Genomic DNA, 72089 nt, shown 5'->3' with positions numbered 1-72089 from the left:
TGATGCTATATTTTAATTTGAAGATTTCTCCATCCTTTGCTTTTGGTTGACATATCATGGTGTTTCTCTCCTTTTCTGCTTCATCAACCTGTCCTTCTATGGTTGCCAATGCTTCAATTGTCTTCTCAGCTCCTTGTGCTAACTTTCTTACTTCTTGTAGTTGAGATTTGAGAGAGGGGACCTCTACCTTGTACTAACCAATCTCTTCTTCGAGTTTGTTCAAGCTCTTGTGCCTTTGTTCAAGTTGACTTGACAAGGTATCTTCCCACTTCTTTGCTTTATCTAATTGATTTGTCATGGATATGACTTATTCATGATGCTTTCTTTTGCTTTGATGAAATTCCTTCTTAAGCTTTGCAATCTCTTCATCCCTTTCTTATACTTGAAGCTTGACAAGGTCAACTTTCTTCCTTGTTTGGTCTTGGTCACCATCTAGTGCTTTCTTATTAAGTTCCTCATTTTCCTTTTTCAAATTGATAATATCTTCCATGACAGCCATAAGTTTAGTGAGGAGATCTTCTACAAAGTCTTTTTTATTCTCTTCATCTTCTAGGTCTTCTTTAGCCTTGATGTCATCATTCTCATTTTTAGCTTCTATTATGGGTTCTGGATTTCATTCTTGGTTTTCATCATCTTCTTGACTAGTGGTCATGGTAAATGCTCCTTTTGAGTGAAGTTTATGAAGTTTGTCCCATATACCCTTTGCTGACGAACATTTTCCTAAGTTGTTCTTTAGAGAATCAGATAGCCCATTCAAGATTGCGATCATTGCTTTTGCATTGTACTCCTTGGATTCTCCATCCATCATGCTATCAACAATCATTGATTTCCAGATTCAAATGCCTTGAGTCTTTAAGGAACTCCTCATTCTTGCTTCGCATATATTAAAGTTTCCATTTGTTGTGGGGAAAAATGCCTATGCAGGACGATCCTATCCACCTAAGGTGTGACAGTGCCTTAGCAACAAATAGAGACAACTATTTTGGTTTCTTCCTTTATGAAATGTGAAAGAGGAGAGATCAATGGACTTACCGGTGTCTTCCGTTTGTCCCTCGATCTAGATCCTCTTCTCCTTTGGGTGTTCACAGCTACTTGCCTCCTCGCTCATCCAAGAGAATAGCTACTTGATTCCTGCGAGATCACAAGAGAACAGCTACTTGCGACAAGAGAACAGCTACTTGAGACAAGAGAAGAACACAACACAAAGGCAGATATTCATATTCATAAGAGATTCAGGATTAGAAATAAATCAAATACACTAATGCAATCATACATCAAAGATACATCAGTATATAGGAGAAAACCAAGATAGCTTTATTGATAAATAACAAGGTTCAGGAAGAGATACAACCCAGAGGGCTACAATCCAGCATCTCCTTCCCAGCATAATGGAATTCCTATCTTCACCTCCCTTCAAAGCATTAAGCACCCAATGATTCCAGTCTCAAACCAACAGCAATTTTTTGCAATAACAAAATTCCAGCCTCTAGATCTCATGGAGGAGAGATCTATATATAGTTATTTTGGAGAGAGGATGAGTCAGCTTGAGATCTGACTAGTGTCCTCTCCCTCTCTCAGTTCTTGAGTCCACTTGGAGGTTCTTGCTTCCACTTGGAGATTTGGAACCTCTTACTCATCACCAGTCGAATTCCCTGATACAAGTGTCATTTTGGAAGCTTCCGGGCATTGACACATTGAGGAATGAGCCTGCCACTTGTCCAAACTCACTCAGTGCAGGTAGCCTTTGTTGCAGTTGACATTCAACGCAGGTAGATAGTGGAGCAGTTGACATTCAGCGCAGATGCTCAGTGGAGCAGTTGACATGATCCAGAATTGGCTTGTTTTTGAGCAGTTTCAGGTGGAGAACTTCTATGAATTGCTGTGGTTAGTTAGCCTTGTTCATCTAGGGGTAGGAACAACATGTTTAGGGACTTTGGATCCCTTGATTATGGACATTTCATGCTCAATGCTGTAAGGCACAAAAATGTCTATAACAGTTGCCCCCTAAAGTATGAGGCCGTTTATCGGGTGAAATGCTTTATCCAGGAGGGTCCGAAGTTCATCCATTTGCTGGGAGGAGACCTGTAATAAGATACAATACAATACATTATGATTCATACTGCTTTCATGATCTAGCTGAGGCGGGCATTCCCATGCTCAGCTTTATAAATTCATTTTTTGTACATAGCACAGACAATCGTTTGATGGTAGACTGATAATTTTGGTGAAATTATCATCCTTTGAGTAGGATGATCATTTGCTGCAATCATGTACATGACAAATGTCTTTATTTTTCCTGAATATATATCGCAACCCGGATGAATGAAACTAGATCCGGGGTCTTCAAACTCATTCGATCTTCACTCTAAGTACAAGTCGATCCATGTGAGAATTGCGCTGAAGTCGAACATGGAAAGACATCGCTTGATTACCGGCCAATGATGTAAACCGTTAACAAGCGCGAGAGGAATCACCGATAATGATAATGACCCTCAAGGTACTACAGTACAATTCACGTGGTGTGAATAAAGGACTTGGCGTCGAACAACACGCAAAATCTTCTAGTCGAAGGTCATTGTTGTATACCTGTCGCTGGAAGTGAGAAACTTGCCATTGAGGCATGCAAGCTTCAAAGTACTGAAGGGGTTGTTCCTAGATCAACTTCTTGGATAATGAGCTGATGTCGACAAGAAGCGATCCGTCAAAGGAGGGCCTTAATGAATCCCACATCAGTGACAGGGAACGGAGCTAATGATTTTAATGGAGGTGAAAACGATTTGTGACATATGATTCAGGGTGGCGGTCATGAATGGATGAAGGATAATGTATGGCAGTGGATGGGACCCGGTTGACTCCTTCTGAACGACTTCTCTTGAACATATGGCGACACTGATGCGATGGATCGGTAGCATTACCCCAAATATGGATGGTATGGCGAGACCATGGTGATGTGACCGGTGAATGAAACAACCCAACCCGATTGTGGTACGGAGGAAAAGTGTCATGTTCAAGAGCGACCTGCTACCATCAAAGTTCTCTTTAGTTTTCTCCCAATTTTCCCCAGTCATTGCTGACCAGTACCTCTTTATTTTTGTCAAGCTTGAGGAGGATAACATATGCTTTTTCTATAACCTGCCCTTTGGGCAAGCCCATCGCTATGTTTTAACGAGCCTAGCGATAGTGAAACTCGTTCTTGTCTAAAGACAAGTTTGTCACTATTTAGTGATTTTAACGAGTCTAACGACAAAGACAACTCGGTCCCTTTTCATTTTTAGAGAGTCTGAAAAGGTACGTAAAGTTAACTCCAAAATTCCTTTTTCGTCATCTAATCCCTTAAGTCCGAAAAAGTATAAAACAATACAGAAGGGATGAGTTTTCGATAGTTTTAACGAGCCGAACAAAACAAGCGCTCGATCTTTTTGTGCAATAATCCCTCAGGTCCAAAAATATTAAAATCTAGAGGAGGGATAGCTCTTCCGGTCGCTTTAACGAGCTGGAAGGCCAAAACTCGACAATCTTTTCATATTTTACGAGTCAGTTGAAAAGAGCTTAAAGAAGACTCGTCTTTTGAGGAACGAGTGATAAACAGGGTTAGCAGCTGATTCCAGGTACAGGTTGGAATTCTCCAATCACGGCAGTGTCACAAGGATGGCTAGGTGAAATCACTCTTCGCAGCTGTTCCTCAAAATGGGTAAACAATCAGATGGAGGTGAACGATCGGCCAAATGAAAAGTGGAGGTGATGGTGCAAACATGACCAAGGCTTTTATGGTAGATAAGGTTACATACACAATGGTTATTTACCGGGATGGGTTCATTTTTTAACGAGCTTGAATGCGCCAAAACACTGCTCAAACTTATGTTTATTTTTTAACGAGCATGAACTATGCACTAAAACTGCTCGGATCTTGCGTTTATTTTTTAACGAGCATGAACTTTGTGCTAAAACTGCTCGATTATACCAGTCATATGATAAGAGTGTCTCATTGGAGATGCTATTTTTTATGGAGCTTCACCTCACGTAAGCTTTGCCCCAGATCCTTTCGTTATGCAAGCCCGGAAACGACTAATCCTACGAGTTTAAAGGGTTAGACCTACAGGTTTAAAGGGAGGACCTAAAAATTTTAAAAATAAATAGTCGCCCCTTGCTTGCACTCCAAAAGGTTTGCATGCCCCCAAGTATAAATTACGATTTCAAGGTTACCCCTCAATTTGCAGATAAAACATTTGTTCTACCAGGAAAGGCCTACCTCTTTCAGGTTACCCAAAGATTGTTTCATTTGCACACCACACAAAACACTTCTTCAGCGATGTCTATCGAAATAGACAAAGGTGAGAGACTCCGTCTGTCAACTCACATAACTTTGACAAAAGAATCTTATTCTAGAATAAACCTCTTCTAGCATGGGCGGGGTACAGACTAGTCATATTCTCCCGCGGAAACCTATCCTATACCCAAAGTTTTCCTGTCGAAGCAGACCAGGACGCATGCCCCTTGGGTTCCAGTCATATCCTCCCAGATTACTCGCGCTCATCAGGAGGACGGACCATGGGTTGAGACACTTCTAGCCTGAAGAGACCATTTAGGGATGGTACATGACTATTTGCGATGCGTGATCCGGGAAATGAAAGTTGGTCCACGAGCTTGACCACTCTTCCTTCATGCGGAAAACACATTACTCTAAAGAGTGAGGAGACGATGGCTCCCATGCAATATATATAGTCTCGTCCAAGGAGTAGGTTATAATCCAAGGGTCCTTGAACGACCATCACGTTCATTTGAACGGTCTTCCCTTTCAATGTGATCGACACATTGGGGAGGATCCCTAAAGGGCGACTGGTTCCCTTATCAAAGCCTGATAGATTTCTCATTTCAGGAAAAAGCGCAGGCGAACCAAGCGCTTTCCAAGCAATAGAGGAAAGGATACTCACAGATGCCCCTTCATCAATAACTGTACCAGCCATTACCATTCTGTATATTTGGACAATAATTCTGAATGGTATGCTAGCTGGCAAGCGGGGTCTGCCTAGTTGGTTCCAGTCAAAGGACACAACCAGGTTGCTTGGTGGTGGGACCGAATAGACGGCCGGATATCGCTCTGATGAACTTCCTTCCTGCGATAAAGGAATGGTGGCATTGCCCCCTTGATCATCAGAGTCAGTGCTGATGAAGAGAATTTGGACGGTGTCGTCTTTATTCTCCTCTGTGATGGTATCATTCGAAGATAGAGCCTCTGAAGGCAAAACCGGGTTAACTGCCATTTCAACCTTTAGACTTTCGTCAGGTATGGATTCAGACGGTTCATCTTCAATGACTGGCGCTTCGGCTGACCACATGAGCGGGCCAGCCAAGTTCTCAACTAGCGAAGGACTTGGCAGGAGTTTTTGATATCCAGGAGGAAGTTGCGCTCATAAAATCGGGCGATCTTCCAGAACTCTTTTTGCCTCGTCTAAGAAGGGACAACGGTGGATGGTGTGATCGCCTTCACACAGTTTGCAAGGAAATCGAGCGTTCCCTCTTTGTCCTATGGCTTCACTTCCACTAGTTGACGGTGAGCAGTCAACATGGCTATCATAGGTCGACGCTACCGAATTGTGCAAACGGGGAGACGAGTCCCTTAGTATCTGAGGGATACAGGGACAATCTCTGTGGAAGTGGTATCCCTTGCATATGACGCATGGCGATTTAGGCCTTGCCAGTGCTGTGTGTGGATTTTTGTCAAACGACACTTGTTTGCCCCCAGTCGCCTTTGGCTCCTTCTTCTTCTTTTCTTTCTTCTTCTTCTCCTTCTTCTCCTTAGGAACTCGGTTTTTTGATTTACCAGTTCCATCAAGCGAAGAGGAAGGAGGAGAGGAAGATGAAGTAGAAGGCTGGGAGGCAACTCTTGTCTGATCTAACTATTGACTCGACTGTTCAGGAACGGTGGTGTTCTGAACGACATTGGTTGAAAAGAGCCAGACTGGTAGGCCAATTGTCAGTCCTGGAAGCGACAATGTGGCCATGTGGGGCGCACCAACATCTCCCCAAGAGGAGAAGGGACTAGGATTTCCACCAAGGGGAATTCCTTGGTTGGTATGCTCCATCTTGTTTAGATAATCTTCGGCAAAATCACATAATCAATCGTTTGTCGACGCGTTTCGAACCAACCAGTGTGGTTCATCGTCAGGACAAGATGAAGATCAAATCAGGCTTAGCTCGATTAAATAGAGTGTGCAGAGACTCCAACGGCTATAGGATAACGGCTAGTTTGACCTAATGAACCTGGTCAAATCACTCAAATAACTAATTAATATTTCAAGAAATAGTTAAAATAGGTAAATGAAGGAGGTTTTTTTTTTTTTTTTTTTTGTTAATTCAAGGATAATATTAATATTTTAATTCTAATGGTCAATATATATTCAATATTATTCAATTATTATTTAAATAAATCAATTTAAAATTCGATATATTAATAACATTACTAAGAGAATATTTTAATTATAAGGTCATTATATATATTATTTAATTGATTTATTACTATTATATTACTAAATAATTATTATTAATAATATATTTAAAGATATATAATTGAATATTATTTCAATTATCTACATGGTCATTATATAATATTGATTTATTATTATTCAATTGCTATCTAATTATTATGTAATAATGCGCTACTATTTATAATTTAGTTATAATGGATAATTGGAAATAATTTCTTAATGGCCCTTAGTAGGTTAGTTTTTTATTATTTAAATATAATGGTCATTAAACCTATAATATATGCTTATTGAATAATCTATAACTACTCACTAACTAAACAGTTTCTTATCCTAAGTAACAGCCAAAATTAAGGATACGGTCCAAGAGTATTATAGGGTGATTGTTCCGTTTAAAATAAATTGTTAACGACGCTTTAGACACAACTTGCTTTTTCACTTTTAAAGAGTCGAGAAAAAGCTAAAGATGACTCTAGTCTCCTTCGATGTTTTAACGAGCCCGAAGTGACAAATGCTCGGATGGACTTTTTCTGTTATAGAGTCTGAAAAAGGCCAAAAGAAACTGCTCTGGAGTTCTAGGCAGAGGGTGTGCCAAACTTTTCGCAAAACCGCAGAATACTTTTTAGGGTACGGGCGGTCGATCTTCGTGAATGCTGTGTTCACTGCATTGCGATCAGTAGGGCGGCCGACACGGCTTCCTAAGGATAAAGGATATATGCCTATAGGGGTCTCCCAATATATACGCGACAGTACGTGGGAGCACAATCCGTACTAGCGCTATCGTCCCTCAGGAGGAATCACCCACCTTCCACGAGATCGACAGTCACTAGGCTTAACGACGCAGGAACACGTCTCTAGCCTAGACCTCTATGTTGTGCGTTATGTTGCAAAGCGTTGTTAGGTTCATTCAGTTTATTTTAAGTTGATCTTTTTAGAAGTTTGCCTTTCAAGGTTCACCACGAGATGTATGATACAAATTCCTAAATGCAGTCTAAAGATGATAAGCAAGCTTTATATCTTTTCAACTTTGAAAATCCTAGCTACTAAGGGAAAAGAAAGACACCATCTTTTCTCAAAGAGCAATCAGCACACTCTAATGCACTGTTCCTAAATCAAGCATGCAAACTTATCAAAATGCAAATGCACAATGTAGGTGTTTGTTTTCCGCTTTCTTAGTATTGATGCCTACAAAGAAAGCTTTTTGTACAACTTTGAATTTGCTTTTAAATGACAAATACAAACAAGTTTACTTTTTCGAAATCAGAAAGGGTAGAAGAGATTACAACACTTAACGATTTTTGAAATAAACTTTTGTTTCGACACTTTAAAAGAGACAAAATCAAACCAATAAGCAAAAGTAAATGTATAATCAACTGTAAACAGCCAATGAACTCTCTCCTAAGATCACTATCAATCAGATCTGAATCAAGGGCTACAGGATGATTATTTCACTCATGCAAAGGAAAACTGTAAATGACGTAAAAACACATAAAAACACTCACAGTCTTTTTGTACAAAAGGAGGCGGAATTTAAGCAGAGAAAAGGAGTTATCAGACTGGTACCTATGCTGGTTACAGGCTGCAAAAAACAGAGATCAAAACAGGGCAACAGAGAGCAGAGAACCCCAGCTACACAAGGCAATACTGGTTCAGTGCAACGTCAACACTGTGGTTTTGACATTCAATGCAGGTAGCCTTCACGGGAACTGCGTTGAAATGCAGAATGCCTTCACAGCAGTTGCGCTGAAGGAGAAACTCTCGTTTCTCCTGGGTTCTGGGTCACAAATTGCTCAAAAATCAACAGTTTCAGGCCAAATCAGAAACACAAGCAAGGTATAATCAAAGGGATGCTTTGAGAGGGTACTAAAGACTATCACAAAGGATCATCAAATCATTTGTGAGTCCATTGTTCAGATCATAGACAAAATCCAGTGAAGGATCAAGGCAGCAACAATCTACTTTCCAGAAGTAGTTCGATTGTTTCTGTTGAGTCTATGAGGTAAACAATGATAGAAACACAAATAAAATGACTAAAACAAATCTCCCCAGCGGAGTCGCCAATTTGTTGTGGGGAAAAATGCCTATGCAGGACGATCCTATCCACCTAAGGTGTGACAGTGCCTTAGCAACAAACAGAGACAGCTATTCTGGTTTCTTCCTTTATGAAATGTGAAAGAGGAGAGATCAATGGACTTACCGATGTCTTCCGTTTGTCCCTCGATCTAGATCCTCTTCTCCTTTGGGTGTTCACAGCTACTTGCCTCCTCGCTCATCCAAGAGAACAGCTACTTGATTCCTGCGAGATCACAAGAGAACAGCTACTTGCGACAAGAGAACAACTACTTGAGACAAGAGAAGAACACAACACAAAGGCAGATATTCATATTCATAAGAGATTCAGGATTAGAAATAAATCAAATACACTAATGCAATCATACATCAAAGATACATCAGTATATAGGAGAAAACCAAGATAGCTTTATTGATAAATAACAAGGTTCAGGAAGAGATACAACCCAGAGGGCTCCAATCCAGCATCTCCTTCCCAGCAAAATGGAATTCCTATCTTCACCTCCCTTCAAAGCATTAAGCACCCAATGATTCCAGTCTCAAACCAACAGCAATTCTTTGCAACAACAAAATTCCAGCCTCTATATCTCATGGAGGAGAGATCTATATATAGTTATTTTGGAGAGAGGATGAGTCAACTTGAGATCTGACTAGTGTCCTCTCCCTCTCTCAGTTCTTGAGTCCACTTGGAGGTTCTTGCTTCCACTTGGAGATTTGGAACCTCTTACTCATCACCAGTCGAATTCCCTGATACAAGTGTCATTTTGGAAGCTTCCTGGGCATTGACACATTGAGGAATGAGCCTGCCACTTGTCCAAACTCGCTCAGCGCAGGTAGCCTTTGTTGCAGTTGACATTCAACGCAGGTAGACAGTGGAGCAGTTGACATTCAGCGCAGATGCTCAGTGGAGCAGTTGACATGATCCAGAATTGGCTTGTTTTTGAGCAGTTTCAGGTGGAGAACTTCTGTGAATTGCTGTGGTTAGTTAGCCTTGTTCCTCTAGGGGTAGGAACAACATGTTTAGGGACTTTGGATCCCTTGATTATGGACATTTCATGCTCAATGCTGTAAGGCACAAAAATGTCTATAACACCATTGAACCATGGAGCCTTGTCAAATTGATTGTCTTCTATTTCAGTGGTAGAGGGAGACACATCTTTAGGAGGATTGGAGATTTTCTTCCTTGGCTTCGCCATTTGTGTTCTAAAGATCAACCTTCAAGCTGTTAGGCTTTGACTGGAGGTACCTACTCTGATACCAATTGTTGGAAATACTGGGGTGGGGGGGTGAATCAATATTTCTTTTCAATTGTTATTTTTACCAGTTAAATCATGTATATTTAGAACACAAAAATGAACAATAGGAATAAATGCTTTTATTCATATAATCTTTACATTAAATTAGATACAATATATATAAGGCCTCAATCTATTGCCAAGCACCAACTTGGTCTTTTGTGAGGTTCCAACCTCTAGGGCACCAACCCTATCTTGTCAAGGCACCAACCTTGGATTTAGGAGCACCAACTCCAAGGACACCAATCCTTCCAATTCTGAGGAACCAACCCCAAGGGCTCCAACCCTATCTTGTCAAGGTGTGTTTCGTGGTCATTCTATGCTCCCAAAATCTTCTTCATTGAATTCTGTCAATCTACAACTTCACTGTAGTCTCCATGCTACATCATCAATGAAAACTTGTCTTCATATGAAGGAGTCTTCACAACTCTTCATACTGTCCACACATAGTCTACAATGTTACCTCATGATGATTTCAAATAGACATCATGATCTTCAATAATGTTTCCAAGATTTTTTGAAGCTTTCCAACAAGATATCTGGGCTAAGCCTCAATGTATGCATAAACAAATTTCTTTGTTTTCAAGCCTCTGTTTTTATTGTCGCAATAACTACTTTAGAAGTGATTGTCATGGTATCTTACTTCCAAAGAACATACTTACAAATACTTCAACGCTAGTGTTGTCTACTGCTCCCTTCAACTGATGACTGATGAAATCTTACTTGACTGGTCTGAGGTCAAATAGATCTTCGTCTTCTGTTCGCCGTTCGGCTTCCTTCTGTCCTGCTGGACCTTTGGCTTTCTTCTATCCTACTAGACCTTGGGCCTTTTTTTTTTGTTCTGTTGGACCTATGACATACTCTATTTCTTCTAGTTCTCTCTTTGTGAACTTTTCCTTGTTCTCTGTTATAGATGCCTGATATGCCCTGACCTTTGGCTTCCTTTTTCGCTCACTTGATCTTCGGCTTCCTCTGCGCTTGCTTGACCTTTTGGCTTCCTTCTTCGATTGCTTGATCTTCGGCTTCCTCTACGCTCACTCGACCTTCTTCGCTCGCTTGATCTTCGACTTCCTCTATCTCTTTGAGTTCACCAATACTCAAAAGACACGTTCATTTGGGAGAGAGTCCAACTTATGATATCGCATATTAGAATTATATCAGAGAGGCCCTTTCATCCATAGACTTGATTGTTCACGGAAATCACATCACAAGAGAGGTTATACCCATATTGGAGATCCCACGTGCCACGTCATTCCTTTAATCGCAATCACAACTTTCAGAGGTATTTTACAAGTCGTGCCCATAACATACTCTATCCTCCGATATCAGCATCATCGATCTTCACATATAAACATAGTTAAAACCATATAATGGGTGGTTCTACCAGCAACATCATCACCTTAATTGCAATCGCAGTTTTTCAGAGGTTTGCACATAACACAGTGATTTCACTACTGCCGATGGAGCGGATGCGATGTGATCTTAAGCAGTTGTTAATAAACCCATTGGGTCCACAACCTTATCGTAATCGACAGTTAACCATCGTTACATTTCTTCAAGACTTGCGACATGTGGCAGATGAGATATTTCTTTAGGAGGTACTATAATGGTGTAGCGGGTCCGCATACATATCATAATCAGTCGATTTAACATGTCATCCTTTTTGAACTTTGCAATTCAACAGATGCAATATTACCATAGGGATGTTACTATAACCTGTTTGGGTCCGCATGTATTATCGCAATCGCAGTTTTAGTGTGACATTCCTTTAAGACTTGAGATGTGAAGGTTCTGATACACGCGGATGCAATATTACAATAGGGTAATTTATAATGGAGTGATCGGGGCCACACCTTATATCGTAGTCGGGGGATTCAATGTGAAATTCCTTTCATAACTTGCGATGCGATATTCCAATAAGCTTCTTTTGATAACTCAACCGGGTCCACAACTTTATCACAAATGAGGGTTTACGGGACTTCGACTGGCACATGGATTAAAACTGGCCTTATCCCCCGTAGTTGACCGTGATCTAAGGGTTGACCATGAGAACGACAGTTAGGATTGAGTGCAGGACTTCGCAAGTGTGGGACTTGAGTCGTACTTTCCTAACCCCACTCTTCCGATAGTTGTTGCTCCTATTGGATCTTTCCTCACTGCATGTTCCTCTTTTCTCCTTTTGATGAATTCTTCCTATCGGTTCTTCCTGGGAATATATTACATGCGGTACTCCCGATATGGCTCTTTCGATGTTAACTCTTCTGATACTCTACAATACTCCTCCGATATGTTAACTCCTCTGATATGTTGGCTCCTCTAGTATTTCAATTGATATCTCTGATATGCCCCTTAATATTGATCATATGCAATATTTTAATAAGAACAATTTGTAACAGACTCTTACTCATGGCTTGGCTTTCCTGTGTCTTCTCCTCACTCTTCCACTCTTACACTTTGGCTTCATGATGGCTTCCGATAAACTTCTTCCGATGAACTTTTCCGAAATGAATCTCTTGCTCTAATAGGTCTTCCTTTGACTTCCGATAGCTCTTCTTTGATAGCTCCTGTTACTTCATGGGTCTACTGCTTCTGATGAACTCTTACAATAGCTCTTCTTTGACTACTCCTATTCTTGACTTCCAATGTCTTCCAATGTCTTTCCAATGGATTCCCTAATGGCTTTTCTCCTTGGCTTCTTGCTCCTATTTCTTCACAGATCTGCTCTGCTTCTCCTTGTCTTCATATCATCATTTAGTATCCTATAATATTGCCATATTGACATGAATGACAATCTAGATCAACAAGAAGCAAGCTGAAACCCCCACTGACACTCCAAAGGAAGCTAGGGTGACTGAAGAGCAAGGGCAATCCTCTGGAAGAAGAATCAAGAAAATATCACTGGAGAAGCCAATAGGTGGTAGGATATCTATGAAGAGGGTCAAAATCAGTAACCAGCTAGAGCCCACGCCTCCATATAGAAAGAGGTCAAGAATGAATAGGGTAAAAGCATGTTAATGTGTATCACTTTTTCCCTTTTTGTGGCAAAGAAGTTTTATAAAAATAAATGGAGTTGGAATGTCTACTCTTAAATTTACAAAATCATCAAAAATTAGGTGGTGGTAAAAGAAGACAAAACATGTCCTTTTAAATTCAATTTCATGTCATATTTTTTCTAAAATTTAATATATATTTTTTATCTAATTTATTCATTTTCTTTAAAAGATATTCATTAATATTTTACATAAATTTTTAAGTAGTGGCAAAACTGCGACCCCCCATTTCTCTATTGATTTATGTTTTTTAATTCCAATTTCTTTAAGAAATGTGTTGTAAACATTCTAAAGATTGCTAAACAAATTTAAAAATAAAAAGTAAGCATATTTTTTAATTATTATTAAAATACTAGTAAAAATGATAATCTTTTTGTATATATAAAACCACGACCCAAGAAACTATCCTTTCAAGTTTATAAAATCAATTTTTTTTAATAGAAATTTGAAAATAACATATAACAAAATGTTAAAATTATTTTTTGAAAATTTTTAAAATATATTTTAAATTTTTTATAATAAAATTTTTAAATATGATTATAATAACATATTTTATATTATTCAAAATATAATATATAAAATTATTTGTTTAGAAATTCTAATTCTATTTTTATATATATTTTTAAAGAGTTTTAGCATTTAATTTAACTTTACATATTTAAACATGCATATTTAAAAAAGTTATTTATATTTTGTGAGTGATTAACCATAGTTTTTACCAATATTTACTATCAATTGACTTATTTACAAATTTAGCATTTACTTTTTATAACATTGTTATATTTTCTGAACCCATTAAATAGGTTCACTATAGCTTTTACCAAAATTTATTGTCAGTTAGCTTTGTGGTGCAACCCAGCCACACTGGCTTGCTGGTCCACGTGATCGCATGGTATGACGTGCTCTATTACTAAATGGCTTCGTCTACGTGGATATTTCGCTGTTGGTTGTAGTTGCGAGTTATTGTTGCATTAAATGTTCACCCTACGTCTCGGGCTTAGTTCCCGCCTCACTCTTAATCCTTATCGCTTGGTCTTTTCACTATTCTGGATGGTTCTGCCGTTGAAAGGTTCGGTGAGGGTTTCTGTCGAGCAGTCATTGTTCTGTTAGCTGTGGTGTCTTCTGGTGTGTATGAACATTCCCTTCTCCCTTCAGCTCGGCTGTGGACTCATGGACGTTCCTGCCCGGTGTGTCGGTGTTACTCCGGCTCTGACGTGCTTATGTGACTTCGTTTTCTCTGGTAAGTTCCTGGCTACTATGATTTCAACTGTAACTGTATTGTTGAAAATTTACTTGCCCGTCAAGGAATGGCTTCAGGCTATTGCTCTACTGTTCTAGTATAACCCACTTGCATCTTTCACTATTTGTCAATCTTTGTTTCACGAATTCACTGACTGTTATGGACTCAGGGAAAACTCTGGTGGTCGCTCGACAGCTCGAACAGGTAACAACACCCTTCCATGCTTTAATTTATCCTCCCACTGGAAACATTACTTATCAACATTGCTCCTTTGGTCTGCAGTTTTACAAATCCATATGTGATGATTCTACTTCTCGAATTCGGCTCTGTCCGCTCAGGTAAGCTACAACAGTTATTTTCTCAAATTGTTTGGTATGATTGCCCCCGGCTTATTTCCTGTAACTCACTTTGTATATTAACCTTCGGGTTTGTTTTCTCTACAGGTCTATGGTTTCGACTTGAGCGTGCGGGCTTCCATCTCCTATTCCACAGGAAGAACCTTTCAGTAGGCCTTGAATCTTCCAGCTTTCGAGATACGAAAAGTCTTGTAGGATAGTGGCCTCGGCTTGTCGTAGTCTGTCTGTAATTATTGTTGTACTGTAGTTTGTCTCTGTTGGTAGCTGTTTTTAGTGTTGTTTTCAACGCCGTCGGTAGAAAGAATGTTTGTGGTTATATATATGAACCCTCATCGAGGGTTTCAACCCTAATGCTAGTCACAGTTATGTATTTGGTTTAATTGTTCTATGGAGATGAGAACCAACAATGTATGTGTTTCATTTGACAATATAAATGATAATAGTTTTCTTTTCAATGGATGATATTTGATTCACGATAATACAAAAAAATGCGTAATGGAAGTACCTCTGTGTTTGGTCGTCTCCTGTGTAATGTTGTCTCTGTTATGTGGTCGTTTTGTCCTATTCTCAGGTCGTCCTTTCCTTTCTGTAATTCCCTTTTCCGTAGGTGAATGTCCGTTCAAGTTGGACACCAACTGTGTGCCAAATAACAACAGGATCACGTTGTCCGTGATCTTCCACTATTTATCATTTATCAGACTGTTGCATAAACATTAATTTAGTTACAGTAATGAACAATGAATAATACTTTTGGATGGACAATGGTAGAAAATCCTGTCTCTGTAATGTTATTTTTATTTCTTCAATTCGGATTCGCGGAACCCTCCCTTCGTATTACATCTATGTTTTTATATCCTTCTGTTACAGTTGATTTGCAGTTAATTAAAACTGCCATAGGGTTTAGTTAAACGAACTTATTATGGTTAATAACTACTACCTGTTTGATTCTACAGAACTTAACTAAGCAGTTTGTCATCTCTCCCCTAAATTAACGAACCATTTCCTATTTACTGTTCAGTCCACAGTAATTCTAAATGTCTAACTAATTGCAACCTAACATGCCGACTCTGACAATAAACAAAAGTAATTAAAAGAAACTACCTGATGACTCTAGAGAAAAAAAACAATCCTGATGATCAACAACTTTCAAACCTAGCTGAGACTTCACCCAGTCATGGCAAGCTGGATGCTCCTGCATCACTTTGTTACAAATTTAGCATTTATTTTTTATAACTAACAAGTATGAAACTCAACTCATTTAATTGATATTTTTATATTCATTTTTTTTTTATCTTTTTTTGTTTGAGTACTTTTTTGCTTTTGCCATATAATGAGACACATTAACATGCTTTTACCCAATAAGGACATAGGGAAGAAAGAATAAGAAGAACATGCCCATCTTGAAGAGGTTCCTTTATCAAGTAAGGTGAGACCCAAACCCTACTGCATAAAATTGAAGATTTTGAAAGAGAAAATAAAGAATTAAGGCAAAAATTAGAGGATAGTAAATTAGAAACAAGGTTGTCGGGTATGGATATTTTGGTGGAGGCTGTTGATAAGATGAGATTGGAAACTACACCAGGTTCTGTATGTTTAGCATGTGCTAAGCTTTTAAAGTCAATCAGGTATACATTTTGTGTTGCAAGTACCATCTCGATAGGAACCCAAACTAAAACCTAGGAAACTGAGACACAAGAACCCGTTGATGATGTTGTTGTTACAAAAGAACCAACAATTAAAACGGAGCATCCCATGGTGACTGACTTGGAATTCGAAACACAAGAACCAAAAGTTGAGGTAGAGGTCCCTCGAGAAGAAGAAGTAAGAGTTGATCCATAAGAACCTGTTGATGAAGCTGTTATTACACAAGAACCAGTAGCCGAAGCAGAACAACTCGAATCTTGAGATGTTGTTACACCCCGTATTGATGTTGCATGTGAGAGAACACAAGATCCTAAAGCAGGATGGTGTTTAGAATTTTTTTTTTTGATATTAGAATTATAGAATTGGAAGTAGCTAGCACTCTCTTTGCAAAAGGGAGTGATCTCGTTGGAGGAGCATCAAAAAATTGTAAATACTCTCAAAGAACAGTGGGCTAAGAGGAAGTTGATGGAGGAATGGACAAGATGGGAAAGGAAGAAAATTGAGAAGGAAAAGGAGGAACGAGTGCAGTAGTTACAACAGGAAATTCAGAACTTAACAAATGATAAAAATAAGTTGTATGGACTTGCCCTGAACCTGTTGGGGTGTAGAAGGCCTTCCCCATCCTATCCAATCTTTCTTTAGGAAATATTTTATTTGTTTCAGTTAAAATTTGTCTATAAGAATAGACTGTATCTCGGTAATTCTACTCAAACTTTTCTAAATGTTTTTCGTGCTTTTGATTTTAATGAGCAAAGCTTACTTTGTGAGATTTTTCTACATAACATGATTTGTGAATACGCTAGCTTGCATATGGTTGTACACATTTTCTCCTACATGGGGGATTTGCAATTGCACACCTTCATCTCTTTCATGAGAAATCAAGTAGAATGGAATCTGGCCATGAAGTCATCTGACACCAATGAAGAGAAGGTAGCCTTGTGGATAAGAGAAGAACCAAGCATAGCTATTGAATTTAAGGAGTGAATTTAGAATTTTTCTGAGTACCCCTGATATAAGGGAACAATCATCCATCTACAGGAGGATGATTCTTGAGTTTTTCCTCAACCTCTTTACATAGTTGAAGAGTCGAGCATTGACTAGATGCCTTAAATGTACAGAGGCTAGTAGTGCAAGTCTGCAAGATCGTGACCCTTTTTCATTTCCTAATTTTGTGATTGTTGTTACACAGGTTCCAGAATATGACAAGATTTTGAATTCAATGGGAGCCTTATGGATAGGGCTTAGATTTAAGTATCTCTTGATTTGGCTTTTGGTTGAAGAATACCAGCCCCATTACCAATTGTGTGATTATGAAGAGGAATCATGGCCACATCAATTGATGGCTAATCAGGGTTACAAACCAGTTGATGAAGATACTGCTGGTGCTTATAACTTTACAGATTTCCAGCGGTGATACAACAACAGTAGCTGAATATTCTGCATGAGGACATGCAATTGCTTCAATTGGGGGGAGATGTTGGGTGCAGTTTTTAATCATATCTTAGACAACTCTTTCCCCATTTTTTATCATTCTCTCTCTATAAACCTATGAAATTTATGTCCCAATTACCATTTTCCATGGTTATAAGAGAAATCATTTCTCAACATACTATTTTTCCATCTTTCGTTAAACATCGAATGAAGCAATGTCTTTTTGAGATGGCTAACCAACATAATTGTGGAGAAATTCTCTAATTATTTTTCTTTCAGGTATTTCCTACGACTAAGGACTAAGGATGAGCAACTGTTGTTGTCACTTGTTGTTACACTTCGAGGATTCATTGTTACAATCCGAAGTTTTGCTGTTACATCTTGAGTTGTTGTTACACTTCGAGTTGTTGTTACACCGCAGCTGCCAAAGACTGTGGTTGCTATCTTCAAAGACAATTGTCAAGAATCATGAATTATCTATGGACAGTCAAAGTATTTCAGCGTTATGATTGTGGAGATGATGTAACTTGAATTGGTTTTTTATTGGAAAATTGTTTGTAACGCTTTCTATTTTTCTCTTAATATCGACCAACATGAGAATCGTGAGATTCTCATGACTGATCTATTCCCTAACCTTCGGGGCTTGTAAACTTTATAAAAAGGTTCGGTTCCATGAAAAGGGAACAACAACACAGGAAGATAATTGACATTTTGATCTTGTAATTTCTAGTTATTTTTAATACATAACACTTCTAGTGATGTTCATACAGATTTTGTGTTGAGTTTTAACTAGTTTCCATTTCATCCCTACGCCCTACTAGGGAGGAAGGGCCCTCCTCTTTAGCAGGGATTGCAGTAGTAGTAAATTAGTTGTTTGGTTTATCTTTCCTTTAAGTGTGATTTATTAATGTTTTTGTATGAATTATAGTACATATGTGATTCTGTTTTTAGATTCATTATATGTTGTTACATAGGATTGGTTAGAACTATAATATTTAATCAGTTGATACAATTTTAATAATGATGTGTGGCGTGCCTATTCCTCGAGAAAAACATGAAATGTCATGAGTGAATTTCATTCATGTAGAATGTAATTTTAGTTCATGCATGAGTGCTTTAAGTTCTGCAATTGTATTCAACACCATTTTATTTCATTTCTTTCCCTAGCTTTTATGTATCGGCACAAATAGTGCATACAACATAGAAATAAACAGACCTACCCAGGTTGAAAATTAAATGCTTACGGTTCATTCAAATTAAATAGTTATTAAACTAGCACAACATTGACAGGAGGACTGAATCTATCCCCATCAATGGCCAAGACTTAAAACAATGATGATCTAGGGTTGTGCCCTACACTATGTACATAATATTTTCTTGTTCGCTTGATTCTATTTTTGTTTTTTGTGTGTGTCATGTAAATAAATGTTGCATGTCAACTTGTTTCCTGGATTCTTTGTGTGTGGCTTAATTAAAAGAGAGTTTTGTGACACTTCAACATTTGGCTAACCTTTTTTCCATCTTCCTTGCGTTGGTTTTATATTTTGGTCGATGAAGTTCCAATGGAAAATACAATTTGTCTGTGAGGAGAGTTTGATTTAAACCATGAACTTGTGTCTATTCAGGAAAAACTCATGCCCACAATTGGTTTTTATGTTTTTGTGTTGTCATGCCTATCCAATTAGTAGAGGAGGAGAAGGGGAAAAAATATAAATGAGAAAACCTAAATCAAAGGTCTCTATATGCTTCTCTACAGGAACAACCTCTTCTTCTCTCAATAAGTCAGGATCCCTATTCCACCCATAAAATGAATAAGTTCCAATGCACAATCATATAAACTAAATATATAAAGAAGAAAGAAGAGAAAGGATTCCTACGCATAGAGGTGAAGCAAGCAACTTCGTGGGGGTACTATGCAAACTTGCTGGTAGTGGAGCAATGTTTGTGTTCCTATAGTGACTCCCCTGGGGTACTGTCATGGCCTGCAAGTAGTAGAGAAACACCAGATATAAAAAAACATACTTTGAAAATCTTAAGCTTGCAAATTTCACTACCCTTCCCAACTTGAAACTTTGAGATATCACTTAATCTTGTAATGAATTCAACAGAGAAAGGTACATAGGTGACTATGTTTATTCACAGGGTGAGTGGGGAGACCAAGTTGATCCACAAGATGAATCAATACTCCCTGAAGAACAAAGACCCTGCACAGAAGAGTTAACTAAGGCATAGAAACTAGAATTCTACCAGTGTGTCGCCATGTGTTGTCGCTGCTACAACACCCTCCAAATTTTTGTCTTACACTCAATTTAGAAGCCTTCTTTAGTCTTTTACACTATTATTGCAAACTTTGAAACTCATTCCATGTGTTTTCTTGATGAATTTTTGTCCCCATTGCAGAGTATGAAAAATGTCGTATTTTCGCATGTTGGTTGTCACATCATGTATATAGGCCCGTTCTGGTGGTTTCAAGTAGTCAACTTTGTGTAAATGAATCTTTCTAACCACATAAACATTTTTCGCACTCATTTCCAAAGTTTTAAGCATTTTCGCACAAGTGTCGTCACAGTCATCACAAAGTGTATCTCAAGTGTCACACTTGCTGTAAAGTTGTCGTAAAGTTTCCGCATAGAGGGAAATGCATTTTAATGTGTCCTGGATGATATATGATGTTATTTCATCAAGTATTCCAAGTGCGTGATCATAGTCAAAGTTTTATCATTGTTCACATCAGCCTCACTCATCCCGCACTTAGTCATTTTCTGGAAAGCTTCTCGACTAAGAAACCTAGCTTCACCAAGTCTCCTTGAACTACACACTATGAAATCTCGGTCCTTTACTGTGACCTTTCCTCTTGAAATTACTCAATGCATGGTTCCTGCCTCCCAGGATTGTTGCATTTTTATTTTCTATGCTCAAGCCCTGGTATTGACTCCCAAAATTGTGCAATGTTTTTCTCCCAACTCGGCCTTAACTGCACACCAACTAGTATCTAGCCTCAAGCTCATCCTTGAGATCCTCAAATATGCAACTGCACAATGGACCAACCTCTCTTGTCTCCCATAATTGTGCAATTTTCTCACCTAGTGCTCATCCCCTCAGCCTATCACTCCACCCCTAGGAATTATGTAGGTTTTCCCCTCAGCCCACCTTGAACTGTGCACTACGTAGTCTCAAGGATCAAGGATCCCCTTGCTTGTTTGAAATTTGGAACTATGTAGTCACTGGTCCATTTTCCCAGCCTTCCATCTAGTTCTGGCTTAGTCAATGGATCAACATGCACAATCTTAGACTAGGGAGTTTTCAGACTGATGCCATCTTGTTATGAGTGAATTGCAGAAACGATACCTTATTATGTCATGGCGAGATGATGAAGAAGGATTTGAAGGAGTGCAACATGCTAAAAGACCATATTGTATTTGAATATGCAAGCTGATCAATCAAGCGAAGGAAAAGGGACAACAGTTTGTGATCACCATTGAATACTTGAGATCATTGAAGATCCCTTATCACCAAGCCATGCGGAGGTGAAATGAAGAAGACCTACAACACACAATGGCAATAGTGGCTTGACATTGCTACATCATCAAGAAATTTTATGTCAGTAGTGTAATGACATGTCATGTCATGGGTTGTCACATGCCACACCATGGTTGTTAATGATTTAAATTTTGTTTCAAAAATGTGTTGTAAAGTGGAAGTCCACAGGATATGTATGGAATATGAAGAGTCATGCAAAGTGGAAAAGTCATAGGAAGTAAAAAAATCATAAGGGTAGATGAAGAGTCATAAGGAAAGTGAAGCATCACTTCCTCATTGTTATCAATACATCCTCATCATAAGAGTAAAGGAATTTTCACCTTGGATCCTTTCGTAATGCATTAGAGAGACAAGCTAGTTCTTTGGAGGAGCAAGGAGTGGCTCCAACACTCCACTATTGGAGCTAGCGGTGTTCATTGTATACACATGTCTTGGAAATTTTACTTAATATAAGAATTCATATGGGCGAACACGTTCTTCGTGCATGGATTATGGATATTAGTAAGACTATTCTGTGAATGTTTGTAATTCATGTTTGCTTTCATCTGTGCTAATGTAGTTGAACTATTTCGATTATTTTGGTACTTATCATATTGAGAATGTGTTGTAATTTATATTATCGTTGTCGCATCCTTCTGAACTATTCCACTCGATATTAGACAAATATTTCTCATTTCATTGGTTGCACTGGTCGTCATATCTCTGTGGACTATTATGCTTGATGTTGTATGGATCCTTCTCATTTATGTGTGTCTCTACTAGGGTGGTACTACTACCTCTCTCTTAGAGGCTTACATTTCCTCCCCTCTGCAGTGAAAGAAATTTGACACACATACAGTCAAACACTAACCAAGCACACCCCCCTTGATTTTTGAAGGCACATTTGCATTCCTCTCTCTTGCTTACAATTAGAGCCAAGCATATCTTTAAGATAACCGACAACTGGGCCATATTTCAGATGGGGCTCCTATCCAAAACTATGTGAGGTCTAATTGGGACCAAATGTCGAGGAGACCCCTTGAAAGTTGGCAGGTCCAACACCGTCAACAATATACATTTGTTTTTATTTATGTCTCTTTTTAAAGTGAAAGAAGGATAAAAAATTGAATTCACATACAAAATCAATCTTCATGTCAATTAATATAGATTCTTGTTTTTTTGTTTGTTTGTTTGTGGGGGAGGGGTGGGATTTGTGTTTAAGCATAATATATATTTGTGATCAACATTGAAAATGAAATCCACTTTTTTTTTATTGCTTCTAAGTTTTTCAAAGTCATCTACATGTTGCGGCATGTGCAAATGTTTGTCCCTTCAACTTTTATGTTTGTACAAATGAAGACAAAGTAGATTGTGAAGTTGTTTAATGGGAAAAGTAAAATATTACACAGTTTGCAATTACTTAGGTAACATGTTACGCCATTTGCAATGTATTATCAAATCTCTGGCTTCGAAGAGTGATATGTAATTTTGGCTAGTATTGTAACCCAATGGAATATATATAGCCCAGGAAGATATATTTTAGTTATATCCTCACAAAAAAATATAGTTATAATTAGGGTTTACATTTCTTAAACTTCATATTTGAAAATATCTCAAACTTCAAATTTGAAAAGAGAATTGAACATCTATAAACACACAAACAACTTATATATATTGTGATAGTACCTATGGTGCATAGTAGAATATTGAATTAGAAAACAAGGTGATACACTACTTTTTCAAATGTTTATAGATGGCACGAATATTTATTCCAAAATTACTTGGGGTAAACCCTTTTAAATAAAATGAAAATCATCTCCTCGTTACAAATTTACCAGTGATGTGTGCAAAAGAAAGTTTTTCTTCCTTGCTTCGCACACGCATTACATTCGCACACATGTTCTAGCACGCATATCCCCACCTTTGCACATCCTTTATTCTACATGCATCCTTGACTTTGCACAACCCTTGTTTTGCACAACTACTTCTTCCGCAAGACAAATGTATAGCTCATGCTTTATGGAAGAGCTATAATCATCATCGAACTTCAGATAGGGCTATAATAATTGTCTATGTGCAAGAGTGCTACGAAGGTGAAGATGAGGTGACTATACTTTTATTATTTTATTCATTAAACAATGTGGTTATCTATAGTAAATTGTGAGCCAAATTCAAATGATGAGAATGTTTTCAAAGCTATAGTTCTATGAAATTTGATTATATCTACCCTTGTAAAGTTATAGGTGGATGAAATTGGTGATCAACATAATGACACATGATTTAGATTTTAGTAGATTTAAATTTAAGTGTGGTGGCTTAATAATATACACAAATTAAAAGCTTAAATTTATTTTCAAAGTAGTTATGCATGTTTTTTATATTTTAATTTAATTAAGTAATTAAAAATAATGTCATATGAACAAGTGTTATATGAAATGAGTTATGGTTTTTTGAACATGTGGTAATGATAAGCCATAGTATTAGTCCACAGTATTATAATAAGTCTAAAAAATATCTAAAAAAAATTAAAATATTTTTAAAAAATTAAAGAGTATGAATAGATAGAAAGCAAAAAGGTTTTTTTACAAAGTTTAAGAGTATGAATACCTACAAGATGTTTTTAAAAAGTTTAAGAGTATGTAATCGGTTTGTGGGAAAAAAATAATTATTTGTGTGGCTGTAAAGCCATTAGAGGACAATAAAAGAATGCACGCGCATTTAAGTCAAAAGAAAGATATGAGTGATATAAAATTTCCCCACATTTGGTCGGTTACCAGAAAGAAAAACTTGACATTTGATATTAGTGTGTGGCCTTCGTGTTTCTTCATTGATGTCACGTTAAAATATGGCTTCATTTTTCTATTAACTAAAAGTTAGGGAATATCATTTTCATTGAGCCTCTCATTTATAAAATTACTTGAAATATGATAGTGGAAGACAATGTTAATCAGATAAATAGGATAATTAATAATTATAAAAATAATTAATAATCAAATACTTAAGTTTCTCATAGGATTAGGATGCGAATTGTACGTACGAAGAGGACATGTTTCTGTTTCAAAATAAAAAATTCCATGTTATTATTTTAGGGTTATATTGTTTTCTTTTCAAGTTATTAGATTTAAATTTGGAGAAATTAGAGATATTTATATTTATTGTATTATTTAACAACGTTGTATAGTTAGTGTTTCTTGCTACTTAGTTTAATTATTGAAATTTGAAAAGTGTGAACTAGCTACTATATTTGAACAAGGGCTATAGACGTTATGGATGACGTTATTTGCCGTTTAGTTTAATTATTGAACTTTGAAAGGTATGAATGAGTTCCCACAATTGAACAAGAGCTATGGATGCTATAGATGGTATATATGGTCGATTCACTTTGTAGAATATATGCTAACAAAGTTCAGCCAGTCGATGGCAACTATATTTGTCTAATTTAACTAATAAATGAAATGGTAATTTTATGACATCTTTTACCACATATTTTGTCAAAAATATTGAAGAAAAATTTAACAATTAAAATTTTAAGATATTTAATATGTAAAATAAAAAATTGAAGATATTTAAGATTTATCTCCAAATAGTTATGACCATTTTTCCCTTTTAATTTAATTAATTAAAGAAATGTCATATGAAATGAGCTATAGGTTTCTTAAGCATGTGGTATTGAAAAAGTAGTTAAGCATTTTCTTCCTTTTTAATTAAATTGGTTAATTAAAAAAAAGTACATCTCTTATGTGATTTCTACCAAAAGACTTTGTTTAAAACATATATCATATGAACACGAGTTAAGGATTTTGGAGCATGCACTATTAGCAAGTCATGGTATTATCCCATGGTATTGTACCAAAGTCTATTTATAGGTTAGGAATCTTCATGCCAAGTGGGATGAATCTACATCATTAAATATCTCGTTACATGTATTTTAAAATGTACATATATATGTTTAAATCATATATTAATCTTTTTTAGAATCAATAATAATAGTACTAATAATAATGAAGTTATAATTTAGTTAAATTTTATTTTTATTTTTATTTAAATTGTGCAATGTTAGATATATTATAAAATAAGTATTTTGATGTGTGTATGTATTTGTGAGCCATTTAATTTATATGGTTACTCTAATTTTTATAAAAATGGAAGATAAAAAGTTAAGATTTATGTCAAAAATAGTTATGCTTTTTTAATTTAATTTTTTAAATTTTCATGTGTACATATGTAAATTATATTTATATTATTTTTTATTTATAATATTAAATATTTCTTATTATTAATAATATTTTTTTCTTATATATATAATTTAAAATTTTTATCATTTAATTAGTTTTTATGATTTTTTTTTTCTTTTTAATTTTAACCATATCAGATATATTAGAAAATATTTCTTTAAACATTTACCACTTATTTAATTTTTATAACTAACTAATATATAAACTACTTTGATGAATTATGGTCATGTTATTAATTATTTTTCAAATTCACTATCAATATTATTAATTATGATACTTATTTTGCTTTATAAGACCAAACATTTAATATATTAACTTAAACCTATGTTGTTAAATTAAATTAATTAATATATTAAATATTAACAACTAAATACAGATATAAATACAAATGGATTGAATTAAATTAATGTAAATATATACTTGTAAATAAGAAATTGATTGATATATTAATTTTTTTAACCAAAAATTATTTAATATCTAATACTGATACGGATATGCCCTTTCTAAGGGTCATATGTAATTTTAATGATGGTTAATGGATAAATTATGAACCGCTCTTGCAGTTGGCTTTATACTTTTCACTTCTCATGACCATGACCATAGTTTTCTTTGTAGCTAATAATTATACCCCTTTTTAATGACCATAGTTTTGTTTGTAGCTAATAATTATACTCCTTTTTAACTATTTTTCTTTCAATAATTGGCTTCAAAATATTCAATTAAGATGATGCTCTCAAGAAAGATGAAGGGTGTGCATAATATAAACAGATTTTGCTAGCATTCCTTGTAGCTTAGCTTAAGTAAAATATTTTGATGTCATGATGTGTTGTAAAAAATACTCCCAACAATGATAAAATTGTAAAATGAATTAAAATTAAATAATAACTGAATATTATAACGAATATATAATAAGTCAACAGTATATATTAATATCAATTAATGTAAATTAAATATATATTAATAAATATATATGCTTAGCTATATATATAGTATTGATTCATATTGTGAGGCTCCATCCTAGGGTCCTCTAACTAAAAACTAAATTTCTCCAATTTTAGATACAATAAAATGGGAGATAACTTATTTCTATTTAAACCTTTAATTGATGATAATATACCATTAAAATTTATTTCCCACAAATTAAATAAGTAAGAATTTCATTGCAACCATTTACATAAGTAATCAATAAACAGAGGAATACCTGTTCCAATAGCTTAGTTGAGATGCTCCTGTGCTGCTAGCTCTGTTGGGATGCTCCTCTTGACTACCCAACTGGATTTGCCTCCCAGCCAACTAGGAAGTATTTCCTAGCCAGGGAACCTCCATAGGTTCCCTAGCCCTTTGAGCCCAAGTCCAACCAGATGTAGTGTGTCCAAGTTGAACAAATAATCTCCTTCTCTTCCTTCTCTTTTCTCCACCTTCCTTCCAAAACATAATCCTCCAAAACCACAACCGAAACCCAAGCCAAAACCAAGACCAAGGATCCCCCTCTCCTCTCATCATTGTTCCCCTTTTATGTCTCTTTCTCCCATCCACCTCAACCACCTATCATTAATGTCATAACTACCCCCTCATCTTTTCATTTGACTTTTCTTACCATATCTTCTCCCAAGTAAATTTGAGAGGACATTTTGGGGATAAGTGTTGGCTTAGTGGGGCCTAACTCAGGTTCAGAGATGATTTAGCCAAGAAAATCCCAGTACTACTGGCCCTTTCGGCAACAATCCGTGGAGCGTGGACTGAGGTCTCATCTGAAGTAGTATGGGAGGGTGCTAGAACCAGGTTTCCGCACCCTTGGGATGTCTAATGAGCTTTTGGAGGTCTGCGGTCTGACCTATCGCTACGCGCACTTGCGATCCCTTTGTGACCTACGGTACGGCTTCCACGCAGCCTTGCTTGGGGAGTGACCCATATAATACCTAAGTTCCTCACTTATTAACCGTTTACTTAGCCTATGTGTGTAAGATTTAGGGTTATTACAGCAAATCCAACATTTATGTCAGTGCACGCGATACATGAATGATCATAAACATAAAGAAGATAAGCACAACAAGTACACAGAATTAGGAATCAACTTCTCTTTATTAGCTTTCTGTCCCAATTACAGATTCGACTCCACCCTACGCACTCAGCTGCAGGGTTCCGCGCACTCAGCTGCGGACTCTACTAGGCCTCTGCGCACTCAGCTACGGAGCCTCTTCCTAGTACTACAACCCAAGACACCTAGACTTCTATTCTAAGCTCGAACCATTCCTTCGCTACTCTCTCTATTCATCCTTGACTTTACAACTTAGAGCCTTGCTCTATTTATACAATCCCATGGTCTGTGGACCATGGGTAGGCTGAATTTACACTAATTTATAATACAAAGCTTAGGGTAGACAACCCTATGACTCAATTGTACACTTCGCGCTCCACGCCCGTAATTCGCAGAGTTCTACACCATCTTTGACCAAAACTTGGGATTTGAGCCCCAAAACCTATTGTGAGGGGGATTCCATGCCCAACAAGCCCCCAACACAATCAACATGACTCATCTCAAGTCACTCTGCTGGTGCGGTGATCTTGGCACAGAGCCCTTCCAACCATTCCTTCGCTTCCCCGAGGTCCGTGGCACACTGATCTGCAGTCTGCTAGATCTGCTCTACTCTCTCGGTTGAGGTCTCGCTATCAGGCATATGTCCCTATATTAAGGCATGCATCGCCTTCTTCTGGGCAAGCTTTCCTTCGATGTCCACAGTGATGAGGAAGGCCTCATCAATCTAAGGCTGGACGCATGCTTTTCAGGACTGCCTCTTTCTGCCACGTGACATCCACCTGTTCCTTCAACACCTTTGCTTGTTGTTGCTTCGCAAGCCACTGGAATAGGACAACTGTCTGCGTTGTTCCGCGCACATTGTCATACTGTACTTGAAGCTCCCGTACCTCCATTTCCAGGCACTGTATGTTGGGGTCCTCCTATAATGAAGTGACGACTGCGAAGGATTCTTCCAATGTATTGGTGCAGTTCTGTACTACTTGTTATATTTCCTCCAACCCTTTCTGAATAGCGCCAGCACGTTGTTCTCTAACTTTCGGGGGAATAAAGGGTTGTGCCTTTAATCGTAGCTTAGCAATCTGAAGGTTAAGGGCCAGCTGTACCCTTGTCGCATCCTCCTTTGCCTCGTGGAATCCAACCGTCAATCAGTGGATCCTCTCTGCTACTGGTAGATCTGCTGGGACGACCAATTCCGGGATGTTTCTACAGGCATTGTCTATTGCTTGCTCTAGTCTTTGATTCTGTGCAACCAGTTCAGCACACTGTCGGTTGAGTTGTTCCATATTGATCTTTTGGTCGCTCAAGACCTGTAGCATGCGGCCTTCTCTGGTGTGGAGCTCGGCTGTGACCCCATCCTACAACTGGTACAAGGTTTCTCATGGAAGGGCAGCCATGTTTAAGCTTAGTCCCTTAGTCCTGCCCACCATAGCTTGGTCAGCTTCATTCGCTGTGGTTAACACGCCTTCATGGAATACAAAGGTGTTGGTCATTCGGGCGCACAACATCTATTCCACCTCTGATGTACCTGCGGCGACATAAGGGGCCATTGTTCTTGTCTGTGGGGGTTGCACCTATAGTTCATGTACTTGCGCTCTTAGCGCACCCAACACAGTGTTCTACTCCATCATCACCTCTTAGAGCACGTCCTTAGTGACATCGTGAACCATTTCACCGATGTCAAAAAGATCACCTTCTATAAGCGTGATCAGGTCGATAGATGTCTTTGATGCTTTAACCTTCTTTCTGGGGACCATTTTCTCAAGAACGCGCAACTGCTTCAACTGTTGTGAAGTGGTTTGTGGCTCCGCAAGCTCTTTGGCCAGGTTTATGTCCTCAGCCCCCTGTCCTATGGACATGTCATGGTCCTCCTCGGCCTCTTCCATTGGTGCTGTTGTTGTATCTGCTACTGTTGCTACTGTATCGACCGACTTCTACTGTGTAGCTGCCTCTGCTACTAGTTTTTCTTAGTGCCTCCTTTCATCTAGCTGTGTGATGCACAGCTTGGTGTCCTTCTTCCTTTGTTGAGCTACAACCCTTTAGATTCCTTCCAAGTCCGAGGCGCACCACTCTAGAGGCCATGTTTCCAACGCTGTCAAGATGGCATCATCAGTAGCAATAAATGGGAGCTTTGTCCATTCCTTTGTTGGATCCTTCCATGTCCAGACATGAATGTTGTGCATGTCTGCTTTAAACTCTATAAAGCTCTGCAGAGTGGCATACACTATGGGAGACAACCATGGTCTTCTATTGATCCACATCCAGATGCTCACCTCCATTAGCACCCAAAAAATCTTGGTTGTGTGAATCCGCTTTGTATCCTTATTGGCCCAGAGTGAAGCGTACTTCGCGGCCTTAGGTATGTCTTGGTCGATATGCAAGAACTGGCTATCTTCTGGTAGTTCACCTGCTACCAACAAGATGGATAAGAGCAACCATGCATAGTGGAAGGTCTTACCCTACTCTTGGGCCTCCTTGCAGTTCATCAAAAATTCCTCACAGAGGAACTTAGCCCAGTTGAACTAGACCCCCTCCGCACACTATTTGATTAGTGCAACCACAGGCACTGGTACTTCATCGGAACAACACTTCCACATTAATTTGCCAGTTAGGAGCTGGGTGGCTACACACACGCCTTTGTCCTTGATACTCACAATTGCATATATGTGCTTCTTCTTTTCTAGCTTGTATTTAGTTTTCATGGCTTCTGCGAGAGACAAATCACTGCTTTTACTAGCTATCTCCACAGGGTCCCTTCCCTTATAGGGAAGCTGAGAAATCCTATGAATGAGCTTTGCAGTGATGGGAATAGGCTCCTCCAACCATAGATACCCATCATGCACCAGGCACAGCAGCTGCCTGATGATGAAAATGGTGATGGGTGCGTGATGAAAGTAGGGTATCCATCGTAGATGAAGTAACCTGACCTTCTCCACACCGTGCAACCATTTTTCGCGGCTCCAACGTGATTACTAGCCCCACCAACTTTTGTTTCATCAATATTTCCATCGCCAGGTGCGGGAACTTCTCGCTGTCTACGAGGTCCCAATCTTCGAATTTCAAGGTAGGTACCCGGCTAAGGGGTGCACCTTCAAAACTAATTTCATCAGGGAGGAGCAGGGTCTGGAGTGCACTCTTCGTGGCCTCCAGGTCTTTAGCTGCCCTAACTTTCCCTTTTGATGGAGGGATGTACATGGGTAACTTCGCTGTGGAAGGCATTGGTGGGACGTCCTCCTCCATGCCGTCTTAGGCCTCTATTTGATCAATTAGGGCCTATAAGTCCTCCTCCTCTTTGTCTGATTCAACGATGAAGGCTTTTCCTTTCTCTTCCATTGATATCTTGCCGAACTGCAGGTTTCTTAGGGACACGCAGACTGGTCCCATAGTCTGTTTATCTTTCTTCGGTCGTGACATCTACATGATTTTGGAAATTTTGGTGCAACCACCGCTTCTCCATGCTCCTCAGTGGTATCTTTAGCAAATCTCACACCTAGCCTGGTAGCAGTCATCATGTTTGCACGGGATATGCTCTGTCGCATACTTAAAGATGGTAAGGTTGCTCGACATTCAATACTTTGCAAGTTCTATCATCTCAAACAACCAAGTGTTGTCTCTTAGTTAGTTCTTGGAGTTTTATAGCATCTTTTGAATTTAAATTCAACCGTTCCCCCCACTTCTGAGTCAGTAATGCATTCTTGGCGGTAGATTTTCCCAAATCTAGCTCTTAATTCGTATCTTAATTTCCCACTGCCCACTCCCTTTTGCCTTAAATTGGACATCTCATCATGAACAATGACATCAACAGTTACTTATCAGCCTACCCGCGCGGCAGTGTAGCCCCCTGTGCGTGGGTGTGAACCTTGTACCATGCTGATTCTACACGCACCTCCCTCACTGCACAGTTCCAAAACAGATACATTTATAGTCCCACACTCTCTTTCAACCATCTGGAGCACTGATATTGTGCTCCCTACGATTAGTCAGGTGGTCGCCCCACCTGTGTGAGACTGCCACTCACCTTCCAGCATAGCGCATGGACACTCCTCACTTTCCCTCATGACAACTGGCGCTGCGTGCTTTATCTTATGTGGTGTGCTTCCCTTGTTACTACATTTGGTAAGGTGTGGTCTCAGCCATGGTAACAAAATCATAAGTTCTCGGCAACAATCTTCTAATGCAGTGGTATGACCATCTGTATCTTGCCTTGTCATCCTTGGTTTATCGATGAGACATGCTTGTATGACCCTGTTTTCCAGTATTTTGATCTCAGTGTCCATCAACATGCTTCTCTTCCTTAATTGTACCCAATCTTCTTTGAGTTCACGAAGCCTAAGGTTCCCTCGTTGAATGGCTTCTCAAATCCTTCTATGGTCGTCCTCTCATAGTTGTGTGATTCCTTCATCATGGTCTTCACGCACTGTCATTACTGCGGGAGCTATTACATGTGGATTCTTCTTGGTATTCCCTTCAGAAATATCGAGTTCTACTTCATTCTGCACCTTTGGAATAATCTCCGCGCTCAGAGTTTTGCTCATGGTTCTATAAGCCCATCGAACCGCCAGCATGCGCTGGTCCCTATCACTTCATTTTGTCTGGTAAACCTTTTTCAGTACTCCGCCCACCCTATCGAATGCCTCGTCATGGGGAATTGGTAACACGTGTAGTCCTTTCTGCCATTGTGGTTTGTTCCGATTCTCTAGGCTGTGCACTTGTGCGGATTATAAAACATATGCCTGTACTCATCAGGATAGGTGGGCACACAAGTTGTTCCACCGAGCTGATTGGCTTTCGTTTGAAGTTGGGGTTTTCCAAAATGTAGGCGCATCATCCTTCTACATCCGCACCAGTCTTTAAAAGTTCCTTGATGTGTACCCCACCATCGTGTGGGTGTTGCACGCAGTGCCCACTTCAACGCATCGAACCGCTGCTGCTTTGGTACTGCATTTTCGAATTTTCTCAAGAATTCATCCACTGCTGCCAATCCATCATATGTCGGTAGCTCCCTTGCCTCTGTTTTCATGCAATGAAATGATTTAATCATCATGTTGTAGTTCAGCGTTGTTACTTCGTGCAGTCAATTCTGCCATCGCTCTATCTCTTCGTTTGAATCCGAAGTGCAGGAGCTTTCGCGCTCCCATGAAATCCTCCCATCTGCAGTCGGATTCACCCAATCCTCTCCTTATGCAGTGATCTTATAGATACAGTCTAGATCATCGCCACTGTCATCGTCGTGCACTAGTTCAGTGTATCGCATTCCCTTGGCCAGGTCCAGTGGTACTACTACGCGTAGTGTCTTTTTCTCAAAGGTCATTTTCACATCTTCAGATTTATGACTCCGTTCATATCGATAGCCCAATATATTCCTAGTAGCACGGGATAGGGATTGCTGTCATTGACAATCTCTGTCACTTCAAAATCTGCATATGCACTTGCACCCTTAATATCAACTGTCACCCCTTGAAATCTTCCCATGGGAAAAATCTTCTGTTGGTTCGCCATTCGTAACTGAATAGGAGACCATTGCAACAGGGGTCTGTCCATGCGTTCCCATGTTTGCTTCGGTAGTACATTCACGTCCAAACCCAGATCTAGGATTACCTGATCCATTTCGTATTCGCCTATTTGCACAGTCAACCTCATCTCCCTTCCTATGCATAACGCATGCTTTCCCAGTTTTCAGACCACGCGTAGTTCTCCTGACCCTGCGTACCTAGTGATCAGTTCCTGTATCCCTTTGACTGCCTTGCTGTCACACAACAGTTTCATGCATGTCTCTAGAAAGGTAGTGAGCATGGAAGGATCCATCCCTAGTTCTAGTTGATCTTTACTACCTGAAGTGGAGGCCTCTGTGAAGCTCTTCTTAGCTTCCATGAATGTCTCCTTCACATGTTCTAAATCAAACTCGGGTTCCTTTGTGGGAGCCTTGTGAACCCGAGCACTCTCTTCTAGCTGTTTCCCTTTATCATCTCCCATTGTCATACCACTCCTGAGCATCATATTTACATTTGGGTCTTCTTCATGTGGTTCAGACCTCATCATCTGTAAATTCTAGGTTAGAGGGGTTTGGAGTACCCCCTTTTCGCGCATCTTTGCTATCAGCAAAGGGAAATCTTCTGCCTCATGATCAAACTGACTATAGTACCAACATGATATCCTAGTCGGGTTCGTATAATCACGAGCATAATTCCCTGGCCCTTCGCAATTGTAGCAAATTATCTGACTGCGACCCCTTCCTAGTCCCATTCCACCTCGAACCCGACCGCGCCCCTGAAGCCCAACATGCGCCATCCCTACATTTAGGTCGAGAGCTCATGTTTCGGCCTGCACCCTGTAGGAAGGATTCTAACCCATCATTAGTTCATAGCTTCAACAGGTGCGTATATTTCTGCAACAGATGACAATTATCTGTGGTATGTTTTCCTCCTATCTGGAAAATCACGCACCATAATGCAGACGCCATGCTTGGCCCTGCCTATGCCTCCGGTCTTAATGGAATTGACCCTCCTCCTGCCAATTAGTTTCTGAATACTGGACAGTGATATTTGTCGTGGCCCTGGCCTTTGCATTTTATGCACCATACTTCCTCACGTGCCTTTGGCCAAGGTTCCCTATCTTGTCTCAAATTCTGCATTTCCAGACGCAGATTCTGTAGTTGAGCACGAATCTGTTGGACTCTCAATCCACGATCTTATATAGGAGTCTCATGCAACCTCATTGCCATCTCCAATGCTTCGGCCTGGGTAGAAAGTTTTTGTTGTGATAGCGCCATCGTTAAGTGTGGCATAAGCAAGGCCACAAACCATGTTCGATGTTGCACATTCGTTAACGTCATATTGGATTCACGGAATGTACTCTTCAACCTTTGGTCCAGATCCCAGGGTGTCTCGCCCGGGAGCATCGTGATCTCTTTAAACTTGATGATTGACTATGTCTCTGATTTTGGCCTGCTAAATTCCCTGTTGAACGCATTCTCGATCTCTGTAATTCTTGTGCTTGGGTGGTCATTAGAATGCTTGATATACCACGTTAATGCATGATCCTACAACATGCTCACCACCGTAGCCTTATTGATATTATCATTCACGATGCCCTGTGCTTCCCATACTGCTCTTACTACGAACTAGAATTGGTTTGGATCTTCATTCCCTACTCCTTTGAATACTAGTAGTTTGATCCCGCTCGCCATACTAAATTGTGGAGGTGGAGGAGGTGGAGTGGGTGGAGATGGAGGTGAGGGGGGTGAAGCGGGTGGTGGTGTGGGTGGAGGTGGTAAACGCGGAATGTGCTATCTTATCAAACTGACCGTGCTCCTCGGAGAAACCTTCACAAGCTCGTCCTCACTCTCCCGCGAGGGTGAAATTAAGGGGTTGTTTTCTAATTCTCCACTACTTCCGCTTCTATAGATCCTTCTACTCTGCGTAGTCCCAAACCTTAATTTATTCGCATAACCCACTTTTCACACAATAGCATCTTAATCAAAGTGTTCAAAGATTTAACATACTTACCTCGTGGTCCCTTGAGAAAACGTCGCTCTGCCTCACTTTAGCTGACGGTCGTGTCTACCACAAACTTAGTGATAAATCCTCCTATTATCCGGTTGAACCAGTGGTCCATAGCTCGCGCTATCTTCTCTTTCGAGGCTTCTAGTCTGCACACTAGTTCCAGAGTCCACACTATTGGTTTGTCAAGCCTACACCTTCCCTGGCTGTCTGCCAATTTTGTGATCCACTCATACAGCTTAGATGGAAAGGATTCAAACAATATTTCATGGATTTCAATGTACAAGTAGCAATCCAACCACTGCTCCTTAGATACTCGTAGATTTCTATTTTCCTGCGCCGCGAACTCGTGAATCTTCTTGTCCAACCACTCTTCAGTTTCTTTCTTTGTAGGGTTATAGTGGCACGACATCAAGCATCCTTTATGCAGATCCCAATCCTGACAATGGAACCATTTGTTGGCTTGGTGGGACCTGACCCAGGTTCGGAGATGATTTAGCTAAACAAATCCCGGTACTATTGGCCCTTCTAGCAATAGTCCACGGAGTGCGGATTGAGGTCTCACCCGAAGTAGTATGGGAGGGTGCTAGAACCAGGTTTCCGCACCCTTGGTATGTCTAATGGGATTCTAAAGGTCTGCTGTCTGACCTATTGTTGCGTGCACTTGTGATCCCTTTGTGACCTGCGGTGTGGCTTCCGCGTAGCCCTACTCGGGGCACGACCCATATAATACCAAAGTTCCTCGCTTATTAACCATTTAATTAGCCTATGTGTGTAAGATTTAGGGTTATTACAGCATATCCAACATTTATATAAGTGCATGTGATACATGAATGATCATAAACATAAAGAAGATAAGCACAAAAAGTACACAGAATTAGGAATCAACTTCTCTTTATTAGCTTTCTGTCCCGACTACAAACTTGACTCTGCCTTATGCACTTAGCCACAGGGGTCTACGCACTCAGTTGCGGACTCTACTAGGCCTCTGCACACTCAGCCGTAGAGCCTCTTCCTACTACTACAACCCAAGACACTTAGACTTATATTCTAAGCTCGAACCATTCCTTCGCTACTCTCTTTATTCATCCCTGACTTTACAACTTAGAGCCTTGCTCTATTTATACAATCCTATGGTCCATGGACCATGGTTAGGCCAACTTTACAGTAATTTACAATACAAAGTGATGGCTTGGGTGCAGGCGTTAAAGACAATCTCCCTAATCTACCTGCAAGTTCTTCTATATCTTGATCAATTTCCCTTTCTTCAGTTCTTGGCGCATCAGTCATTAAACTGATATTTCATTTCTTTTAAAAAAAACACCACGGTCATGTTTTATTATCAAACAGTGGCTTTCAGGAATTCTTAAAAGAAATATCCCTTTTTGTGGACTTACGCATACAACAAATATATATTCACGTTATATATTCCTCTTGCATCGGCGACGTTTATAGACAGAATTTTACCATGGGCAAAGGCTTGTGTATATGTATCGCATCGGTGATAGTTATGTATCGCCGCCCTCTATGCTAGTTTCGCCGATATATATATAAGTCGCAATCGCCAAAGCGATGGTCTTCTTCCCTTCGAATCAGCGGATCTGATGCACTAATACACGGCCTTTAATAAATCGGTGGTTCCACTTTTCGGCAGTTGACTCACTTAACAACTCTTCTACCTCCGAGATAACGGACCTAGCGATACATATATGTTGCAATTTATATTAATTCGGCTCCAAATTCGGAACTCGGCCCTTTGTCACGCTATGGCTCCTTTCAGACCAGAAGGCTTTGTAAATCGGGCATTCAACTATCAGTTCCAACGAACCTCTTGACGCCGATATGGTCTCGGATCAACGTGGGTAATAATTACGGTTATAAGATTTCAAATATACCACGGCCACTTAATGAAATTATGCAAGAGTTCTTGCTATAAGCAGAGACATATGCGCTATTATAAAATCGAGCCTGTATAAACCATAAAATGAAAAGGGAAACGATTCAATGATTAACATACAACATTTGCAGTGTGAGGAAATAGGAACCTTTCAACACCGTCGCACTATCCAATAATCGACAAGTACATATTACTCTACACATGCATATCACAGAGTCGTTTAATAAGAGACACCGAGAGAACAAATTTTTCCAAAATAATACTATGGTGCTCGCCCCTCTCTTCTGTCTGATGAGAGCTTTGCTGCCTCTTTATTTATAACTAAGGATAGGCCCTCTCGGTCCTTATCCGATACAAAGAAAAGCATGCTTTACAGGATGATTTAAATCTTGATAAGCTCTGTTACAAATAGCATGATTTATTGCTAGAATTTATTCTATTTTTAACTAAGAAAGCATAGAAATTGCAGGCTAAAGGACCCCACTCCCTTGCCTGTAAATTTTTTTGGATTTTTTGGAATAATTTGGAAGATTTTTCCCCTATGAGTCACATGCTTCCGCATCACAAAGCTTAGGGCAGACAACCCTATGACTCAATTGTACACTTCAGGCTTTGCGCTCGCAATTCGCGGAGTTTTACACCATCTTTGATCAAAAATTGGGCTTTGAGCCCCAGAACTTGCTGTGTGGGGGGTTCCATGCCCAACAATAAGATATGGATATTTAATTTGGTAATTAATTGGGGAGGACCATATCTTCTTCCAAGTAAATTTGAGCGGACATTTTGGGAATAAGATATGGATATATAATTTTGTAATTAATTAGAGAGGACCATATCTTCTCCCAAGTAAATTTGAGAGGACATTTTGGGGATAAGATATGGATATATAATTTGGTAATTAATTGGAGAGGACCATATCTTCTCCCAAGTAAATTTGAGAGGATATTTTGGGGATATGGATAATTAAATTGGAATAAATGGAAGGAGACTATATCCTATCAAAATTTAAATTTGAGAAGACAAGTTGGGAATTGAATAATAACAATAATAAAATTTATATCAGTAATAAATTTACAGTTTCACCAATGTAGGTATGTACCAATATTTCTTGATAATTATAAGTCAATATTTTCACGTAATTTAAACACTAATAAAATTTTCATGATAAGATTAAGTAGGGAATTACAAATATTAAAATTTGGAATATTATTGTTTTAATATTATTTAATCATAAAAAGTTTATAAATAAGGAAATATAAACTCCCATGGATAAAATATTGAACTTTACACTTCATAGATAACAAATTTTCGATGTTACTTGCTTTGTTGTAATGGACATACATGGCCAAAGAAAATATTTGAAATGACATCAATGTTGGACAAATTCGATGCTCTATATAACATGTTAACTACCATTTGTGTCGGTAGGTGACACAATCATTTGTATTATAAGTAGAAGGTTCGTCTTCTGTATTATAAGTAGAATGCCTTCTAACCAATCAATATTTCGACACAAAATCACATCCAACAAACTCATGGAAAAATGGTGCTAGGCCTTGAGACCAATGTGTTAATTTTTCCAAAATCAAGTTAGTTAGAGATAAATATGTTCATTAATTGATTTAATTGTTTTCCAAACTCAATGGAAATAATGTTACTTTTGTAATTTTTTAAATTGGGAAGCCCATATCTAGAAGGGTACCATGTGGATTGGATAGGGATTGGTGTGGGTTTGTGGTGTTTGTTGAACAATTGCCTTGGAGTTTACGTTTATGGCAATGCCTAGTTTCTATATGTGCAAATTACACCATACACAATCTAACGACCATATTTATGTTGCCAAATATTTCTCAACATAATATTTAGAAAAATATTATATTTTTATTTGAAATTTTGAAAAGAAAACTGTTAATAATTTATTTTGGAAATATTTTTTTTTGCAAGTATATAATTATGTTTTAGCAATACTTGTACAAAATAAATGTTAGTCTTTTATCAAACCATAAAATTGTGAATTCAATATATTCTAATTGTTATGATGATATTTATGTTCCCAAATATTTATCAACATAATATTTAGCAACATATTATATTTTTATTTGAAAATTTGAAAAGAAAATTTTTAATAATTTATTTTGGAAATATTTTTTTTTGCAAGTATATAATTATGTTTTAGCAATATTTGTACAGAATCAATGTTAGTCTTTTATCAAACTATAAATTTGTGAATTCAATATATTCTAATTATTATGATGAGAGTAACTAAGTGTATTTACTAAATAGCTATATAAAAAATATTTTGTAATAATAAATTTTAAAAAATGTTAAATAGGAAAATTAAAAATGAGCACTTATGGTGGCGATCCCTAGGAGGGACACGTAGCTGTGACCATTTAATTCTTTCGTTTTCGAATTAAATTCAGTGGCAGGGTTTTGGTATATGGTTTTAATGTGGTTTATGGTATTCTACCCTCCCTTTGTACTGGCCTCGGGCTTGCAACCATGGCTTATCACATTCGCCGAGGGTATTTGGAATTCATTCCTTCTTTGCTATGGTTTGGTTTGGCTCTGTGGGTGCTCGGTGCTTTCGCCTGGTTCTTGCGATGGTTGGTAAGTGTCGTGCCTTGCTTGTCCCGTATGGTGGTTTGTTATGATTCACTTGTTCCCTGTGGTTTGTTGGTGTTGTGCCTCTGTTTACTCTCTATGGTGATTCACTTCTCTGGTTTTTGGAGGGTTTTAGGTCATTTTCCACCTACAAGTCTATTTGTCTCTGTCGTTTGGCTCAAGCTTTGTTTCTACTCTATTTTGTGGTGATTTGTGTGTTTGATGTTGGGTCTAGTGATGGTTTGGCTCTGCAAACACAGGTTCCCACCTAGCTGCTGCACAGGATGGCTCGGTGAACTCACTCTCAGGTAATCCTCTCGTTTCGATTGCAATTTTACCTTTCATTTTTTAGGTTCTAATGTTTTGGCTCCTTGGTGAGCAGGCAGAACGTGTTCATGGCACTTCTGTTGGGAGAAACCCTCTGTTGCGGGTCTTGGCTCTCGTCCTCTGTCACAGAATCAGTCCTCCTCCAACTAAAACCCTCGCTCCTCTTTCGGTTTGCTATCACTATGTTTTGGTATCATGGCTCTATCTAACCGCTGCCTTGTTCTATGGTGGTGTGTAAGTCCTTTCGGTGGAACGCTGCTCCACGGCTTCGTCCTTGGGACTGTTCATAGGCTTAGGGAAAACTAGGGTAGGGTCTTTCCGTGGCTACAACTTTCTCTTTCTTGCTTTGTTGCTTGTTCTGTCTGTAATTGCTCTCTTGCTTGTTCTGTCTGTAATCGAGTATAATCCTTGGGGTTTTGGTTCCTCCGTGTATGTATGTGGTCTTAGAGGTGTTCATGCCCTCGCTGTTTGATTGGTGTTTAGCCTGTGGACTGTAATGTTTTTGGTTTTCATGTGTTTGGAACCCTCCACGATTTCCAACATTATAGATTTTCTACAATGAACATTGTTTGGTTCTCGGTTTGAGATGGTTCCTATTACAAGATTCTTATCGATGCTATTCGGATTCTTTCATGAATTTTTCACTGTCTTTCTTTCATTTCGATGCCTGAAACATCTATGCATAAGGAATAATAAAAACTACTCTACTTCCTTAATGACAGAATTTAGAATTGTTTACTTCTATAGAGATTCAAAATAATTGTAAATTACAATTTTTGAGCTCTCTCTCCTCTCTAGATGGCAGCCCCTCAACAAGCTCTAGTTTTTCCTTTTCAATGCATTATTAGCAATTTCTTTACAGTTGAGGAACTGTTCCTTAGTTACTTTTCAGTTGTCTAACAGTTTCTTTAAACAATTCCCTAACTAATCCTATCTTGATCTTCTTGCCTAATTTTAAAAACAAACAATGACTGAGTCAGCCTTAATTTTAAATGAAACAAAATAAAACAGAAACTCAAAATGTTTTTCTCTCTATCCAACAAAATAAAATAAAATAAAAACATTTCCCAGTTGTCTCCTTTTCACTCGGATGCTCCTGCATTAGGCTCCCAGGGTATATTAAACTCATGGCTCTGGTCCATGAGCTCTTCAATAGAGTACCCGATGCTTCGAATCTGGCCAGCATCTAACCAAGAACTATATTCAATAGGATGACCCTTCCACTTGACTAGATATGAGAAATATTCTTTCCTTTGAGTCCATCTGGCCACCTGGGTGTCTAGGATATGTTCGATCTCCAAAGGCTTTGTTAGGGGCATTTGTTTAATCCATGAATAATTCTCATTCTGGGTGTCCCGTGTTCATCTTTCTGAATTTTCTTCTTCATCTTCCACAATGTAGGGGTACAGATCTGCCACATTGAAAATGGGTGAAATTCCAATACCTGGGGGTAACTGTAATTCATAAGCATTCGCAAAAAAATTCCAAAGAATCCTACAAGGCCCAATTTTTTCCATTTCAACTTGTTGTATTTTCCTTTAGGAAACCTCTTCTTGTGTAGGTTTGCTAATACCAGGTCTCCTACATTGAATTGTACCTCCTGCCTTTTCAAATCTGCTTTTTGCTTGTATCTTTGGCGGCTATATTGTAATTTTAATTTCACTTGTTCATGTAGATCACTGATTGCCTTTGTGAAATATTCACCATTAGCACTCTTGCACTCCAACTGACCCAAATCCCATAACTCATGTACTCCACGTGGGTGCATTTCGTATAGGATCTGGAAAGGACTACTGCCCATGCTTTGGTTGGGCAAATCGTTATAAGAAAATTCTGCTTGTGTAAGCACACGATCTCACTGTCGAGAATTTTCTCCAACCAAACTCCTCAATAAAGTTTCCAGACTTCGGTTCACCACCTCGATTTTACCATTGGTCTGCAGATGATAAGCTAAGCTGAAGTTTAGTTTGGTATCTAATTTTTTCCATAAGGTCCACCAAAATGTCCTATAAACTTAATGTCTTGGTTCGAAACAATAGACTTCGGCAAGCCATGTAATCTAACTATCTCTGTGAAGAACAAATGTGCTACATGTGTGGCATCACTGGTTTTCCTACATGGAATGAAATGTGCCATTTTGGTGAAATGATCCACCATCACCATGATGGAATCAAATCCCGTTTGTGTCTTTGGCAGACCTAAGAGAAAGTCTAAACTGACTGAGTCCCATGGTTTGTTCGGAATAGGTAAGGGTGTATACAACCATATGTTCTGACTGTGTCCTTTTGCAAGCTGACACACTTTGCACCTAGTCACAAACCTCTGTACATCTCTGCACATCTTTGGCCAATAGTAAAAGTGGCTCAACTAATCCAAGGTCTTGTTTATGCCAAAATGCCCGACTAAACCTCCATTATGCTTTTCCTGGATTAAGTTCTCTCTCATAGAATAGTCCGAAATACACAACTGTCCTCCTTTGAACAACAACCCTTCCTGCATATTATAGTCCAGCCATGAGCTGTTATCTCTCCACAATGGATTTTGGAAAGCTTCATAAGCTTCCTTAAAATCTACATCTGCCTCATACAAGTCCTTAAGATGTTTGAATCCTAATACTTGTATCGTACTTTCCTGTAGGATCAAATTCCTCCTGCTTAATGCATCTGCCACTTTGTTGGCGTGACCACTGATGTATTTCAACACAAACGTAAACGTTTGCATGTACTCCACCCACTTCGCATGTGTATGGTTCAGCTTATGCTGCTGCATAATATACTGTAACGCGGAATTGTTTGAAAATAAGACAAATTCATTGGCCAACAGATAATGTCTCCAATGCTTTAGTGCTTGAACCACTGCATAAAATTCCCTGTCATAAGACGTGTACTTCTTCTTGCTTTCATTTAGTTTCTCACTGAAATAGGCTGCTGGTTTGTCCTCTTGGCTGAGTTCTGCACCAATGGCTATTCCACTAGCATCACAACGAACTTGAAAATGTTTGTTAATGTCTGGTAATATCAAAATTGGTTTTTCAGTAATTTTTCTTTTGAGTAATTGAAAACTCTTCTCTGTCATTTCTGCCAAATGGAAAGGTTGATTTTCCTTCTTAATGTTGTCCACCATGGGTGCACAAATCCCACTGAAATTTTTAATAAATTTCTGATAAAAACTCGCCAATCCATGAAAACTCTATACCTCAAACAAACTTTTGGGAGACGGCCAGTAAACTATGGCTGCAACCTTTTCCGGATCCATTTTTAGTTCATTCTCAAAAATCACAAGTCCCAAATAAATTAACTCTTTCTTGAAAAAGGAACAATTCTTTAAATGTATTAGTAATTTATTTTGCTGCAATTTTTCCAATACATAGCTCACGTGTCGAAAATTCTCTTCCTTCATCTTGTTGAATATAAGTATATCATCCAGATATACAATCACAAATTTACCAATGAATTCCTTCAGCATCTCGTTCATCAACCGCATGAACGTGCTGGGGGCATTGCTCAATCCAAATGGCATAACTAGTGATTCGTATAAGCCTTCATTAGTCTTGAAAGTTGTCTTCCACTCGTCACCTTCTCGAATTCTGATTTGGTGGTAGCCACTTTTCAGGTCTATTGTTGAAAAGTACGTTGCTCCACTTAAACAATCCATCATATCATCCATCTGAGGTAAAGGAAACCTGTACTTGATAGTGATCTTGTTAATGGCCTGGGAATCAGTGGACATTCGCCACTCACTTTCCCAGTTGTCGCCTTTTCGCTCGGATGCTCCTGCATCAAATTATAATAATGGAAAAATGGAAAAAGAAATAACAAAAATAAGTGTGCTAATAAAAGATTATGTGTGTTTATTTACTAAAAATATGGGAAAAGAAATAACATAATAATTATAATTAACTCATTTAAAATTTTTAATAAAATATTTAGATGTTATTTTAAATTTATTTGAGATTGAGAAAAATCAAATTCTTGATAATTTTTTTATATTTAAAAAATATTTGGTAATTTTATTATCAATTAAGTTATTTTAAATGTTAATGAAATATCCATATCACAAAAATTAGTTTCCAATTTATTAAAAATTAAGAGAAACTAAATCCTTGGACACTACTTTGTTAGAAATTATAGTTGATACATAAAATTAAAATAAATAAAAATTGATTTTTACATTACATTGTATTTTACTTTATAAAATTATATTGTTAAAGATTTAACTGATTATTTTTAATAAACTTTGGACTTTAAATAGCTTTATGAATTTATATTGTTTATATTTCATGTTTATATATAATTAACAATTTTTCTTTTCTTTTATTTTCTAAACTATTATATTTGTCCTACTAATATCAAATAAATATTACATTAAGTTTTTATTTTATTAAAACTAATATATGTCCACGGGTTCTTAGATAAACAGTGATAGGGTTATATGTTAAGACGCTCCTCGATGTGAAGTCATTGGTTCAATTGTGTGCTTTGTTAAGACACTCCTTGATGTGAAGTCACTGGTTCAATTGTCTATCCGGGATGATATATTAGACATGATGAAAATGTTGTCATGCCAAGCTTACAAAAAAAACTAATATACAGATTACATAATATATTTATGTATTTAATTAATTATTTTTTAATATTATTTAAAAAAAACTAACTTATATATAGATATATATATCTATCTATCTATCTATATATATATATATATATATCTATATATATATATATATATATATATATATATATATATATATAGATATATATATATATATATATATATGTATATATATATAGATATAGATATATATCCCTAATATTATATTATTCATCTAATGTTAGAGAGAGCACATCTCTTTTCATTTAAATCATGGAAAATATATGGTTTGCATTAAACTAGAGAAGGGGAGGAACTATTGTGTAACTAGAATATGAAAAAAATAAAAATAAAACATACAAATATTTTTCATTGTAAATGAATCCGATAAATTATTGTTGTGCTTTGAAGTATAACACTAAAGTTATCAAACAATTACTTTTAGTCATGATATGAAAGAAAATATCTCTCGTTGTAAGTGAATCCAGAAAATTATTATTGCACGTTGAAGTATAATAATAAAGTTGTCACGCGATTACACGGTTATCTAATTGTGGATCCAAATACATTCGCAAATGGTTAAAATCCATGAGTCATAAAGTTCCTTGTATAAACATTCTATTTAAGTAATAGTAAGGACCATGCTTACCTAAGTCATTAAGTAATCCTACGGAGGATGCTCCACATGGACTACTCTACAATGGAGGTAAGTGTGGGCTGTTGTTCCACATGGAATGACAACTGGGCAGGGGCCTATGAAACTTCACTCTCCATGCCTACACCCCTTGTCATGTCCTCCTCTATATCCTCTACATGGTCAGCTCTCCCCCTGGGCTGGCCCTAAGGGCCTGCACCATGCCTAGCCCGCCCATGTTGTCGCAACATATCCAACACCGTACTAGGACACCAATGCTTCCAAGGAGAAAGAATGCCTAGTCCCCTCCCACAGTTATGGCTTCTCCAGCCCGTCGTGGAAGATGAGTGCACCTAAGAGTTATTGTAACCACCCCACAACCAAAACACTGAGCACAAATCCAGTTGTTGTCTGCCCTCATAGAAGGGTCCTTTGTAGAACTACCTATGGATGGGGCCTATTATCACTCTGTAAATTTCTCCAAGTTGAGGAGAGAAATCCCAGGGGTAACCACAAACCAATTTTAGGCTAAGGTCCAGCCCCCCTAGCCTTGGAGAGGACTCTCTCACTATATTCTTCTATCAAGAAATTGAATGACTGATGGGATTTGGATTTTAGGATGGTTATGATAATCAGAGGATGGTTTAAAGTTTTATTTTTGATGGTAAGTGTATAGGGAAGGACTACATAAAATCATAGCATTGTTATAGGTTTGAATGAATCAGGGATATGGTGCAATTCGCACAGGTAAAGGTAGACAAACATATGGGTAATCGATCAAATTCATTGTAGTAATAGTGTGAATGGGAGGAAAGGGAAAAATGACAACTTGAGCATCCATACAAGGATGAATTCAACTTTCTAGGGAAGAAAATAACACATATATAATGATCAGCTAAAATTTGTCAAAGAAACTCTTGAATTCTGAGAAAATTTTCAAACATGAGCATGAAGAAATTTACTATATGAATTTACAAAAACTATAATCATATTTGAAAATAATACATATCATGCAACAAGAGAAACAATATACCAATAAGCCAGACACATGTATCATTGTATAAATATGCACATGCCTTCTTCAATTCATTCAATAAAAGATACAAAACTTGCAGAAGCGTAGTCGAGCTTGTAACACTCTCAACCTAAAACCTTTTACATCTCCTTCATCATTAAATGCAATAAGGAATTTGAGATTGCCACTCTAGGTGGTGGAATTCATTACGCAAAAGTTTAATGGGCTAGTTACAATGCATCTCCAGAAAAACATGAACTACCATATAACAGTTATCACAATTTAGAAACATCATTGATTTAAAACTTAATTTTTTTTAGAAAAATCATGTCTAAACTTATCAACTAAAATAACTTATCCATGCTTATCTGACCACTAAAATCACTTCTATAAGGTCCCAAAATACAAATTTGTAAAAATAACCATAATTGGTATACTTGCGCAGCAAGGTGAAATAAGTTTCCAACTTAGCATGGTAGTAGGATGTACTAGATAAATTTGAGCAATTGGTGTGCTTGAGATTATGTTGTGGTCATGTAGAACCTTTGACATACCTTCTTCAGCCTTTGCAGACCTCCCAATTGACTAATTGCAACTTGCGTCGCAAAAATGGAATTCTGAACATGTACTAGCAACTCCCTCTCCAAATTGATTTATAGTGACCATTCACCATCTCATTCAAACTTGCATTTCCCAGCATACTTCAAACCTTCCAAAACTTCGAATTTACAAATCAAATTTCAAAAACAATATCAAAATTTTGTCACCAAGAAATTTTGGAAAATGGGTCTCCAAGTGACCCCTGTAATTCCCAAACTGTGACATGTGTACACAAAATGCGCGAGGTTTTTGTTATATGGCCCATTCTTGACACAAACCTTTTTAATTTTTTTAAAATTCACTTCCATATATTAGAAATGTGTGCCGAAAACCAACGACTGAAACAAAAGGAAAATAGAGAATTTAATTTTTTGAAAAATAGGCCTCCAAGAGCATTGCATATATCCAAAACCATAACACCTATGAATAAAATGAAGGAGTTGTTGTTTCTTTGGACTGTTCTTGGAAGAAACCTCTTTCATTTCTTTCGAAACACATTTCCATTTGGTAAGAAATATATTTTGAAAATGATGACTAAAACAGTCAGTCTTGCAGCAAATTCGTAGCAAAGTGTAGCAAACCTCCATGGTTGATATGGTTGTAGATGGTTTTGTGCAAGGTTGAGTGTGTATATGTGCTTGAGATGACCTGGTGATGATATACCACCCTATGAGTGTGTCCCTCCATGTTTGAAGACCTCCAAATTGGTTGTTCTCATTTTGTGCAATATTTGTGCAGCAAAGGTTGAATTTTGAACTAACACTGAATTTTCCTTTGCTTAACTTTGTATCTACTTCATATTTCCCAGCAATTTTCTTGGAAGTTGAAATCTGAGCCTCACATTTCATTTTTTTTTAGCTTTCAATGTTCCAATTCTATTATGATATTCTTGAAGTTCTTACCAAAAATTATCAGCTTCAATTCTTGAAGAGATTCCATTTATCGCTTGCACCTTGCTATCATTTCCATTTATATATGAGTTTGAATCAGTGGTAAATGTAACGCCCCCTCTTGTCTTTGCAAGGTCATCAGCCAAAGCAACATTTCAGCCAGGAAGATCATGCATCTTATGGAATTTTTTTTCCACAAAAGACTTTATGCGAACAATATAATCACTGTCACTTTCTTCATCATTTTGTTCCAAGTCTGTTGGAATGATTGAAACCTTGATTATTGGAGGGCTAAAGAGCTCTACAATATGTTCCCTTACTACAGGGCTCCAAGTGTTTAATAAATTTAACAAATGCTGCATCATAAAATGAAGTCAACAAAGGGTCAAGGTTACTTCTTCCACTCTCAGGAGTATAAGAAATTTTTTGCCTATCTTGTACATCTGAAATGTTGATAGCTTTAGTAGTTGTTGATCTTATCAATGGTTTTGGTAGCCTTGATGTAGAAGTTGCTAAGACAAACAACAAACTTTTCTTCATTTCCTCCCATATGTGGAAATAATCTATGAGTCAAATCCTTTGGTTGATTGCATCAACTACCATGAAGGCATTTTTGTTGTCCTCAGTTGCTTTGTTGAATACAATACACTCCCCTAAAAGAATAGCAGTCAGGCCAGTGACATGAACACTTGTTCTTTCTTATATGTAAGTGGAGAGGAAACTGCAAGATATTTCACTATGTGTGGCATGACAAGCTCTAGTGTTGATAACAATGAAATTGGAACCTATAATTGGATGCAAAGAACTCGCTCTTTTCACTGCACATTCTTCTTCAGAATATGAGATAGAATACTTGCATCCCTACATTTGGCCTCAAGGTCATTTTTTCATTTTGAACATTAGTTGAAACAAATGAATGAACAATAATACTTCCAACAGATATATGAGTTCCATCTTTAGTAAGGTTTCCATCATCCATATTTGGCTGTGGTAATGGAGTTATTGTGGATGAAAGCATGGTTTGTCCATCTGGATTACCCTCACAAAAGCACTTGAAAACGTATTCATCTACAATACATTCTTGTAAGCTTGATGTGCAAAGTAAAATTCTCACAGATGAATTCAATGTAGGCCATTCCACATCAAGACCCTCTCCCAAGACTTTAGAATTTTACAAAATTGAGCTTTAGGTTCAAAGACCCCTTTATGATATGAACCTTTAAAATTGGGGATGACAGTTTATGACACACACAAAACCTTTCACATAGAAACCTTTCGACTATGACACATATTGATTCATAGGTGAATCTTTACAAACATACCTCCAAAATGGAATAGTAAGATCAGAAAACACTCTGATTCTTAGACTATAGGGCCCTAACAAGTCTGACGCACTGCTGCCTCTCCAACTTCCTAAGACAAAAATATGAGCTAGAACAACACTCTCCCAAGAAAGGAATAGAGCCAAAATAACCAAACCTGGACTAGGAAAGTCAGGCAATGAGTAACTGAAGCTTATAGAAATAAATTTGCTTAACAAATTGCTGCTTATGGCTCGTTGTCGCTAGCCAAGAATGAACACTTCTACATGACTATACACTATCAAGGCTTCATTCTATAACTTAAGCACACCTAGGATGCTCCCCAAAACCCACTCTCTGGGATCCCACATAGCCCTAAAATTCACTCAAATAGAGATCATGCTACAACCATACCCTCCACTACCAATTCCCCTCGTTACAAAGCTAACCATACCAATGGGAATACACAGGTGAAACATCCGTGCACACTTGTTCAAATTGAAACTGCCCACCCTCCCTCCCATACCAAGAAGCATAATATAAAAAGTTTATCAAGGGTCAAGAATATAATGAATGTGAACTGAGGCAGGAGCATCAGAACACCCTTAGTCAAAATTTAAACTCAAAGCTATGAAAGGGGAAATGTGGACAATCATTTTAATCAGGGCCAATTCTGTTCAAACAGAGCTAAATTGATGGAATTGATAAGTCTCTAGAAGGCTTGATTAAATGTAATTATATGCCATACATGCGAATAGAGAGATTTAGGGGTTTGATTGAGCGATTGTGGGAGAAACTCATGGATCTTAAACGATTCCTACCTTTGTAATTTCCTATATAAGAGAGTCTGTGTTGTATGAAAGGGAGAGATAGTGTATGCAATGTAGCCATAGGGAAATTTGTGATTTGGGCCGTGAGGCCTTAGCCTGTAATTGAGTTCTGTATATAAATAAATATGCGTGTTATCTAGATTTCGTGTGTCTGTGTACTGTTTATATATACATTCTTTACTGTAAGTTGATAAATTGTGTGAGTGAGTGTAAACGATGAAGTTCCTATGAACTTTGCCTTAGAAAAAGTATGGCAGAGATAAATTTGTGGTGCAATGCGACACCGATAAGCGAATGAGAGATCCATTGGATTTGAGAACAAATCAATAGAGGAGAGTATTCAATCGAAACTGGAGTCGATTGAATAGCACAACGGAAACCGTCAGATTGGCTAGATCGACAGATGATATTAGCAGAAGATGAATGGCGGAGGTAAAACCACGTGTTAGCAGAAGGATAGAGTGGTCTTAAAAAGACAGTAAGCAGTATCTCACACGCCCTAAAGGTGGTAACTGGTATTTCTAAATTCTATGTGATTAACCTTAGTGGTTGACATGTAGCACGAGAAAACTACTTTTCTCATGCACTCTTGACTTGATATCAGTCATGCTTAATTTCATGTGAGATTGTGCAATAGTTGTTGGATCACGTAGGATTGATCAACAATGGAGATTGTTTGGGCTAGTTGGTGAGCAGACGATGCGATATCCGTTGGATCTAGAGAAGTGAGATCAACAGTGCATATTGAAGTGCTCGACTTGAAGAAAATTCAAAGTGGGACCGGCGGTGATTGGTTAGGTTTGTTGAGAAGTCTGCTAATTGAAATGCTTCTGACGCATATGTGGGCCCATAACCCACAGGTTCACATGCGAATTATGTAAATATGCAGTTTCGCTACATCAAAGTGGTATCAAAGCATGGAATTTTTTTTCGTGCAAAACAAGGAGGTACAGTTATGTTGAAGATTGGAGAGTTTATGGTCTTTATATTATCGTACAGGTAGTGACATAAGAAGGTGAGAAGATTGCAGCAACCTAGAGCCAAGAGTGCTCAAATGGTTCCAAAGAAGAGAGAACCAGAGAGATGTTGAAACACTAAGCTCAAAGGAGAGAAGCTTGGTGAGGTATCGTGTAGCAAGGAGGACTTGTTACTGCAGAGGTTTTGTTGTAGCTCACGGAAAGATCATAAAGGCAATTCCACAGAGGATGTGGGTAGAATTGCTAAGGGATGAAGAAGGCATATGACCAGGAGGTCATAAAATTTTTGTACCTCAGGAGTCTGATGTAGGAGCATCGGAACACCCTTAATCAAAATTTAAACTCAAAGCTATGAAATGGGAAACGTGGACAATCATTATAAATCAGGGCAAATTCTGTTCAAACAAAGCTAAATTGATGGATTTGATAAGTATCTAGAAGGCTTGATTAAATGTAATTATCTGCCATACATGAAAATAGAGAGATTTAGGGGTTTGATTGAGTGATTGTGGGAGAAACTCATGGATCTTAAATGATTCCTCCCTTTGTAATCTCCTATATAAGAGAGTCTATGTTGTGTGAAAGGGAGAGATAGGGTATGCAATGTAGCCGCATGGAAATTTGTGATGTGGGCTGTGAGGCCTTAGCCTGTAATTGTGTTCTATATATAAATGAAATATGCATGTTATCTAGATTTCATGTGTCTATGTACTATTTATATATACATTCTTGACTGTAAGTTGATAAATTGCTTGTGTGAGTGTAAAGGACGAAGTTCCTATGAACTTTTCCTTAGACAAAGTATGGCAGAGATAAATTTGTGGTGTAATGCAAATTCCACTGATAAGGGAAGAGAGATCTGTTGGATTTGAGAAGAGATCAATGGAGGAGAGTATTCAATCGAAACTAGAATCAATTGAATAGCACAGCGAAAATCATCGGATTGGCCAGATCGGTGGATGATATTGGCGGAAGATGAATGACGGAGATCAAACCACATGTTAGCAGAAGGAAGGAGTGGTCTTGAAAAGACATTAAGCAGTATCTCACACGTCGTAAAGGTGGTAACCAATATTTCTAAATTCTACGCGATTAACCTTAGCGGTCGACACGTAGCATGAGAAAACTACTTTTCTCGCACGCACTCAACTTGATATCGGTCATGCTTAATTTCATGCGAGATTGCACGATAGCCATTGGATCACACAAGATTGATCAACGGTGGAGATCTTCTGTGCTATTTGGTAAGTGGACGACGCAATATCCGTAGGATCTAGAGAAGAGAGATCAATAGTGCAGATTGAAGCGCTCGGCCTGAGGAAAAGTCAAAGTGGAACCAGCGGTGATTGGTCAGGTTTGTTGAGAAGTCTGCTGATTGAAATGCTTCTGATGTATACGTGGGCCCATAACCCATAGGTCCACACGCAAATTATGTAAAGATACAGTTTCACTGCATCAAAGTGGTACCAAAGGAGGGAAAGGTTTTTCGTGCAAAAGAAGGAGGTACAATTATGTTGAATATTGGAGAGTTTATGGTCTTTATATTGTTGTACAGGTAGCGGCATAAGAAGTTGAGAAGATTGCAACAACCTAGAGCCAGGAGTGTGCAAATGGTTCCAAACGAGAGAGAACTAGATATATGCCAAAAGACTAAGCTCAAAGGAGAGAAGCTTGGTGAGGTATCGTGTAGTAGGGAGGACTTGTTACTGTAGAGGTTTTGTTGCAGCTCACGGAAAGATCATAAAGGCAATTCTACAAAGGATGTGGGTAGAATTTCTAAGGGATGAAGAAGGCATATGACCAGGAGGTTATAAAATTTTTGTACGTCGGGAGTCTGATGCAGGAGCATCGAAACACCCTTAATCAAAATTTAAACTCAAAGCTGTGAAAGGGGAAACTGGACAATCATTGTAAATCGGGGCAAAATCTGTTCAAACAGAGTTTTATTGATGGAATTGATAAGTCTCTAGAAGACTTGATTAAATATAATTATCTACCATACATGTGATTAGAGGGATTTAGGGGTTTGATTGAGTGATTGTGGGAGAAAATCATGGATCTTAAATGATTCCACCCTTTGAAACTTCCTATATAATAGAGTCTATGTTGTATGAAACGGAGAGATAGGGTATGCAATGTAGCCGCAGGGCAATTTGTGATTCGGGCCATGAGGCCTTAGCCTGTAATTGAGTTCTGTATATAAATGAAATATGCATGTTATATGGATTTCATGTGTCTGTGAATGGTTTATATATACATTCCTTTCTGTAAGTTGATAAATTACGTGTGTGAGTGTAAAGGACAAAGTTCCTATGAACTTCTCCTTAGACAAAGTATGGTAGAGATAAATTTGTCGTGTAATACAAATTCCACCGATAAGCAAACGAGAGATCCATTGGATTTGAGAACAGATCAACGGAGGAGAGTATTCAATTGAAACTGGAGTCAATTGAATAGCACAACAGAAACCATCAGATCAGCTAGATTGACGGATGATATTGGCGGAAGATGAATGGCGAAGATCAAACCACATGTTAGAAGAAGGATGGAGTGGTCTTGAAAAGACAATAAGCAGTATCTCGCACGCCCTAAAGGTGGGAACCAGTATTTCTAAATTTTACATGATTAACCTTAGCAGTCAACACGTAGCATGAGAAAACTACTTTTCTCGCACGCTCTCGACTTGATATCGGTCATGCTTAATTTCATGCGAGATTACACGATAGTCATTGGATCACACAGGATTGATCAACGGTGGAGATTGTTCGAGCTAGTTGGTGAGTGAACGACGCGATATCCGTTGGATCTAGAGAAGGGAGATCAACGGTGCAGATTGAAGTGCTCGGCCTCAGGAAAATTCAAAATGGGACTGGTAATGATTGGTCAGGTTTGTTGAGAAGTCCACTAATTGAAATGCTTCCGATGTATACGTGGGCCCATAAGCCACAGGTCCATGCATGAATTATGTAAAGATGTAGTTTCGCTGCATCAAAGTGGTATCAGTGCAGGGAAAGGTTTTTCGTGCAAACGAAGGAGGTACAGTTATGTTGAAGATTGGAGATTTTATGGTCTTTATATTGTCGTATAGATAGTAGCACAAGAAGGTGAGAAGATTGCAGCAACCTAGAGCCAGGAGTGCTAAAATGGTTCCAAAGAAGAGAGAACCAGAGATATGCCGAAAGACTAAGCTCAGAGAAGAGAAGCTTGGTGAGGTATTGTGTAGTAGGGAGGACTTGTTACTGCAAAGGTTTTGTTGTAGCTCATAGAAATATCATAAAGTAAATTCCATAGAGTATGTGGGTATAATTTCTAAGGGATGAAGAAGGCATATGACCATGAGGTCATAAAATTTTTGTACCTCAGGCATCTGATGCAGGAGCATCAGAACACCCTTAATCAAAATATAAACTAAAAGTTGTGAAAGGGGAAACGTGGACAATCATTGTAAATTGACGCAAATTCTATTCAAACATAGCTAAATTGATGGAATTGATAAGTCTCTGGAAGGCTTGATTAAATGTAATTATCTACCATACATGCGAATAGAGAGATTTAGGTGTTTGATTGAGTGATTTTGGGAGAAACTCATGGATCTTAAACGATATCTCCCTTTGTAATTTCTGATATAAGAGAGTTTGTGTTGTGTGAAAGGAAGAGATAGGGTATGCAATGTAGCTGCAGGGCAATTTGTGATTCGAGCTATGAGGCCTTATCCTATAATCGAGTTCTATATATAAATGAAATATGCGTGTTATTTGGATTTCGTGTGTCTCTGTACTGTTTATATATACATTCTTTACTGTAAGTTGATAAATTACGTGTGTGAGTGTAAATGACAAAGTTCCTATGAACTTCGCCTTAGACAAAGTATGGTAGAGGTAAATTTGTGGTGTAATGTGAATTCCACCGATAAGCAAATGAGAGATCCATCAGATTTGGGAATATATCAACGAAGGAGAGTATTCAATTGAAATTGGAGTTGATTGAATAGCACATTGGAAACTGTCAGATCTGCTAGATCGACGGATGATATTGGCGGAAGATGAATGGTGGAGATCAAACCATGTGTTAGCAGAAGGACGGAGTGGTCTTGAAAAGACAGTAAGCAGTATCTCGCGCGCCCTAAAGGTGGTAACCAGTATTTCTAAATTCTACGCGATTAACCTTAGCAGTTGACACGTAGCACGAGAAAACTAATTTTCTCGCATGCTCTCAACTTGATATCGATCGTGCTTAATTTCACACGAGATTGTGCGATAGCCATTGGATCACACGAGATTGATCAACAGTGGAGGTCATCCGTGTTATTTGGTGAGTGGATGACGCGATATCCTTTGGATCTAGAGAAGAGAGATCAACGATGCAGATTGAAGTGCTTGGCCTGAGGAAAAGTTAAAGTGGGACCGGTGGTGATTGGTCAGGTTTGTTGAGAAGTCTGCTGATTAAAATTCTTCTGATGTATACGTGGCCCATAACCCACAGGTCCACGCACGAATTATGTAAAGATGTAGTTTCGCTACATCATTAACTTATCGAGACTTTTGTCCAAGTGACACCACTTGGCATGACTGCCCTCCCACCTACCATCCTTCGTCATCTGTCCCAATATCGCATGTGGAGAATAAGAGCCCATACCTCTTGTTCTCCCACCCCAATAAGAGTGTATTTTAATATTAATATATAAAATAAAATAAATTTAAAATTATTTTCAAATATTATTTATAGTATTTTGTCTATAAATATGAATTATATATCTAACCACTTTTTTATTTAAGATAAAGACAATTCAATATCAATGTTTGGTTTCTTTTTAGTAAATTACATAGGCTTGTCATTATTCTATCACATTTTTGATATGTTAAGTATGGTTTGAAATTTTTGTAGTATTTTGTTAACGATTATATTGAATCAAAACTTCATAATGGGGTATATGAAATTCTTTTCTCCAATTGAACAGTGTATATAAGAAGAAATAGAGTATGTAATAAAAAATAAGTTAAAAGAGTATAACATATATATACAACATGAGATGATCAAGAAATTTGTCATTATTACCCGGATGCGGGTGTCCACACTTGTTATTAAAAGCCCCATGACACAGCCACATGGACGCAGATGGAGGAGCCAGACCATGCGCGTGGAGGGCGGTGGAGAATTCAAGTTGTTAAGCTGCAGGACGGCAGCATTTACTTCGACTCAGAGCCGACGGGACATTGCTCTCAGGCGAACGCAGCAGAGGAGAGGTGAGGCATTTATGCCTGGTATGTGGGCGCAGAGTTCTAAGGAGAGAAGGGGAGGCGCCAAAAGCCTCCCACACGCAGCAATCATGGTCGTTCTTCTATTAATTGAGTCCAGCAATCGTCATTCGGCTCATCAATGGCAGTTTAATATCCTTGGGCATTACAGTGAGCTTGGCTCTCAGGATTTGGGAAAAATGCCGGGGGATAGAGGCATCCCCAGAAGAGGGGGTAGATCTGGCGTGAGAGTTAGTTCGGAAAGGGGTAGTGTGCAGCCCCTTTCTCCTGTCAATGAAGCGCCCCCTTCTCCTTCTGACACAGACAATTCTGAGCAGGAATGTTGGCTCCCTCAGGGAACTTATCAGTCCTTCCGTTTTCGTTTCCCAAGTCGCCTTGTTCGCCTAGAGGTAGTGGTGAATTTCTATGTGTTTATAACGGAGGAGGACCCTAGCTGCATAAATTCGGGTTCCCCCTCCAGAGCTCATGACAGTGATGTCTTTGTCGCGGACATGGAGGAAAAGTTTACAGAACGCGCCGCGAAGTTGGGATGTTTGCTTCGAGTGCTCTCGCCCGGCCTGCAGAAATTAGGGAGGATTCAGGCAACGATTTGTCCATTCAGGAAATCATGCAATTGTCAGATTTGAATGCTGTGGCAGAAGTCTCAGGTAACCAAGCTCCTCCTGATCCTGAAGACGGGATGGTCATTTGGGTTGATTCTCCAAGCCATGGTGACAGCATCCAGACGGAATCGACTAGCCAGCATACTTAGTTCACTTCGGTCTGCAATCCTCTGTCTTTTGTCTTTATGTTTTCGCATCTAGTGTCTCTCTCAGATTTCCTCAGTTTTCAGGCTTTATACAGATACTGTTGTTGGCTTCATGCCATAACAGCCAGCTTTTTTTGCTCCACTCTTTACAATATAACATGGCACTATTCTGTTAGTGGCCATCATATATCTATCAGTAGGAGTCTAGGTTCTATAATCTCAAGAAATCATGGGACAGATTGGAATTTTTGGTACCCAGCAAAGGCAGATAGACAGATTAGTCAAGCCTTCTCAGTTCATGTACTGGCCTAGGCCTACTTGTATTTTCTCCAGCTCTGTACATATTTTCTCCTTTTAATATAGAAGTAGCATTTACTTGGAAAAAAAAAAAAGAAATTTGTCATTATTGAACGCTTACTTCTCTAGTCACCATATAAGTTTGGAGGATGTAAGAGTGTTAGTGACGCAATAGGACTTTGGAGCTTTCACAACACCTGCAAAACTTGAATCGTTGTTACAGAGCACACAACCCAATCCATTTGGTTTTTGCCTACTATACTAATTAATTCAATGACTAAATCACAAAACAAGAACATATAGTAATTCAATTTTCTCATGAGAACACATAAAGGATTTCAAAATTTTGTATTCATTCAAAAAGTGTTGTTACAGACAAGAATGCAAATCTGAGAGTAGAAATTTTAGAGTGCTTGAAATTCCTACGTTGTTACACAAAATTACCATGCATAGGAACTAGACACCTTCACTTACTCGTACATCAACTAGTCGTGCTCTCTCAAAACCGTGTAGCAACGAAAACCAATGCCAATCATCCAAGAGCTAGGAGCCCAAAACGAGCCCACAAAAAACCAAGAAAAGAAATGTTTTCTTCCATGTTCCTACAATTTATCCTCATTCTCCTAGCATCTTGGCATTCCCATTGAAACAAATCACTTCTCTTGCCACTAAACTCTTTGCCTTCCAGAATTGAGTTGATTTGTTTCCTCTGAGTATGTGGAAAAACCAAATTTGTAACCTTCATCTCATTCTAGAAATGCATCTAATAAGGTTGTCTTGTAGAAGTGAAACTAAACAATTGTCGATTTTGGATGTGTTAACAACTCCACCCAATAGGAGCATCAACATGTGATCATGGGAGTGTCAAAAACACGAAAGAAGTTGTTGCTATGATAAAATGTAGCTATAGAAGTAGCAGCAACTACCATCTGGGTGCATTAGTAACTAACATAATAGGTGTATCAATGACTTAAAATACATGGGGCAACAACACTTATTACAAACTCAAAGAAAACTTGTTTTTGGTTGATGAGGATTTCCCGAGGCCAAGGATGCTCCTGCATCAGACACCCTTGGTAAGAAAATATGAGGTACCAAATCATGTGGTATTTCCTTTAGATATTGAGGTCCCTTGTAGGTGTGCTAACTCTTGTTCAGTTACCCATGATTCATCCTTGGATCCTCTATTTTCCATTTGACTAAATACTCCAGGTACTCCTTGCGGCGAGTCTTCTTTCCAACCTTATGGCCATAATTTCTTCCACTTCTTTGAAAATTTTGACTGGTAATTGTTCCTTCCACTCAATGGGCATACCTATTTCTTCACACCCTTCCACTTCATGGAGCTCATATAGATCAACCACAATGAGTATCAGAGAGATATCCAAGTCTCTTGGAAACTATAGCTTGTAGGCGTTTTCATAAAATTTTCAAAGAATTATGCATGGGCCTATTTTCTTGTGTTTTAAATTTTTGTAAGAACCCCTGGGAAATTTCCCTTTCTACAGATGCACCATTACCAACTCTCCTTCAATGAAAACATTTTCCCTTATTTTCAAATCTACCTTATCCTTGTCCTTATCATTACTTCGTTGCAATTTTTTCTTCACCTATTTGTGTATCAGCTGCAAGTTGTTTGCAAAATCACTTGCATAAACACTCTTCCTTTCCTCCAAATATGGAAACTATATCAGGTCCACAATACTGTTCGGTGTCTTCCCATAAATAAAAATGGACTCTTACTAGTGGATCTATTCACCGATCATTGTACGCAAATTTTGCATGTGCCAAAACCATATCTCACTACTTGGGATTTTCATCCCTCAAACTTTTCAACAAATTTCCAAGACTCTTATTCACCACTTCAGTTTGTCCATATGTCTACATATGATAGGCTAAACTATATAACAACTTAGATCCTATTTGCTTCCATAACATCCTCCAAAAGTGACCTAGAAATATTTCATCTCTATCTAAATTAATGGTCCTTGACAACCCTTGAAGTCTCACTACTTAAAGAATAAAACAACCAGTTCAGTAGCATCACTTGTCCTCTTGCATGCTATGAAATTTTCCATCTTTGAAAACCTATCTACAACAACAATAACTAAATCATGCTTCCTTTGTGTCCTTCATAGCTCCAAGAAAAAGTCCATGCTCACATCTTCCCATGGTCTTTTTGGTACCAAAAATGGAGTATACAACCCTGTATTTTGACTTATGCCCTTTGCTAGTTGGAAAATTCTGTAGCACTCAACAAACTTTATGGCATCTTTGTTGATGCTAGGCCAAAAGTGACTCTCCTTTAACAACATTTTGGTCTTATCCATCTTAAAATTTCCTCCTAGGCCTCCGCCGTGTAGCTCCTTAATAAGATTCAACCTCATAGACCCCTGAGGAATGCATAATTTTTATTTTTAATTAAAAACCATTCTTGGATATGGTAGTCCAAGAACATGGTCATGCCCATAATCCAAGGTTCTTTACAAGTTGTCGAAGCTTCTCCAAAATTGACATCTCCTGCATACAAATCTTTCATGATTTCTAAAACCACCACTTCTACTAACAAAGTGTTGAGTAACAACACTCTTCTACTAAAGGCATTTACAACCTTGTTTGACTTTCTAGACCTATGCTTCAAAACAAATGTATAAAATTGCAAGAATTCAACCCATTTAGAATGCCTTATATTCAACTTTCCTTGACTGTTTATATATTGTAATTCCTTGTGATTAATATGCAAGACAAATTCCTTGGGCAACAAATAGTGTCTCCACTTCTTCAAAGCCTACACAATAGCATAAAATTATTGATCATATATGGAATACGTTTACTTGGCCTCATTAAAATTCTCACTGAAGAATGTTATTGGTTTTCCTTATTGACTTAAAATTGAGCCAATTTTTGTCCCACTTGGATCACAATCAACTTGGAATAATTTTATTAAAGTTTGGAAGCACCAAAATAGGCTTCATTGTCACCATCCTTTTTAGATCCACAAATTCTTTCCTTGCTGCTACTTCCATTTAAAATTCCCCTTCTTGAGGCACTAAGCGAGATGTGCACAAATATGGCTGAAATTCCTAATGAACTTCTGGTAGAATCTTGCTAACACATGAAATATCCTCACCTCAAAAGTAGATTGAGGTGTTGGCCAACCCAAAATAGCCTTCGCATTTTCAGAATCCATCTTCAAACCTGCTAGAAATTAATTAACAGAGAAATGGAACAAATAAAATATTGTGGAAAGACAGACACAAAAAAGTGCAAAACAAGAGAGACATAAATATATGTGGTTCACCCAATTTAGGCTATGTCCACAAAGAAACAGTCAATCCTTCCTTTTATATTATCTAGCTATTATCTAGCAAAATGAAGAGATACAACCTAAAACAAATTTTCTACAATTTCCTCTTCATTGTCACACAATCTCCTCTCTCTTTCTTGCATTAAATAATAACACATAGTTGTAATACAATTCCCTCATACAAATCGAGGGTTTCCTTCTAGGAAAAAAAACCCTAAATCAACATAGCTTCTACCATAAGATCATTTACCTAATGAACATCCCAGATTGACTATGAAATTACAATATTCTACAAGGCAAGTTTTCATCTAATTTTTTCTTTGGGGGTCTTTCCCCCGAACCCATGCCAAGGGGGGCTTCAAAGAATTGTAGAGCCCCCCCTGTTAGAAATAGTTGGGGGTGGGGGGGCAGGAAGGGCCCCCCTCACCCCCCCATCAAGGTCAGGGATCCAACCTTGGTTGAAACAAAAAACCTTTGAACAATGAGTAATATAATTAGGATCCACACTCAACAAAACCTTCCTTGGAAATCACAAATCGTATGTATACTAACTCATCTTATGAATGCAAATTTCTTCAAGTTTATCAACAACTTCTCTTCCTTCAACCACTGCAACACTTGCCTTACATGCTCTAAGAGATCTGATGAGGCTCATCAATAGGTACATTATAAGGTTCATAATGCCATCCTCCAAGTTTAGAACTATATATTTCTCACATTTATTTACAATTTTTGTTATATTATTCTTAGTGAGAAGGGTGAAAGATGTTTGTTGTGTCATGTGACCTAATATGGTTTAATTGTAGGAAATGGAGAATTTTTGAGATGATTTATATGCAGGGGCTCAGAGTAGACAACATGGAGATATTCTAGGGGGTTTTCCACCTCATTAACTCCTTAAATCAGCCCAAGATCATAACACTCTCTCTCATCAACTCGAGGTCATTGCTAGCCAAGCAAGATGAGGTCATTGGCAGCCAAGAAAGTGTAGTTAATGAGGAACAATATCCACCATTCTCGAGTTGTGAGAGACAAATATTCCTATTTTCTAGAGAGCTTCTAGTAGCTACCCTCTTGTATAAACATGTAAAACATATCATTCAGATTCCAGTTTTGTTTTCAGCTAGGTTGTTATTGAGCTCAAGTACTTGGAACTCTTATTTTTTACCGTTATGTAATGTATTATACATTGATGCAATGATAATGAGAATTTTCTTATTGGTTCATCATTGAGTTAGTTCCAGAGGGCTAAGGCTCTTGGGTTTGGGCCCAACCCCAGTGGCTTAGGCCCCACTTTTGTATTTGTATCTATTTTTAGTTCTGAGTTATTAGTAGTTTCTTGCATTTCATTCGAGAATAATCCATCAAAAATATGCGATTTCAACCTCTATCTCATATCTCTCATGGGAGCATGAATAGAAGTATTTACAACCAAAGGCCAAAAATATTATGTTTATGATTTTTTGGAAGAAGATTTATGTTGGTTACTTTATTTTCATGTGCTTTTTGTAGCTTAGGAGTTAATTTATTGATTAGATTAGATTTTTTTCATAGATTAGATAGCATTTAAATTTAACTCATCTTTTCCACTATTAGTTGTTTCATTTTGTCAATGATAAATGGGTATATGCATGTGATGATTGTAGGGTTGTTTGGATCTACAGGAAAGTGCACCTTCACCACTTCCATCTTGGAATTGATCACCTTCCCTTATGAATCCCAAATTCTGTCCTAATTTTTTTTTCATGATATCATTTTCCTAGACCACCATGAGCATCTCTCCTAGTACAAAATAGACCTTCAAAAGGCTCTGAGCTTGGCTAGGGGATTTGGGCAACCTTCATTTATTTACCTCAACCTCCATCCACCATTCCATACCCTAAACCCATCATTTCCACCTCCTAAACCTTCTCGGCAGCCTTCCTGTAGCATTACAGGCCTTCCTGTAGCAATACAAGGCACTTGTAGCAGCCTCATATAACACACATGTAGCAGCCTATTTCTTCACCAGTTTTGACCTTTGCTGCAATTTGGACTTAGTTTAGAAGGATTTCGACTTCCAACTATGACCCCATGATCAAGGGTAGCTCCTGGGCCATTCCAAAACCTCCTTTCGCTTCACTGCAAAATACAATAGCGTTAGTTCCCTTATCATAGATTTGTCACAAATAGAGCATTGATTGATATGCAAGTGTGAGCTAGATAGATCATACATAGAATCTTGAGTTATGATTTTGTAGGTTAGCTTCTTGTCTACAAGCATATTTGATACCTAGATGGTTGGTTGCAAGATAATGTAGTTTCCTTTCTGCAAGTAGTGTAGCTCTTCTCTTTTCATGAATTGATTCAATAGCATTTGGAAGTTGAAGTTAATAACATGTTTATTACACAGAATTTTATCACACCTCATGTTCACTTCCTGTTCCACATCCCAAAGTTCCAGACGTTGACAACTCTGAAGTGTACTTATCATGAAACACATACTGAAACATCCTTGAAGAATGGAAGAAAAAATGCCTTGAGTCAATTCTGGAGAAGGTTGACTGAAACCCTAAATTTTAGAACCAATGCTCTTTGCTCCACTACTTTCCCATGTTGATGGAGGCTTCATGTCCTTGACCTACCATTACCAGCATGATTTTTGATATGAAATATAGCATTGAACCTCTTCTGGCAAGTTTTCTCAAAATGCAGGAGAAGCTTCATATGATGGAAAATTTGAGAAACAAAATGTTGGATGTTCTTGGGTAGAGATATGGTTGATCTCTCCCATTTGGAGCTCTTGATCCTAACTTTAAGGGTCTTACCCTTGATACGTGGACCTTCCTCCCTCTTTTGTGCATCCCTAATTCCCTCTCCCTTCCTATAAATCAAATCTCTTCCATCCCCAAATGGTTGGTCATTGATTTCCTTCATTCCAATGCTGATATTATGCCTAAATGTTGCCCATCTAACTTGGAGAAGGACTTATTGAAGAGTCTTGGCTTGGACTTGGAAATCTACCCAAAGGAGGTCTCCAACATCAAGGCACTGGTTGTATGCTTCCCTTTTTTATTCATTAATATATACATCTGATGTTAACTTTCCACAATGTTTAAATACTTATGCATTGAACTTGATACTCCTTGATCTATCTAGTAGTTTATGTTTGATATACAGTATGTATGCTCTTGTATCTTGTATTGTCCTTTGATCTCTCTTGCAATCACTCAGATGTAAGGAACAAGCAAGGAGTGAGCTTGGAAGCTAAGGGATCACAGTCATCATCAAAGGATTGAGTGATTAGCATCAGAGTGAGGTAGGTTTCTCTCTCTCTCTCCATCTTTAAACATAAGCGAGGAAAGCCCACATTAGTTTGTTCAGTTTGTTGTTATACCCACTCATTGGGCTAGAGAGATAGCCTCTATCCATAGAGGGGATTTATCATCATAACAAAATGATGACTTCGTTGGGGAAGCTATAGCCTATTTAATCTCTTTTTTTGATTTGGTCTTTCGATCAGTTTGACCGGCCATTGAATTATCAGTTAGCATGAGCCTGTATAGGTATGCACACTAAATGATCATTGCTTTAGAGTGTTAGGTCTAGAAAATTTGTTGAAATTATTTTAATTTTTTCCCAAATTTCTCGCCCAACCCATTTTTGACCTCAACAGTCATGTTGTTAGCACATTTTTAATTAAATTAGTTGTGTTAATACCAATTTAAGCACATTTTTGTCTATGAAAATTGCGCTGATCTTAGAGATTTGACAAAAAATAGGGTTTCTACCCTAGAATCTAGTGTGTGCTGACCTTTGAAGGTTTTTCCTCTCCCCTGTGTCTGGATTTGCAATTTTTTTTGTCTGGTTATCTTGTTTAATTAAAAAATTAGTCTCTTTGGATTTGAAGTGCTTGAAGTGAAGTTTGATTGGGTTCTATGGTTTCTAGGTCTATTAATCATCACTTTCTCTTTGTTTTTGTCGCTAAGATACTGGTTTGTTGATTGGTTGAGCCTTGTTTTCTGTGGAAATCACTGAAAACATCACTTTTCATTTGTTTTAGCTTGTCTTTCAAAAATTTGCTTTTCAAGTTACATTAGGTCATTTTCATTTGGAAATCATCTTTGTTTTTAATCAAGAATAGATCACGTTGTTTGATTTTCAAGCTGAAAGGAATGCATCATTTATTTGTTCAAAAGGAAAAAGTGGAAGTTATTTTCATTTAGGTGTTTTTGAATTGGATTTGGTGTTGCTTTGGTTGATGCATTAGTTGCATTAGAACATTTGAATCAAATTTTCATTTTTCTTTAGTTGATGCTTTAGTTTCATTAGAACATTCAAAAATCAAGGAAAAAACATCATTTATATAAGTACATCCTAGTAAAAGTAAAGATCATTTTTCTTTCTAAAAGGTGCATTTAGGATAGTGAAGAGTGAAGATCATTTTTACATTTGAGCATTTCATTTGAAAAGTGAAAGTAAAATTTAGTTGAAGGCATGTTGTTTGATGCATTTTGTTTGATGTATTATTGATTGAAATTTCTTCCCTTGATTAATCTAGCTTTCATCAAAGTGGAAAGTATTCCTCTTCTCATATAGTTGCATCTTATGGATTCAGGTGACATTGTTTTGAGCCAAAAATTGAAACATAATTCAAGATAAACATTTAAATTTACTCAATTAACCTAAGGAGCAATTTGAAATTAACATAAACATTTAGAGGTCTAGGCTAGAGACGTGTTCCAGTGTCTATAAACCTAGCAGCTATCATTATATGCCATCATTGCAAAGGTGAAATCCTGTTCCACGTACAGAAGTATATAAGATCATTCTCCAGTACTCTCAGGTATATTTGAGGTGCTCCACGTATGGCAAGTATATGGGAATGCTCTTATTGAAAAATTATGCATTAGACAATGCTAACACAGATTTGTGCTCCTCATACCATTGCGTATATATTGGGAGACCCCACTCGGTTGCTATCCTTTAGCCACAGGTAACCGAGTCAACTATCTTGTAAACATGATACATCAACCAAAACATTCAGGGAGATTGGCCACCGTATGTTAAGTCCTTGGTTTCGGCTAAGGTATATATTGTGGTTCATGGGTACTTGGTAAACCCTCTTGCCAAGAATATCCTTTTTGATTTATTTTTTGTTTTTAAGTTCTAAAATTTACTGCTTGTGATGTAGGAAAGTGTTCCCTCTGCAGACAGAGGCAACCCCTCTAGCCCTAGAGTGGGTCTAGTCACAAACAAGGACAGATCAACAATAGCTTTCCTTAAACAGTCATAGTTGGAGGCCTACCTCAACCGGTGGTCGATGGAGTTTCATTGCGCTGCTCCAGCTTCCGCTTCCTTCTCCTCAATGAGTGATAAACCTGAAACAATGCAAAGGAAGTACAACAAAGCACGTAACTGGAAAACAACAATGATCTATTTACTCACAAAGTCAAGAACTCATGAGCTATCAAGTAAATTAAATACAAGACATAGGAAAACATTATTGATTGTATTAATAATGAAATAAGAGCAAGCTTACAACCAAAGTCTTGATGTCACAAGCCTTCTCAGAGGGATCCAGCCAGCATGTTCCTCAAGCATTCACTCTTTGAAGATGGGTCTCCCAACATACAAGTCTCTCTCACTCATAAGTTTTACACAAAATTAAGGGAACTTCACAACCTTCCACAATATATCAACAATCCCACACTTGTCACACTCACACTAGCGATATAGCAAATTCACAAACACTAACAGCACTGCTCAATCCAAGAATTTACCAACTAACCAACTATCCAACTAGCAAAGCATAGCAATGGTGAGAGTTTAAATAGGAGGAGTCTCCATGAAAGGTGGAAGAGAGAGCTTATCCCCAAGGAAGGTAGCACAATTGATGGAACTGCCATGCTAGAGAAGGAAGGGCGACACAACCTATGCCAACAACCAGGTCTGGAGACATCCAGAAGGCTGACTGTTGGAATGAATTTTCCCAATCTGGATCATTGCGAGCATATAACAGATCCTTAGTGCTGGCATCACTAGCGAGCAATGTAGGTAGTCAGATCATCGCTAAAGATAATAAGTCCCCTCGCGCTGGAGCATGAAATCGGTCCATCATGGGAATCAGATGTACTTTTGCACTAAAAGCGTGGTTGGACTGTTTAGGAGTGCTATTCAGTGCATGTATTAAGTCCATAGTCGCGATGAGGCAGATAACTTAGGAAAAGTGGGTCATTTGGCAGCAAAAGAGAGCATTTGTTCAATATGAGCATGTTTGACTTGGACACATGACACAGTAGAAGAACTTGGGTGAAGGCAGTGACAAATTACTGTGTAATACATGCCCCCTAAAGTATGAAGCTTGAGAGAGTGGGAGGGGTGAAATGCTTTACGAAATTGACTGAGCTGGAACACCATCTGGAAGAACCTGCACGCAAGTAGAGCTGATATCTCTGATAGTGAAATACATATAGTCTAGGCATGGGCGCAGCCATCCAAAAGACATATGAACTAGGTCTGTGGTATGGACATAGCCATCCAGCTAATAAGACCATGATAATGATAAAGGTAGGGTCACAGCCATCCATGAAGACTCAAGTATGGTCGCAGTCATCCATCAATGAGTCATGTATTCACAAACCAATCCACGCAACCCAAACATGTGTAATCTAAGTTCAGGGTCTTGAACCCAACCGATCATAGTACAAATTCTAGCATGCGAATAGAGGTGTTGAGGTCAAGCATGATAGAAAATCGGTTGATTACCGGTCAATGAGGGAAACCATTAACAAGCACGAGAGAAACCACCAATAATGCTAATGGTTCTCAAGATACTGTTTAGCATAATCCACGAAGTGTGAAGAAGGAGTTGAAGTCGAACACTCGTGGAATCACCCAATCGACAACCAATGATGAAAGTAGACTGTCAGGTGTGAAGAACTTGATATTGAGGCATGCAAGCTCTAAGGTACCAAAGGGGATCCCTAGATCAATCTCCTGGATAATGAGCTGATGTCGACAGGAGACAACCCATCGCAGGAGGGCCATAATGTTTCACCCATCAATGACACGAGATAAGGAACAAGGGATAGATGGTGAAATAGAGTATCAGAGGAGGAGGCAAGGATGTAAACTGTAGAAGGATTATACTCTTGAACATGTCGGCGACACGACTTCGGAGGGTGGCAACATTCAAGTACCAAGGGATCAGAGGCTCGATGGAGACGGTGTGAATCGGATGGAATGAGGCTAAATGGCAACCCAAACCTGCGGAAGGCCAAATGACGATGTATGGATGTCCCAACCTGACAAGAAGAAAAAGTGTCGATGTTCAAGAGTGACTAGCTGCCAATGATGATTTCCAAATTTTCCCCCACCATTGCTGGCGAGTACCCCAATTATTTTTGAAAACAAGCTTGAAGGGGATAGCATATGCTTGTAATATAAGTTCGACTGTCGGTCGAATCCAACCTAGTAATAGTTTAACGATCTCTAGGGAGGAGAAGCTCAAGTATCATCATGGTGACGAGTCCAATGTCGTTAGGGTTTAACGAGTCCGACATAGGTAAAACTCAGAGTCTTTTTCATGTTTAGAGAGTTTGAAAAATACATGGAAAATAAAACTCCAAGGGGGTCCTTTTTCATAGATTTGTGTCTCTCGAGCACGAAAAGGTATAAAACGATACTCAAAAGAACCGCTTGACCATTACAATCAAGGAGTACTTTTCGTGATTAGTGACCTCGATCCGAAAAAGTAGAAAAGTGATCAAAATCACGTCATTTCGTAACCAGTAACGAACCCGGAACGACAAAGGCTTCGAAATCTTTTCTTTTTTTACACGGTCAGAAAAGAGATTAAAGCCGACCGCCTCTTATTTCGTTTAATGAGTCAAGAGGAATAACTCGGCTATCATTTCATCTTTTAAGTCGGAAAGGAGCATTAAAGAAGACTTTACGAATCAAGTGCACACGAAGCATGACATAACTCCACTACCTATAGCTCTGCACAAAACACGTCAAACGTAAACCCATTTGACATAAAATGATCAATATATGCGGAAACATAGTTAGAAAACCAAATTTTAACTAACCATGTGATAAAAATGAGGAAAACCCCACATTTTTAAAAATATAATTTTTTAATTTTCAAAAATTACTATAAAAAGGGGGGTAATCCATTTATTTTTACCATTTTCACTGTTCATTTCACCTTAGAGCATTTTGGAGCATCAACCTGAGCAAAGTTGGCAACCTGATTTCGGCCTCATTCGTCCACGGTTCATCCTGAAAATTCTACTAGGTAAGTAGACTTCTTCCTGTGCTTCATTTCAGTATCTTTTTAATGGATTTTAGAGTTAGACATGTAAGTTTTAGATGGATTTTTGAGTCGAAGTCTGCCACTTGGTCATCGCGGGTATGCCACTCATGTCCGCGATGGCCGAGCATGATTTACATGTAACATTTTCCGATCATCGCGAGAATGTGATGCATTCTCACAATGACCGTGAGAAAATTGAACTGTCAACTTCGTGCCATCACGACTGTTTTAAAAATAGTCGCGATGGTGACGCAAAATTATTTTTTTGTGCAAATTATGGATTGAAATTTGTAAACGAAGTTCTAATTCATTTTTTCTCGTCATGCAGGACATCATGGTGTTTGTTTGGTAGGAACAAATGCACAATGATAATGATGTGGAAGCTTTTGCTGATGCTGGGTGCCGAAATGCTTTACGTGTGTGCGGGTTGCTAAAATTTTTCCTTACTCTGCACCTTCACGCCTAACCCGATTTGCTAGAGCTATTGATTCGTGCCTGGAATTCGACAGATGGAAAATTCATAATCTGAGGCTGAGACATTGAGTTCGATGCCACGGACGTATATTTCCTGACTGGGTTGTCCCGTCATGGTGAGAGGCCAATTCTAGAGGGGCAGTGACCCGGGGGCAAACCTCTAGAGATGCTGATGGCACGAGTGTGCCCACGGGCATGCAAAACGAGAAGCGGGAAGGTGGCAATCCCGACGGTGGAAGACATGGTTCTTCGTGCAATGTTATTTATGGTGACGAGGGTAGTGGGCTCCCAAGCCCAACACGAGGCATCAAAGACCCATCTCCGGTTGGCTCTCAAATGTCTCAATCCGACCATGTTCAACTGGGCAGAAACAGTGACGGCCAATATGAAGAGACAACTTACCAACTGCCGTCGAGGAGAGATGAAACAGTTTGGCTATGGGTCCATCTTAGTCTCGCTCATGCTGGAGTGGGTGCCGGTGCTACAGTTGCAGGACATGGACTTGGATTTGCCCAGACTGCGTGAGACTAGGATCACATGGTGGGCACACGTTATGCCACGAGGAGGTGGCGGACAACCAATGTCGTGGGGGACACTATTCCGTGAGTGGCTGGATCGCCAAACGATCTGCATCGAGGACTGGCCATATGCTAGCATGGACTTTCATAGAGACTCTGACATGCATCTTCCCACTGGCGAGCAGTGGGACGATGGTGGTAAGACACCTGATCACATTATTTTTGCATTTTATTTTTATGATGTTTTTTTAGATTTTTTCATGTGTATGTCCTAATGACATACTCTATGGTTCTCGCAGATGTGGGATCAGTGAGGCCTATAGGGCTAGCTCCAGAGGCACAGAGGGATCCACAGGGCATCGAAGCACTGGCCTTAGCTCCCCCAGCTAGTGATCCGGTGGAGACAGTGGCCCAAAATCTTGAAGGCCTGACGGCGGGGATCTCTGATTACATGGGGGTCGAGGAGGTCCCCATAGAGTTCCAGATTCACATAGTAGGAGTTATACCCAGGGTGCACTGCCTATTGAGGTGAGTGGTACAAGCGATGGTGTGCTATAGGGAGCATAACCCACCGCAGTAGATGCCTAGGTTTTATTTCCTACTGATTTTTTGAGAGACATGTGTCTCGAATGTACAGGGAACAAAGACTCTATTTGGACATATACACTTATTTTTTGAGTGCCTCGGTGCACCACAAGATATATATATATATATACATATTCCTATGGTTCATTATTGTGTTTTGCATGCTTCTTATATGTTATTTTCATTACATGTTACACAAATGTATGTCTAATACATGGTTTGCTAATGCATCAGTTAACGTGTTTAATCTTCATGGAATGTGTTGATATGTGATAAAATAAAAATTCCTTTCTAACAATTTAACATGTAAATAAAACCTTAAAATCCGATGGTCTCTAACGGAATAATGCCCATTAAGTTGGTGGACGACAAGATGAGAATCCAGATTGACAACCAATGTCTGAATACCGAGGTTGATAGCCTCGGTCAGTAACTCAATAAAAACACTATATTCAACGACATTGTTTGTGGTACAACCTAGACAAACACCTTGAAGGTCTACTAACTCATCATGAGGATCGTAGATCACCCATGCCGCAAAAGAAAGGTTGTGGGTACTGTGGTAGGCACCATCAACGAAACAACGTAAGGTGTACTTGACATCTGCACAAGAAGAAAAAGACACAATTAGCGGCAATTATGCCTACACACCAAGCCAAACATGAAAACACACACAACACACCTGCTGAAAACACACGTATGTACAAATCAGAGTGCATGGAGTTCAAGCATAATATTTTTTCAGGTAAAGCCCATTTCAGGGCTTATCTAGAGGGTTCCCTTCATAATCAATTAGCTCATAGGCCCCTTTTTGCAAAACTCACTTTACAATATAAGGCCCATGCCACATGGGCTCGAATTTTCCTGCCCCTAGCTTATCATTTGCTTGATCATAGAGTAGGACTAAATCTACTTCAACAAAAGAACGAGGATGGACAGTATGATCGAAGTGATTTTCATTCTCTTCTTCTATGCTTCAATAGCTAGAGAGGCTAGTTGATGAGTCTTGTCCAACCGCTCTAGGTAGAGAAGGCATTCCTCTACCGGAGTAGTGTTGGGGAGTAATTCGACGGCCAATTTCAAAGAAGGGATCTCACACTCAATTGGAAGGGTAGCCTCCAACTTGTAAACCAATTGGAATGGGGTGAATCTGGTGGCATCCTTCACAGAAGTTCAGTATGCCCGTAAGGTGGATAACAACATCAAGTGCCAGTTGGACTTGTGCATGCCAATGGTGCATTGAAGCATCGTAACTAGAACCTTGTTGACAACTTCTACTTGGCCATTGGCCTGAGGATAGTATGGTGTCGAGCTATCATGCCGCAAGCCTAGCTGGGTTGTTAACTCAGTCATCATATGATTATGGAAATGTTTGCCGTGATCAGTGATGATAGCTTGAGGGACTCTGAACCGTGAGATAACATGATTAAATAAAAATTGCACCGCTGTGTGACCATCTTTAGATAGTGTAGGCATCACCTCGGCCCATTTTGTGAAATAATCAACGGCAACGATGATATACCCATGCCTCCCGGTCGAGCGAGGGTTACAAGTCATATAATCAATGCCCCATTTGGAAAAAGGGCCGACGGTAATGACAGGGTGCAATGGAGCGGGAGGCGCGCACATCTTCTGTTGGTAGATTTGGCACTCATGACAAGAGCAGACGGCAAGAATGCAATCCTTGAAGATGGAGGGCCAAAAGTAACCAGCACGGAGGATCTTTTGAGCAGTAGCATATCTGGACATGTGACCACCACAGGTGCCAGAATGGCAGTCATTTAGAACTCGTTCGGCTTCCTTGAATCTTAAGCATTAGCGGAGAATAGAGTTGGTGTCGAGACGGTACAGGGTGTCCCCAATAATACGATAGGGCTGAGACTGATGGCGAATTCGTCGCCGAGCATCCTTGGACAAATTGGGACAAAAAGAGGACGTCTGAAGATAGACAATGATATCCCCATACCAAGGATCGAGGGTGCTAATTAAGAACAGAGTTTCATCTAGAATATGGTCCTCTAACCGAGCGGGCGTGGTAACAGATGGCAGAGAGCAAAGCAACTCAGCAAAGACAAGGGATTTCTT

General features: G+C 38.5%; 1 pseudogene; it reads right to left on the bottom strand.

Moving 5' to 3' along the window:
* Positions 1 to 29396: 29396 nt before the first annotated feature.
* On the bottom strand, positions 29397 to 55118 carry LOC149256389 (golgin candidate 6-like; annotated as a pseudogene).
* Between the last annotated feature and the right edge of the window lie 16971 nt (positions 55119 to 72089).

The sequence above is a fragment of the Pinus tabuliformis genome, chromosome 7, assembly GCF_031772625.1.
Source record: "Pinus tabuliformis cultivar Carrire ecotype Pingquan chromosome 7, CPIR1, whole genome shotgun sequence".
Taxonomy (NCBI): domain Eukaryota; kingdom Viridiplantae; phylum Streptophyta; class Pinopsida; order Pinales; family Pinaceae; genus Pinus; species Pinus tabuliformis.
The sequence above is the reverse complement of the archived record's forward strand: the minus strand, read 5'-3'. Positions and strand labels throughout refer to the sequence as shown.